Raw genomic sequence first — 72,089 nt, 5'->3', positions numbered from 1 at the left:
GTAGTAGAGCTGTGGGTGTGTAGCATGCATGTAGCAGAGCTGTGTGCGTGACATGCATGTACTAGAGCTGTATGTGTGTGACGTGTGCATGTAACAGAACTGTGTGTGTGTGACATGTGCATATAGCAGAGCTGTGTGTGTCACATGTGCAAGTAGCAGAGCTATGTGTGATGTACATGTAGCAGAGCTTTGTGACGTGCATGTAGCTGAGATGTGTGTGTGGCATGTGCATGTAACAGCTGTATGTGTAACATGTGCATGTAGCAGAGCTGTGTGTGTGTGACAAGCGCATGTAGCAGAGCTTTTTGTGTGTGATGCGCATTTAGCAGAGCTTTTTGTGTGTGATGTGCATTTAGCAGAGCTGCGTGTGTGACGTGCGTGTAGCAGACTTTTTATATTTAGTAGCCGTCAGTCTTCAGCTTCAGGGAGATATATTGACACATAGATCCATATACAGATATATGAACACAAACGCATAGACAGATAGATACATACACAGACAGAAAGATAGACATGTAGATCGATTGACACATAGATACATATACAGATATATACTGTGAGGTACTGAGGGGTGTAGTGGTGGATGGTCGCTACGTTGCCCCTCGGTTCCAGTATTATGCATAAGGAGACTGGAGGAGGGTCATGTCTCGCTCTGAGAGACATAAGAAACCGGGAATGTAATGTGGTCTCCAGCAAGTAGTTGCTGGAGATCTGTTGTTTAAAAATATCTTGGCCGGGTTTTTTTGGAACGGATGGCAGGTTGGTAGTGGGGCTGTCCATTCCACCTCCTCCACTCCAGGGTGTGGGCAAGGCCAATCAGCCCAGGCGCTGAGGCTGAGCCAAACTAAAGATGCCTTTAAATAGCAGGTGCACGGACACAGAGAGAGCTAAGATGGCTGCTTGACCCTGGCAGCCTGTGTGACCGGCTTGGAGGTAGAAGCCCTGCTGTGCGCTGCACCGGCTAAGTGCGACCTGAGCACTGGGCTCTGGACTATTGCCTGTTTACCTATATCTGGATTATGGACTATCATTTGTTTGCCTGAAGTTAAGGTTGGACTTTTTATGTTGCTGTTATAAAATAAACGCAGGCCACGCCTGTATTTGGACTGCATCTGCTTGTGTTCCGTCTCTGTGTATCAAGAAACCCGCACGCCTACCGAGCTATATCCCCACAATACATACATAAACACACGGATAGATAGATCACGGATTTGCGGATTCTACGTCATTACTAGGCGATGACGCAGGGAAAGGAGAGCTTTATTTTTTTTAAAAGCCATACTGCGCATATCCGACGTCTTGCCAGGCAGACCATCTGCAGTACAGGAAGGGAGAACGAAAAGCAGGTACATGCAAATGCCAGCTGGGCACAGGGTCAGATTCCGACCCACCTGTGTGCAGGCGGCCAAACTGCTCCCATGTTATCATAACATTGTCCGTTTGTATTACCCTGCTCTACAATAAATATCGCATATTCTTGTATCTCTGTGCTGCTTTGTACTCGGAATCTGCAGCGTGGTACTCCCTCTCATGACAACTAAACAGCAGCGATACTCCCCTCCAAGACGCAGGCAGAGAAACGCTGATAGCTGCCGGCACTTGGACTTGTCATAGTCACTGAACTGTTGCCGGCTGCTATCAGTGTAGCTCCACCTGCGTTTACTGGGGTAAAGTGCTGCAGTGTAATAGCAGCCTTAGGGCTTAAACAGACGGCGTACGCGCAACTCTGCTCACCGCTACGGAGCGCAGTTGTGCACAAACCAGTTGGTTTTCTTTCTTCAGACCAATTAAACTCCGCGCTGCTGCATGAAGATAGCTCCACCTTATCTTTGTCGTACGTAGTATTAACGGGCGAAAATACGGCCAGTGAAAACGAAACCATTAAAATCCCAGCCGCATAACAGGACAAAATCCCGCCCATCTGTTTAAGCCCTTAGGCGACATTCACAGCGGTGAGTGTAATATTGCGGCGAGATACCCGGCCTGATAGCGTGCTTGTCAACACGTGTTTCATCCATGGAAGCGAGGCTTTTTTCACGCAAAAGCGTGTCGTATCACTCCTGCGAAATTGCGGTCCTCCGGCGCCTGTATCACCCACGTCAGAGGATCGGCAAGTATCTTCCATTGATTCCACTGGGAAGCATCCCATTGCACTTGTGTGCACATCGCACAGCATTCCATGTGTTTGACTGTCCCATTGAAAACAATGGGCGGTGCGTTCCGAGGGACAGGCAGCCATGTTTTACCTCGCAGCATCGAACATGGTGTTATTATTTAAGCCAGTTTTGTGCGTCTAACAATGCACAAAACTCATGTGAGTGTGAATGTAGCCTGATAATTGTCGAAAAAGGATATACTATGACTTATTAGGAGAGGGGGAGAGGTACGTGGGCACCAACCACCTTCCAGGTGTGCCCATATATCAGTCCCACTGGTATCGCAGGGTCAGGACCGACGGACTTCAGTAGGTGGAGGGATCATCCAGATTTACTGTAGTAATATGCACATACAGTCCAAACAAACTGCAACGCATCTCATTAGTCCAACGCCGCCTCTTTCCAGGCAGGTAGAAGTTAGGCTGCTTTCTCACCTCCATTAGGTCGGCTTCACACGGTTGTATTTGTGCGCGCAGAATAAAACCCACATTTATGTATTTTACCTGCACATTTCGGTCGTGCAAAAAAGAAAAGAACTATTTTTCTGCATATTTGCGTACCAAAAATCCCCACAGAAGTCAATAGGGGGGGCGCCAATGCATGTGCAATACACAAGGGGATGCGTGAAACACTGCGTAATTGTGCAGCAAAAGGAGCATGTCTGGAACTCATTAGACTAATTGGCCATTTCTATTGGTGCATCTCTGTTTGCCGCGCAACTGAACAAGCCTTGTGGGGGCAAAAAGTGCAATAAAAGGAGCCGATGCGCATGCAGAGAAGCATTGTTTATTGAGTAAAACCGCAGCACTCAGGCATGCGCAAAAACGCGTACGCTCGTGTGACGCCGGCCGTAGGGTCAGTTCAGGGTTCCCGCCTCTCTCCCTTTGCATCAGTTTTCTCCTCTTTGATTTTAATGGGGTTTTAAAACAATGGAAAGCAAACAGAAAGCCTCCCGCTCGCTTCCATTCCATCAGGTTTCCGTTCTATTGGACAAAAAATAGCGCAGTCTGCAGCGATCTCCGATGTGTGGACATTACCGTACTTAGATCGTTCCAGACACTATTTTTATTGAAAACCAGACTGCTTTAGTAAATACTTGTGTTCCCCATAAAGTATCAATTCTGGAGCTTCTGTTCCCTGAACTCCGCCCACTTGCTGCCTGCAAAGTGCAACATTGTAGCAAAAGTCTGCTGCAAGTCACAACACAGACATGTGAACATTCCCATCAGCCTCCAATCCCAAACCTCCTTCACATGTATCAGGCCACTCTCATACATGCGTTCAGATAAGCGCCGCTAGAAACCGCTGTGATTTACCGTGATTTCGAGCAGCGTTTATGAACGCATGGTGGAACGTTTGACAGCGCTTTTTAATGCTCCCATCAAGTAAAAAGATGGGTGATGAGGTGTGTTAAAACCACCAAAACGCAGAAGAATAGGACAGCACTCACGATGTTAGAAACACCATGTTCGAGCGCAGGTCTGCGAGGACCCATGGAAATTAATTGGAGTGTTGTACCGCAATTAGCACGGTCGCTCAGGACGCCGCGGTAAAGGTGGCCGGTGTGAGAGCGGCCTAAGGGTTCTCTCACAGCAGTGTTTTCCACGTGCCCATCAGCCACATGGGAGCAGCAAGTACACAATGAATGACATACTTGCTGCGTGCCAACAACCCCCATACACTATCTTGGCGTGTACGTGTGCGGAATACACGCCAAGAGGAACATTTCTGTAAAGAATCCACAGCGTTTTACGCCTATTTATGCATTAGATTTCGGCATTGCGATCGGCGCTATCCAATGGATAGTGCCGATCGCAATAAAGTGAAAAAAAGTTTTAAAAAAGTTAAAGATTCAGCTGCCCTGATGGATTGGATCCATCAGGCCAGCTGAAATTACTCACCCGCCTTCTCCGGGGTCTTCTGCGGTGACAGAGTCCTCCCGGACCCGCCGCCGCTCTTCTGCGCATGTGTGCCAGACAATGATATCACGCGCATACGCAGAAGCCCGGGAGCCCCCGGCAAATTCAAAATCTCCTGGCTCCCGGCTTCTGAAGGTAGCCGGGAACCAAGAAATGTTACTGGGGACTGCGGCGATCGGTCCCCGGCCCTGTGATTGCCGTTATCCAATGGATAGCGGCGATCATGAAAAAGTTTTTAAAAGTTTTTTAAAAAGTACAAGTTTCACCTCCCCTCATGGATCCGATCCATGAGGGGAGGTGAAAATACTCACCTCAGGTCCGCCGATGTCCCCGGTGTTCCGGGATGTGAAGTCCCCCTCTGCGCATGCGTGCCCAATGATTGACATCGGGCACGTGCACAGAGGGGCTCGAGCCCCGAGAAATTCAAAATCCCTCTGCTCCTGGCTGCCATGTGTAGCCAGGAGCAGAGAGATTTCACCGGGGACATGATCACTGTTATCCAATGGATGACAGTGATAATGTAAAGTTTAAGAAAAAAGTTTTTAAAAGTTTTTTGAAAAGTTTAAAAAGCTTACGTTTCATCTCCCCTCACGAATCATATCCGTGAGGGAGGATGAAAGTACGTACATAAGGATCCCGGATTTATCTGCGGACCTTACCCCAGCTTCTGCGCACACGCGCATCGCCAAAATGGCGGACGCATGCGCAAAAGCTGTGGATTGCCAGGATAATTGAAATTCTCCCTGCTCCTGGCTACAAAACTTAGCCGAGAGCCTGGAGATTTCACGGGGGGGGGGGGGGGGGGAGGGCGGTTCCTGATCACGTGTTCGCCGTTATACAATGGATAATGGCGATCACGTAAAAGTTTTTTAAAAAATTGAAGTTTCATCTCCCCTCACCGATGCGATCGGTGAGAGGAGATGAAACTTTTTACCGGAGGCCTCCGTATTTGAACCCCGACATGATCCTCCTCCGTGAACTTACCCGGATTCTGCGCATGCGACCGCCGGCAAAATGCCGGACACATGCGCAGGAGTCGGGGAGCCCAGGAAATTTAAAATCTCCTTGCTCTCAGCGGCCAACAGTTGCCGAGAGCCTGGAGCAGTGACGGGTGGCCTCTTTGAGCGGTCCCCGGTCACGTAATAAAAAAGTAGCGATCTAACATGACCGGTCGGTCTCACATGACCGGATAGGAATTACAGATTCCTCATGTGTCTGATCCGCGGTAATACGCAGATCAATCGCATTGGATTACACAATTCCGCTCACATTAGTGGTTGGAATTGCGTAATCCACTCACAGAAAAGAGAACGCAGCAGGTTCTATTTTATGGGGGATATCCGCAACGTAGAGCCCATTGTGCTTCATGGTCATGGAATACCCGCAGCCCATACGCTACTACATTGTGTACGGGCTGCGGGTACCCGCGTCATCGCTAAACGACGGTGCGGGAAATACAAACAAAAAAAAAAGTGTACTGCGAATGACCGCCTGTGTGAGTAGGCAGTTATGCGCAGTACATTACGCGGCCGTACGCAGGGTCACAGCTGGGCTCACAGCCGGGATCTGCTGCGGGCCTCCGCAAGCGGATTCCGCCTACGGCTGCGTGAGCCCGGCGTTATTCAGACCGCTACGTGTAATAAGTAATTTACAAGAAGCCCCGGGAGTGCTCACCTTCATGCAGTTCCAAGAGCAGCTTGTTGAGCGCCTTCTATGTGAGACCGTCGCACCTCATCAAGCTTACAGAGACTCACAGACGCCACTTTTTACACCCCATACCCGCCACTGAGGTCAAGAAATACCCCCAAAAAGCATGAGAGGAGGCGGGATACCCGGTTTTATGGCCCCATGTGCCCAACCCAACCAGCCTCTGTAATTACCCCTGTCTTCGGAAATACCACAGATTTCCCATTATTACTTTTATCTAAGATTTGGGGAAAGCCGAAAAGGGCGCGGAGTGTGTGTGTGTGGGGGGGGGGGGGATATTTTTAGGGAGTCAATTTTTATTCCATAAAAATGAGCAATGGGGCCTGGAATTTATTCAGTTGTGCCCTGCAATCCAACGGGTGTTCCCTGCATTACAGGCCTAGTCATGGGTCCTATAAATAGATTAGGGCCACAACGGGAATGTTTTTGAACACGGGATAAATGGGGGGATCCACTTTGGGGTGAACATCTTCATTCCTATGTACGCTGTACAAAAAAACAGTTTTTAAAATTAAAAAAATTGAAAATCGTAACTTTTTCCTTCTGCTTTGCTTAGATTTATTCAAATACTGTGGGGTCAAAATATGCAGTACACCCCTAGATGAATTTGGTAAGGGGTCTAATTTTCAAAATGGGGTCATTTGAGGGGGTTACTTATCGTTTTGGATGCTAAATGGCTCTACAAGTGGGCAATGGGGCCTGGAATTTATTCAGTTGTACCCTGAAATCCAACGGGTATTCCTTTCATTGTAGGCCTAGTCATGTGTCCTGTAAGTCTATTAGGGCCACAGTGGGTATGTTTCTGAACACGGGACAAACAGGGGTATCCATTTTGGGGTAAAAGTCTTCATTTATATGTGTGCTGTACAAAAAAAACTGTTTTTAAATTGACGCAATTGCCCCAAAAACTACTGCTTTGCTTAGATCTATTCAAAAATTGTAGGGTTAAAATACACATTACACCCCTAGATGAATGCGTTAAGGGGTCTAGTTTTCAAAATGTGGTCATTTGTGGGGGTTCTCTATAGTTTTGGCCGCTCAAGAGCTCTACAAGTGGGCAATGGGGCATAAAAGGCCTTCAAGCAAAATTTATGTTCTAAAAGCCACCGACTACTCCTTTCATTTTGGGCCCGTTGTGCATGCAGACATAATATTAGGGCCACAATGGGTATGTTTCTGAAAACAGCACAAACACGGGTATCCAATTTGGGGTGCAAGTCTTCATTCATGTGTGTGCTGTACAAAAAAAGCTGTTTTTAAAATGACAGAATTGCCAAAAAAATGAAAATCCCATTTTTTTCCTTTTGCTTTGCTTGAATTCATTCAAAAACTGTGGGATCAAAATACGCAGTACATCGCCAGATAAATTCGTTAAGGGGTCTAGTTTTCAAAATGCGGTCATTTGTGGGGGTTTTCTATGGTTTTGGCCGCTCAAGAACTCTACAAGTGGGCAATGGGGCCTAAAAGGACTATGTTCTGAAAGCCACCGATTACTCCTTTCATTTTGGGCCCCGTTATGCACTCAGATATAAGATTAGGGCCCCAATGGGTATATTTCTGAACACAGGACAAACAGGGGGATCCATTTTGGGGTGTAAATCATGTAAACTACAGGGAAAAAAATGTCTTTAAAATGACATATTTGCAAAAATATGAAATTTCACTTTTTCTCCTCTAAATTGAATTAATTCCTTAAAAAAAAAGCTGTGGGGTCAAAATACTCATGACACCCCTCAGTGAATACATTAAGGGGTGTAGTTTTTAAAATGGGGTCATTTGGGGGGGTATCTATTATTCTGACACTCATGAGCCTTTCCGAACTTGGCTTGGTGCAGGAAAACAAAGTGTTCCTCAAAATGCTGAAAAATAATGTTAAATTTGTACGTCTCCTAAATGGTTAAAAAAACAAGCAAGGTTTTCAAATGTGCACCCAGAATAAAGTAAACTAATGGAAATATATACCTTAGCAAAAATTTGTACAGTAGGTTTGCACATATTTGCGTAATTACAGTTGAAAATGTGAAGAAAATGACAATTTTTTCAAAATTTTCCCAATATTGGCACTTTTAATCAATATTCATAAATGCTATCAGTCTATTTTTTCCACCTATATGAAGTACAACATGTGACGAAAAATCAATGTCAGAATCTCTGGGATATGTAAAGCCTTTACGGAGTTATGCTATGTTAAGTGACACGTCAGATTTTCCAAATTTGGCTCCGTCACTAAGGCGCAAACAGGCTTCGTCACTAAGGGGTTAAACATCTAGGTATACCGATATCCACCAAAAGGATGCTCAGGCAAATGGTCCTCTATGGATATATTGTGTGTATACCTCAGGAGCATGCTCACTAGGGAAAACACAGGGAAAGGATGTTTGGAGCAGAGCCTTGAACAGAATGCAGACTGTATTTAGTGGTAATCGACGTCATTTAACGTTTGGTATGTGTCCCTGTCTTCTATTGTAGGTTGACTATATTGGCCGTTTCCTCTATTTTATGGACCTCGAGAAAACTTCAGGAGAATTTAGTAATGTTAACCAAAAGTTGAAGCAGTTTATAATGCAGCTGGAGGAAAACCGAGCCTCAATGGGCACAATTAGAGCCTAGTTTAATGCCACCAAACATCTTACAAGATATGTAACATCTGGTAATTGAACTGCTGTTAAAAAGATGCCAAGATGGATATGGCATCCCAATGCTATCTAAAGTATGTACAGAAACCCCAGGGTGGGGTATCATTGTGTTTCAAAAAGAACTCTCAGGTGTCCAGGTATGTGCAGTTTCTCATAGGGATCTGGATGGCAAGGGCAAAAACACATGGGCATGTGCACTAATACACTGGCAGCTACGGAGCAGATTAGTGCATGAACCACTAGATCCATTAGTTCTAGCCACACATGTTTAATAAAACTGGGGGAATGGTGAACAGTCTCTCTAGTCGACTCCTTTGTGGATGATAAAAGTCTGTAATCACTTCCTGGCCAATTTTTGGGTGAAATTCTTGGTTTCAGTTCACTTGATTTTAATGTCTATGACCTTGAAGGACCCCAAAACCTAATGTAATGCATGACAGATACAAAAAACTGGGTTGTGCTGCAACAAGTCTACATATTACAAATAGTGGCATTATACAGAAGGTAAAGGGGCTGGAGATGTGCGCGGTATGGTGAGGTGGAGAGTGAGGGGTGCTATACACAGAAAATGGGCGGACCAGCTAGTGGCTGAATATGTACGACTGCAGGGGGCGGTTAATGGCGGCTAGCAGGGATTGCAGTCAGTAGGACGGGGAGCATGTTATCAGGCGGAGTATAGAGAGAGGTTTGGTTTAGGGGATGTGGTATGCCTCCCTGAAGAGGTGCGTTTTTAGGACACGCCTGAAGTTGTGTGTTGGGGATTGCCCAGATAGTTTCTGTAGAGCGTTCCAAAGGACTGGTGCTGCTCTCGAGAAGTCTTAGAGGCGGGAATGAGAGGTTAGAGTTAAAGGGGCGCTTAATTTGATCTAGTTAGCGGAGCGGAGGGCGTGGGCTGGGTGATGGATTGAGATGTGGGAGGCAATGTAGGGCGGTGTGGTGCTGTGGAGAGCTTTATAGATGAAGCTAGTGAGTTTGAATTGAATTCTGTATCTGACGGGCAGCCAGTGCAGTGACCGGCACAGGGCAGAGGCGTCTGAGTAGTAGCTGGACAGGAAGATGAGCCTGGCTGCCGCATTCAGGATGGATTGTACGGGAGAGAGTCTGGTGCAGGGGAGGCCGATGAGCAGCCAGTTACAATAATCGGGCAGAGAGTGGATGAGGGCGACAGTGAGTGTTTACTCATAAGTTGCGTGGACATTCCATTATAACATTCAGACTTTATAATGATTCCACACACATTCTCCTTGTATCTGCCTTTCATTACTTCAGACACCTTCTTCCATTTAGTCATCATACTTGTGAATCCATTATTACCAAGCCGCCCTCTTTATTCAATATGAAAACGTTCCCATCTGTCACATTCAGACCCCATTCCAACTCTTTAACATTCTCTTAACCTTTGATGTTTTTTTTACCTTCTTTCCTTAAATTGCTGTTTTCCATCCTCCACCCTTTGCCTGTGAATTCCCCATATCATAGAACATTCAGCAACCTATCTTTACGGTACGATCCAGTATTTAACAGTCTGTTTGATCGACTGTAAAATGAGCGTCAGACTCTAAAGTATCAAGTGTTCAGCAACCGGACAGCATGATTCTATTACTAAATCACCAGTCCTGGTGGCCAGCTGGTGGTCAGCTCACTATTACACCAGCACTCTTACCTTTACAAATTCTAGAAAATCTCATTCAAACAGACTTTGTCTTTTAGGACACGGCCTATTTTGGCGTTGAAGACCAAACAATTTTTGGTGGATTCTCATCTCCATTCTTCAAAAGCCATAACTTTTTGTTTTTCCATCGATGCGGACGTATAAGAGCTTGTTTTTTGGGTGGCGAACTGTAGTTTTTATTGGTGCCACTGGGTACATAGACTACGTATCCTGTACATATCCGTGCAGGATAAAAAGTGTGTTTGATTTATTGTACGGGTCTTTACGGACACGATGATACTGAATGTGTTTCTTTATTATTTTTTTTACATTTTTTTATGCTTATATGAGAAAAAGCATAAGAAAAGGTTGTTTTTTTTTTACATTTTTAATTCTTGTACATTATTTAGATTTTTTTACACCATTTGTTTCCCTCCGATGCACCCCTGCTGTTGCAGCGGGAGGCCGGCTATCAGTGACAGCCGGCTCCCGCTGCCAGATAGCGCGAGATCTGTCATGATCTTGCGCTATCCCTATGACGTAAGCGTACGTCATTTTGCGTGAAGTACGTCATGGGGAGGAAAGGGGTTAAACAGCAATATATGGTTATTATTAGGCTTTGGTAATAGGATCACACTATACATTCTGGATTCCAGTTCACCTTTTAGCACACAAATTGGGACAACCCCTTTAAGACACTAAGCAGTGATTAAACTTCTGTTTTAGTTCTTGGTCAAATTTGAACACAGGATTCCAATGCTTCTTCAAAGTATTAGGCCAAACCACTGATTGATATGTCTTTCCTTTTCCGGGGCATTTTAGATATAATGTGCCGTCTGCAAAGCAAATCAAGAGCTACACGCAAGGAAAAATGTGGACTGTCAATGTCCCAAAGCCAAAAGAACTTACAGGTAAGTGGAAACCTCAATCCCCCAGAACTTCCCACCAAACAAAAGATTTCTAATTAGTCCTTAGGCAGCCTTAACACGGATGAGCATGATATTGGGCCGTGAATATCATTCTTATATCGCACTCCCCACCATGTGAAAGCCTTGTCGATGCGTGGAGTTTTCATGTGAAAACTGCCTCACATTACTGTGGGGATGAAGGGAATCCCCCAGCACGGCTGGCACAGCTGTATAAGAGGATTACAAAGTTCTCCCATTGCTTTAAATGGGCCTAGCGCTGCTGCTGGCCCCCTTGAAAACAGGGCTGTGTAGCGAGATTTTGCAGCTAGATAGGACATGCTTCCATTTGTTTGCGGCATAGCAGCACAGTGCTAACGTCTATAAACCCATTAAAAAAGAATAGGGTTCATATTTGTGCATCTCACAATGCACAACCAACGATTTTCACCCCAGTGTGAAGGCAGCCTTAGTGAGGAACCAAGACTGCAAGGGGCCTTCTATAGTCTAAATAGGAGGCCAATACATTTAAAGGAGGAAGTGTGATTTATCATCATCATGGGCCATTAATTACTAGGCAAGATGGTGAAAGACTACAGAGAACAATTGCTGAAGGAAAATGCTATATATTGTTATAAAGATAAAGCCCTGCCAATGTCCATCGATGCAACAATGGCCCCATGCCACTGGCACCCTGACATTCCATCCACTTATGGAAGATTGACAAATTATTCTAAAAAGAACCATCATTTAAAGCCAACTAGTAATAACTTTTTGGCTAAAACCAGTATTTTGCCTCTAACTGAGATGGTTTGTGATTCTGGCATAAGCAGCTGTTTGGGGAAGGAGATGATCTGCAATGGCTAGATAAATAAAAGTAACCATATGTAGAAGTAGGGGATTGGCAAGAACAAAAACATGTATACCCTAACATGAGACAGATACAAACAAAAGATCACCCTACCAAAAACTACCGCAGCTTCATCAGGGGAATATAAAGAATTTGGCCATAAATATATTTTTTGCCAAGACAGTTTGGTTATTTTTATAAATAATTGCTGCTTTTTCCACGAAATTCTATAAAGTTTTTAAAAACTTTAAATGGTACCATTGAAATATACAAGTCATTCTGAAAAAATATACAGCTCCCATGTGGCTACATCACCAATGAAATACAGAAGTTATAATTGTTGCAAAGTGAGAATGGGGGAAAAAAAAAAAAAAATGGGGGCTGTGGGTAGATTAACCCCTTCATGACGCGGCCCTTTTTTTCCCCATTTTCGTTTTTTCTCCCCCCCTTAAAAAAATCATAACTCCTTTATTTATCCATCGACGTCGCTGTATGAGGGCTTGTTTTTGGCGGGACGAGTTGTATTTTTCAATGGTGCTATTTACCATATAATGTACTGAAAAACTTTTTAAAAATTCCAAGTGGAGTAAAATGAAAAAAAAACAAAACATTCCGCCATCTTTCAGTGCGTCTTGTTTCTATGGTGCACAAACTGCAACAAAAGCGACATGATAACTTTATTTTATGGGTCCGTACAAATACTACGATACCAAACTTCTATAGTTTTTTTTTTACTGTACTACTCTTTTTTTTTTTCAAAGACATTTAATTTTTTTCTATTATTTTCTGCGGTCATTTGCGCGCGCGATAATTTTTTTTATTTTTCCGTCGACGTAGTTCAGCGAGGGCTCATTTTTTGTGGGATGTCCTATAGTTTCCGTTAGTGCTAATATGGAATACATACAGCTTTTTATTGCGTTTTTTCTGGGAGACAGGGTGACTGAAAAAGTGCATTTCTGGCGTTCTTTATTTTTTTTTCGGACGATGTTCACCGTGCGGGAAAAATAATGCACTACTTTGATAGAGCGGACTTTTACGGACGCGGCGATACCAAATACATTTTTTTATTTTATTATTTAGATTTTTTAATAATAGATATGCAAAAGGGGGGTGATTTAAACTTATTACTTTTTTTTTTTACAATTAAAAAAACTTTATTGCTCTTCTTTTTCACTTTTCTTTTAAGTCCCCCTGGGGGACTACAACATCCGATGCATTGATCGCTGCGGCAGTATGACGTAATGCTATAGCATTACGTCATACTGCATTCTGACAGGCAGCCTATCAAGCCACCCCACGGGGATGGCTTGATAGGCAGTCTCTCAAGGCAGCCCTGGAGCCTTTCAGAAGGCCCCTGGCAGCCATGACACCTGCACGGCTCCCCCGATCTCACCGCGTGGGGGCCGTACGGGACCCCTGAACAGTGATCAGGGGGTTTAAATGCCGCTGTCAGAATTGATAGCGGAATTTAAAGGGTTATTAGCCGCGATGGGCAGAACGGCCGATCACGGCTATTGCCCATGGGTGTCAGCTGTAGTAAACAGCTGACGCCCGCGCTGTATGCAGAGAGGTCGCCCCGCATACATACCCCGACGCTCCAGGACGTAAATGTAACGATGTATGTAATTGGGTTTGTGCCTTGGGTTGTTCAGCCTTATGAGGAAAGGCAAAGAAGGCTGCAAAGTTCCATTACTCTGAGGGCTGCCACACACTTGCATATTTCTTTTTTACTGCGAATGTTAAAAACGCATCGCATATTTATGCTTTGTGTAATGTGGTTTTAACATTAGAAAGTCCTATTGACATTCATGTTAAAAAACACAGCGTTTAAATTAAAAAAAAAAACACAAGTGTGTGTGATACCCTTTTTATCACACAAGCAGATACCCTTTTTAAAGATCTACAGGCAGATACCCTTTTTATCACACAGGTAGATGCCCTTTTTATCACACAGGCAGATACCCTTGTAGGGGGTCTTTTCAAGGGAGACCAAATGCTAATGTTGCCTGGGTCCAAATTAGTCTTAGATATGAGTACTCATTGACGACTTAGATGGATGACCACACGGTATGCGGTTAGCCAAAGAAGAAGTGAGTTTATTGGCAAAGTACAGAACTTTATAGAAACAGAAAATGCTTGCGTAAGATCTAATCACTGCGCATGTCCGAAGCTGCTGGACATCTGGAATTTTATAATTAATAATGCTTCTTTCAAAGACGTCTCCTACATAAACAATATATCAACACTCTGTAACAACTGTATCAAAGCAAAAATGTCCTAGGATAAGGTTCCCAGAACATGTACAGAGAACAGGATGCATTGGGAAAGCACTGATAAGACAAGATTCAGAGTCATATAGTGAGAAGAAGACAGATAAAGTAAGTTGGAAGAGAAATTAAATGTATTTTTCTTATTTAATTTGAGACAGGGGAAAATCTAGAATTAACCCTTCACACCCTTTTTATCACACAGGCAGATACCCTTTTTATCACACAGGTAGATACCCTTTTTATTACACAGGCAGATACCCTTTTTATCACACAGGCAATTACCCTTTTTATCACACAGGCAGATACCCTTTTTAAAGATCTACAGGCAGATACCCTTTTTATCACACAGGCAGATACCCTTTTTATCACACAGGCAGATACTCTTTTTAAAGATCTACAGGCCAGGGACAACATTTTAAAGAGAAAAATAGCTCACAATCAAAGAACAAAAGAGTTGCCAAGAAAAAGAAGGAAAAGCTCTACGCTGCAAACTGAGCAAAGACCCTTGGCTGTAGAGAGCACATCACATCTTGAAACAACCTGTAAACAACCCAACCAAATATTAATTCCTATTTGCCACATCATATATGTATATACAGAGGTAGCAGTGCTATGGTGCGCTACATTTCACTGCATAGACCACCAGGCGACACTATGCGGTTTGCTGAGTTATATTTTCTAGAGATGAGCGAGCACCAAATTGCTCGAGTCGAGCTTTCTGCGGTCGAGAGTTTATTTTGAGTAACGAACCCCATTGAAGTCAATGGGCGACTCGAGCATTTTTCTATATCACCGATGCTCGCTAAGGTTTTCATTTGTGCAAATCTTCAAAAACCTACGAAAGTGATGGAAACGACACAGGTACGGATATGGCAGGCGAGGGGCTACATGCTGGGCTGCATCTCAGGTTCCCAGGTCCCACTATTAAGCCACAATAGTGGCAAGAGTGCCCCCCCTAACAATTTTTACTTCGGACAAACCCTCATTAGCAAGGCACACCTTAGCTAACCACCACACTACCTCCAACCAAGCACAAGCACTGCCTACGGGACACACCGCTGCCTCTTCTCCGGGGTTACATGCTGCCCAACCACCCACATGACCCTGGGTCCACAGCACACACCAAAGTGTCCCTGTGCAGCCTTCAACTGCCCTCATGCCACACGCTGGCCTCATAGCCACACCACCCTCATGTCTATTTATAAGTGCGTCTGCCATGAGGAGGAACCGCAGGCACACACTGCAGAGGGTTGGCAGGGCCAGGCAGCGACCCTCTTTGAAAGGAGGGGGGGCGATAGCCCACAATGCTGTTGAGAATTAATAATAGATTGATGTTCCATCTTCATTCCAATCCTTTGCCCCCTCCGTCAGGAGCTGCAAACGTGGGCATAAAGGGGAGTCTGCTGCCAGCCCGGCACTTCTACACATCTCCACAATGCAACAATACTCTGTGTGGGAAGTATGTGAGTGGGCCCTGGGTCAGCCTTTGTCCCAGCAAACACCTTGTGTGGCCCAAGGTGCTGCGAGTGACATAGCAATGGGGACTCCATGCGTCCACACACTACTCATTCTGTTTGGGTGTCGGATACCTCATCGACAACGCAAGGGGTAAACCATCTGCACTCTGCACCCTACCCAAGTCTGTCAGTGTTTTGGGGACAGACAGGTACAACTCCGCTATGGCAAGTCTGTGTGCACCCGCAGCATGGGTGGCTCCCAGGAACCCACAGACGGTACAGAAAGAAATCCCATTGCAGTGCCCCGGATAGCTGAGGTTACGTGAGAGGGAATACATGATGGCTGCGGCCCACACTCCATGCCCTAGTCAGTCTGGGTTTTTTTTCGGGCCAGATAGGTAGAACACCGCGATGGGAAGACTTAGTGCACCCATAGTATACACAGACCCCTGTAATATTCCTGTAGCAAAGGTATAAGCTGACCCCAGTAACAGTTATTTTACAGAAGTCTAGGGAGACCCCAGTAACATTTCTGTAGTAACAATATAGACAGACCCCAGTAACATTTTAGTAGCAGAAGTATACGCAGACCCCCTAGTAACATTTGTGTAGCAGCAGAATATGCAGACCCCTGTAACATTTCAGTAGCAGCAGTATAGGCAGAGCCCAGTGTTTGTAACTTTTTAGTAGTAACAGTATAGACAGACCCCAGTAACATTTCTGTAGTAACAGTATAGACAGAGCCGAGTAACATATCTGTAGTAACAGTATAGGCAGACCCCTGTAACATTTATGTAGCAGCAGTATAGGCAGACCCTTGTAACATTTACGTGGCAGCAGTATAGGCAGACCCCTGTAACATTTCTGTAGTAACACTATAGACAGATCCCAGTAACATTTCTGTAGCAGAAGTATAGGCAGACCCCAGTAACAGTTATGCAGCAGCAGTATAGGCAGACCCCTGTAACATTTATGTGGCAGAAGTATAGGCAGACCCCAGTAACAGTTATGTAGCAGCAGTATAGGCAGACCCCTGTAACTTTCTCATAGCAGAAGTATAGGCAGGCAGGCACACCCCAGTAAAATTTTTGCAGTAATAGTATAGGTCAACCTCTGAAACATTGGGATACCATGAGCGTAGGCAAAGGCCGGAAAAATTAGTTGGATAAGAGTGAAGGCGTGGGCCCGGAATATTAGTGTATCAAGAGTACAAGTGTACCTCTGAAAAATGTATCAACCGAGAGGGCAGGTGAAACCCATAAACATTTTTTTTTATAGATACAGCTCACTGTTGCTTAATTTGTAACAGAGCCTGAAGGCAGCCCTGTTGAAAAAAATTGGTTCATGTAACAGTCTCAATACTTTTGAAACTTAGAAAAATTGTAAAAACATTGGTAGATGTAGATGAGCCTTTTGGGCCGCAGAAAAATTGGCCGTTCAGCACGATGACATGTTGTTTCTGGAGGAGGAGTAGCAGGAGGAGGACTAATGTCAGAGACAGATTGACAAAGATAAATGCACCGTTTTGCTGGTGATACAGAAGAGTGCTTTTATGTGCAGTTGCAGCAAAAAGAATCTTTAGGTTTCACTGCTCTCTGCCGGTGGAGAAGAGAAGTCGGGAAAATCCAGGCTTTGTTCATCTTTATGAGTGTAAGCATGTTGGCACTGGCAGATGACAGGCGGGTACGGTTGTCCGTGATGATTCCCCCAGCTGCACTAAACACCCTCTCTGACAAGACGCTAGCGGCAGGGCAAGCCAGCACCTCCAGGGCATACAGCGCAAGTTCATGCCACGTGTCCAGCTTTGACACCCAATAGTTGTATGGAGTTGAGGCATCACGGAGGACGGTGGTATGATTGGCTACGTACTCCCTCACCATCTTTTTACAGTGCTCCCTCGGACTCAGCCTTGGCTGGGGAGTGGTGATGCAGTCTTGCTGGGGAGCCATAAAGCTGGCAAAGGCCTTGGAGAGTGTTCCCCTGCCTGCACTGAACATGCTGCCTGATCTCTGTGCCTCCCCTGCTACTTGGCCCTCGGAACTGCGCCTTCTGCCGCTGGCACTGTCAGATGGGAAGTTTACCATCAGTTTGTTCACCAGGGCCCTGTGGTATTGCATCACTCTCGAACCCCTTTCCTCTTCGGAAATGAGAGTCCAAAGGTTCTCCTTATACCGGGGGTCAGCTGAATGCTTCAGCTAGGAATAATGGAATAGGCCCCCGGTTCTATTTTGTTGGTTTTTGGAACTGAGGCCATGATTAAGAGGGGGCATTTGTATTGTGCCGCTAGAGGTGAAATTCTTGGACCGGCACAAGACAGACCAAAGCGAAAGCATTTGCCAAGAATGTTTTCATTGTTGGAGGAGGGGGAGGGTTTTTAGGAGGTGGCACAGACCGCCGCAGATACCAGAACCGAGAAAGGATCCGTTATTCTGGGTGTGGGTAGGACGTGTGCGGTCCCAGGCTCTGCCTCGGTCCCAACATCCACCAAATTCACCCAATGTGCCGTCAGGGAGACATAGTGGCCCTGGCCGCCAGTACTTGTCCACGTATCCGTGGTTAAGTGGAGCTTCCCAGTAACCGCGTTGGTGAGGGCACGATTGATGTTGCGGGAGACGTGCTGGTGTAGGGCTGGGACGGCACACCAGGAAAAATAGTGGCGACTGGGGACCGAGTAGCGCCATCATGTTTTTGGAAGCCTCCGTTTCCACAAGCCTGTACGGCAGCATCTCCAGGCTGATCAATTTGGCAATGTGCACGTTTAATGCTTGAGCATGCGGGTGCGTGGCGGCGTATTTGCGCTTGTGCTCCAATGCTTGCCCTAGCGACAGCTGGACGCTGCGCTGAGAGACATTGCTGGATGGGGCCGAGGACAGCGGAGGTGAGGGTGTGGGTGCAGGTCGGGAGGCGCTCGTGCCTGTGTCCTGAGAGGGGGGTTGGATCTGAGTGGCAGGTTGGGGCACAGGGGGAGAGGCAGTGGTGCGACCTGGAGGCGGTGAACGGCCTTCGTCCCACCTCTTGCGGTGCTTGGCCATCATATGCCTGCGCATGCTGGTGGTGGTAAGGCTGGTACTGGTGGCTCCCCAGCTGATCTTGGCGCGACACAGGTTGCACACCACTGTTTGTCGGTCGTCCGCGCTCTCACTGAAAAACATCCATACCTTTGAAGACCTAGGCCTCTGCAGGGGGGCTTGGCGCGAGGGATTGCTTTGGGAAACAGTTGGGGGGAGTCTTCGCTCTAGCCCTGCCTCTACCCCTGGCCACCCCACTGCCTCTTCCAACTTGTCCTGCTGCTGCGCTTGCCTCCCCCTCTGAAGACCTCTCCTCTGTTGGCTTAGCGAACCAGGTGGGGTCAGTCACCTCATCGTCCAGCGGCTCTTCCTCCGAATCCTCTGTGCGCTCCTCCCTCGGACTTACTGCCCTTACTACTACCTCACAGATAGACAACTGTGTCTCATCGTCATCGTCCTCCTCACCCACTGAAAGCTCTTGAGACAGTTGCCGGAAGTCCCCAGCCTCATCACCCGGACCCCGGGAATATTCCAAAGGTTGGGCATCGATCATGACAAACTCCTCAGGTGGGAGAGGAACCATTTTTTACCAATCAAGGCAGGGGCCCGAGAACAGTTCCTGGGAGTCTGTCTGCTTATCAGAATATGTCATTTTCATGGAGTGAGGAGGCTGGGAGGAAGGAGGAGCAGCAGCGAGAGGATTCAGAGTTGCAGCAGTGGACAGCGTAGAAGACTGGGTGGTCTATACATTGCTGGATGCATTTTCTGCCACCCACGACAGGACCTGCTCACACTGCTCATTTTGTAATAAAGGTCTACCACGTAGACCCAAAAATTGTGATATGAAGCTGGGGACCCCAGAAACTTGCCTCTCTCCCAATCCCGCATCAGCCGGCTGTGATTCACCTGGACCAGGAACTCGGCCTGTGCCCACACCCTCACTTGGACGCTCGCCCGCGTCCACAGCCACGTCCTCTTGGCCTACCCCTACCCCTCAGCATGATGTATTACCAATAGAGCAGACACAGGGCGGTCTGAATAATTATGCAATTATTGGCCCGCAGTTGGAGGCTGACAGCGGTTATGTTACGCACACTGCAGTCCGTAAAAAATTATACACTAGGCTGCAAAAAGGCCTAGCTGGGTAATAGTGAGCCACTACAACTCCCAGAGGCCACGCAGTAAAATGCACACGGTCACAGGTAGCCCTAAGAAGGAACTTTTTTTCAAATTTCTTTGAAAAAGCAAACAGCCTAGATAGCGTGTATATGTCTTTCCCTCTATCAGCGGCTGTGGCCGTACGCTGTGCGTGAAGTTGACGCGAACCACAGAGCGGTGTAAAAAATTAGGCAATTATTGGCCTGCACTTGGTGGATCACAGCGGTTATGTAACGCACACTGTAGGCCGAAAAAATATACGCTGGGCTGCAGAAAGGCCTAGCTGGCTAATAGCGAGCCACTACAACAGTAATGCACACGCTCACAGGTAGCCCTAAGGAGGAGCTTTTTTGGGGTACTTGTTGACAGGATTCTACACTACCACTGTCCCTACCTGACCACTACTGCCCCTATACTCTGTATAATTGGCTGCAGATTGACAACGCAATAGTCTGCATAGCGCAAGATGAAAATAAAAAATTTGTGCACAACTGCTCCCACCAGCCACAACAGTAATGCACATGGTAAGATGTGGCCCTAAGAAGGACCGTTGGGGTTCTTGAAGATGCCAACACTCTAACTATAGCACCAGCAGCACCCTCCCTAATCTCTGCCAGCGTGTGTCTGAGGCGAGCAGCAGGCGGGACTGCTTAATATACTCAGCGGTCACTTGATCTCACCAGCCACTCACTGCAGGGGGGTGGGATAGGGCTGGAACATCACAGGAGGAAGTGGTAATGCCTTTCCTGCATGTCTATTGGCCAGAAAATGGCGCAAAACATGCAGGGAAGGAAATGGAATTGAATCGAGTACCGCGTGGTGTTTCGAGTAACGAGCATCTCGAGTACCCTAATACTCGAGCGAGCATCAAGCTCGGATGAGTACGTTCGCTCATCTCTAGTCGCCTCCCATGCTAGAGTCCACAAGTTTAAGCACACTCCAGGAAGAAAATCTCTCAAACTACCGCTGGAGATACTTACATATCTTGTCTATTGGTTCAGGAGGTATTGAGTTTATTTCTCCTAGATGATAAAGATATTACTCCATTCCACACTCTCAGAGAAAAGTTCAATCTCTCTTCTAGAGAATTTTACCCACATTATCAAGTACAGTCCTTTATAACTATCACCCACATAGAGGAGAACACTTTCCCAAACAGGCGGCTACTTTTCATCTATAAATCACAGAGTTCTGCTACAAGAAGATGCAACCACAAGGTTGGAACCAAGCTGAAGGTGATCATACTTGACCGACTACATTTATGGACTAAAGTCATAAAAACAGAGGCAAACATAGAAGATAAAAGAGCCCCACAGCAAACATGATCTCTTGGACCCATGCAGCAATTAAAAAAAAAATGCTGATGTTCCTGTCAATGTTTTTTTGTGTATATTTTTTGCTACATAAGATTTAGTATTTAGACTTTTTACGCTGCAAAACATTCTATTCTGTCATTGTTTATTTTTGTTTACTTTTTTTTCTATAGTTCTCCAATAGTTGTTCCACTTCTAGCTATTGATGACCTATTGTCAGGATAGGTCATCGGAAGCAGATCAGCAGGGGTCCACCGCCCAAGCTGTCATGCTGCCAGAAGCAGACAGCGCCATACATTGCGCAGTGGCACTGATTGGTATTAAGGTGACTTTACATGAGACTCAGGGTGCATAAACGCATGACAGCTCTCATAGACTATCGTTCCTATGCTTCCACAAAGGAGTGGTAGTTGTTCAACAATGGAGCTGGAACACGCTGGGAATCCCTTGTGGCCACCCACCTCCATTGAATGCAAACAGGCAGTCATTCAGAGATAATCACTTGGCTTTAGGTGCGCTAAAAACCAATGGACTCCAACAAGAGAGACATTTCTCACTCAGCGCCCTACTGGTGGTCACATGTACCAGGAACAACTATAGCCCAACTTTGTTGTTTCCAGAGATTAATCGGGCGACAATGACCCCATGTAAAGGTACCTTTACATGTTGAGTCCCATTCCCTTCATTGGAACTTAGCCTGCTGTACCAATCTGGGCCACTAGACAATGTACAGAGCTGTCAGCTTCTGGGGCAACAGCTGGTCACCAGAGTTCCAAGGCTTTGTACACCCACCAATCTGCTATCAATAGCTAATTCTAAGGACAGCACATAAATAGTTTTAAGTGCAACAACCCCCTTAAGGGAATATATAATATATGTATTTTTGTGACTTATGTAATAAGAAAAGTTTTTTTTCTAAAAAATCGTACTTATTCTTTTATTTTTGTGTTGGTTTTGATATTTAATTAAATTTTATGTTTTGGGGTTTTTTATGTTTTGCAAGGGGGGGGGGGTTTCTTTTTCAATTTTATTTTTTGATATAATGCACTGGCATGTCTATGTATTTTAATGCTTTACTGCCTGTACAGTGGAGTAACAATAGGGGGTGCAGAGGTAGTAATCACTTCCTGGCACTGGTGTCTGAGGGGGCGCAAAGGCCCCACTGCTATATGTTAGGACCGCCAGGTGTGCAGGGGCCCGGGCTGGTGTCTCTGTCCGGGGTTCCCCCACGCTAGTGGTTGGTCGTGGCGGTCGGCGGCACGCCGTGCATCATGTGCGGGTGCACCCGCCTGCTGGTCGGCCGCATGGCGCTTGGCTCGGTGCGCGCCGCCTGGGGGAGGCGGTTTCATGAGTTCCCCCTGGTGGTCATGTGACTTCTCCCCGCCTCCTGGGCGGGGAGTTCCATATATAAGCCATCTCAGCCAGTTTCTCCTTGCCAGTGTTTGGTTTAGCTTCTGTTCAGCTGGTCACCTGCTATCATTGACCTGACATTCAGTGCTTTGACTTCTGCTTGACTTTGACTTGCCTGTGGTTTATCCCCTCTGTACTGTGTATGTGCTTTATGGTTTTGACCCGGTCTGTTGTTACTACCCTTGGTTGCTGTGTTGTCTCTGTCTGCCATTTAGGTTCCCACTAGCCGGGTTCCCTGTCCCTCTTTCCTGGGGTCCCTGACACTAGTGTAGGGTAGGGACCGTCGCCCAGTTGTCGACCTGGGGTTCAGCCCAGGGGGGCAAGTAGGTAGGAACACAGGAGAGGGTTGGCATAGGGTCCCTGTCCATCCGCCCTAGCCAGCCCTAACACTATATTATTATAAAGGGCACATATTACGTAGGGCCCTGCTAAAGCTTTTGCATTGGGGACCAAGACATTCATGTTACACCTCTACTTGTGCATGGACAATATACAAGCAACTGTTTGGGGATTCCTCATGTATGCCCTAACAAGGATTATTTTAGGAAAGTCCTGGGGATCTTTGTTAGGCTCATGATGGTCTCTTAAAGATGAAGGAATAACATGAGACTCCTCCTTTTTGATGCCTTGATCACTTTCGATTGCAAGGGTCAATCACAGTTGTCCTTGTCATGTGATCACACAGGCCAAACCACAGTGCCCCCATGGTCGCAGCATGGAGATATATAGCACTGGTGGCTAAGTACTGACTCACAGCACTGTGTATTTACATCAGGGGATGCCAAAGGGTTACGTTTGTGACCTTAATAGTAATAGTGACTCCCTTAATGGCCCCAGTAGAAGTAGTGAATCTTTTAGTGGTCCCAGTAATAGTAGTGACCCCCATACCAGAGGCGTAACTTAAGGCTGCTGGGCCCCAGTGCAAAATCTGTAACTGGGCCCCCAACTATAACACGTCATTGATAACATTGGTTTGCAATATGGGGAAGAGAGACTTTATGGGCTCCTCGGCCCAGGTGCGACCGCACCCCCTATATGTACACCCTCTGCACCCCCTATATGTACACCCATGCCCCATATCATAGTGGCCCCAGTATTAATAGTGACTCCCACAGTGACCCCAGTAATAATGATGCCTCAGTTAGTGGCCACAGCTGTAATCATGATCCCCATATTGTCCCCAATAGTAATAGTATCCTCCAGCACCGCCGGACCAGAACTGTGAGCAAATGCGTGAATGGTTTGTGGGATTGTTGCCGGCCAGTTCACAGGTGGAAATGATTTTTTATTGCCCATTAATATGGCTAGTAAACATAAATACTAGCGGGGTAGGAACCCTAGCGCTGCCCCTCTGAGGTCCTGAAGAAGCAGCAGTCTCAGGTCGCCTCCTGGTGGGAGCTCCCATGGATTGGCTGACTCTTGTGTATGACGCCTAGAGGATTCTGACAGGGGTTTTATTTCATGACAAAATAGAAAAAGGTTCTGCTGTAGCAAGGCAATCATTTATTAATTTGTGAACATGAGTATATAGACCAGTGTTTCCCATCTCCAGTCCTCAGGGACCCCAGCAGGTCATGTTTTCTGGATTTCCTCAGTATTGCACAGGTGATATCATTATTGTCAGTGCTCAGACATTGCTACAGGGGTTCTCTCTATAGGATATCCTGAAAACCTGACCTGTTGGCTTCTGTGAGGACTGGAGCTGGGAAGCACTGATATAGAAGAATCCCAGATGAAGTATACACATGATATCAGTGGAGGGTCCACCACATACATCTAGTAATAAATTCAAATACTTCAGATATAGTAATTAGCATATTGCATACAATGACAGTAGGTTTTCAATTTCATTAGTTAATCATATAGAATTGCGTTAATTTTCCAAGGCCATGACGCCCCCTTTGATCTCCTTAGCTCCATTTGTCCAGCTAAAGATATTTCCAGATACAGAAAGATAACTATTAGAAATGGTATCGGTGTCAAGAACGTAATCCCACATATTGACATCAGACATTTCACCAACAAAACACTGGCTCGCCTCAAACCCACCAGCAAAAGTGTCCTGGTCCTGCCCAAGGATGACACTCATCTGAGGTACTATGGGGGATCTGCTTGTAGTAACTCTTCTAGGGTAACGCTTGCCATTGATCCACAGTTGGAGCAGTCCGGTCTCGGAGTCCCAAGCAACACAAGTCTGTTTCCAGTCTAGAACCTCAGGATCCACCTCAAAAATAAATTCTTCCTCATTTATGAAAACCTTACATAATTTTGGAGGCTGCAGATTAAAAAGGAAAGTGTTGTATTTTCCAGGCGTGGCCAAGGAAAAAAGAGAATGTAGTCGTTGGAGGTCACTATAGGAGCGCACACATACGGTAAGTTGTTTTAAAGCTTGTCCCACAGCTGGCTTCAGAATCACATGGTCAGTGACTGATTCCTTAGGGAAAAGGAGGATATTTTGGCCTAGACCAAAGGATAGAAAATAAAGTTGCAGTAATAATAATTACTAATAACAATAACAATCATTATGTCATAACCATCACATCTAGATTTGTAGTAAACCTTACCACCATTGATTGCATATATTACCCACTAGCCCACCTGGATTCTCTTCTCCACAATTAAAGAGTTTGTACCACAATTATAAGTTATTCCCTACCCATAGGATAAGTGATAACTTGCTGATCGGTGGAAGTCTCGCCACTGAGACATTTTAAGTGGAGAGAAATAAGAAAAATGCTTACCCTCATTACCTTGCTACTCTTAGCTGCAGGGGACATATCCCCCAACCCTGGCCCAACCCGTACTGCTCTCTACCAACATGCCCCTCCTGCTCCATTCAAATGCACCCTATGGAACTCCCAAATGCAACAAACTCCCAACTATCCATGACTTCTTCACCACTAAACACTTTAACCTGCTCACCCCCGTTGCATTGTCCTCACAGTCCTATGATGGCCTGCAGTTCTCCTACACCCCCAGATCGGACGACTGGCGTGGCAGAGGAATAGGCATTATCCTCTCGCTTAACTGTACCTTCCAGGTCATTCCCTCAGCTCCCACGCTTACCTTCCAGGGATTCGAAGTCCAAACCCTGGGACTCTTCCGCCCACTGCCCCTGCGTGTCGCAGTTATTTACCGCCCCCCAGGTCCCACCCGTCTGTTCCTAGACCACTTCACTGCCTGGCTCCCCCACTTCCTTTCCTGTGAAATCCCATCCCTCATCCTCGGCGATTTCAACATCCCTACTAACAACCCCAGCACCTCATCTGCCTCTCGGCTTTTAACGCTTACCTCCTTCCTCGGCCTATCACTAATCTCTGACTCCCCCACTCACAGAGATGGCAACACTCTCGATTTAATCTTCCTATGTCTCTGCTCTGCCTCTCACATTACTAACTCCCCCCTTTCCACGCTCAGATCACAACCTCCTCTCTTTCTCTATCAGGCCCCCTAGCATCCCCCCCCCCCGACCCTCCTATCCATCGCACCTCTAGGAACCTCCAGTCTGTCCGCACTAAACAGTTTGCCGAGACCATTCAGTCCTCTCTATCCCCTATCTCTCTCCTCCCCTGCCCTAACCTGGCAGCCGAACACTACCACACCACCCTCAGCCGTGCCCTGGATGAAGCGGCACCGCCCATGACCCAAGATATCAACCGCAGACCACGGCAATCTTGGCTCACCTCCCAAACACACTTCATCTTGCAGTGCCCTAGGCGCGCCGAGCGGCTGTGGAGAAAATTAAAGCTGCCCGCAGACTCTCTCCACTTCAAATTCATGCTTAAAACTTATAACCTACCCCTTCACCATGCCAAACAAGTTTATTTCACCTCCCTTGTCTCCTCACTACCCCACAACCCCAAAGACTCTTCGAGACCTTCAACTCCCTCCTCAGCCCCAAAGAACAGGCTCCCGAGATCGATCTGACTGCTGGAGAACACGCTGCCTATTTCAAAGAAGAAAATCGGCAACATCCAAAAAGAAATCTCCAAAAACGGCAAGGAATGTTATAACATGGATCTAGAATGATGTAAGTGGAGATATATAGCGCCAGGATCACCATCGCTGTACTAGAGTGGCTCTGCTGTGGTTACTGTATTATGGCTGCACCCCCTTTCCAAGTACTCTATGGGTTACACAATGACTATCATAGCATATAGACTGACCTGTCAGTGCAAGACATCCAGACAGGAGAACAAGCAAGATGGGAAGGGTTTTCATTTTTCTGGAAAAAAAAATATTAAAATTAAATGTGTGTCTGGTGACTCCATACAATTTTTTTTGCTTTAATAATATTAAAGTACTATATATATAACTTAAAGGGGTTGTCCAGGGATGCTAAATACGTACACATACCTGCTGGGTTGGAGTTTTAAGTTCTGACCCGGTTCTGACACCAGGTCACATGGTACGGCCCCTCTCTTTTCTCGCCCACCACATCATCAAGGAGGCTGCCATCTGGCTTATCTTATGAACTGCAGTGTTTTCCCCCCAAATAAGCCCTAGCCTAATTTTTCTGTATTTTTGGAGAGGCTAAAAATATAAGACCTACCCCAAAAATAAACCAGAGCTGCATTACATAAAAAAGAATACATTACCTAGCAGGTTCGGTCCAGGTCCCTCCTGCTGCTTTCCAGAGCTCCAGCGCAGTTCCCGCAGTCCTAGGTCGCCGATACATGATCACTTCCTGGTTACGAGATTCGTAAAAATCCTGCCTCTGGGAAGTGATGGCTCTGTTTGGTTCTTCGAGTGCTGCTCAGCCAATCAATGTAGCACTTAATGAACCAATACAACGCCTGTGATTGGTTCATCAGGCGAGGCATTGATTGGCTGAACAGCACTCAAACAACCAATCAGAGCCATCGTGATGTTGAGGCGGGATTTATGAATTGGCTCAGCCAATTGATGGAGAGAAGGGTGCAAGGCAGCAGGACTGTGGATGCACACAGCCGGGGATGTCATGTGTGCCACAATGTATACAAGACCTGGTTGTCAAGAACTTATAAAAATAATTAGTCGGACTGCCCTTTACGCCTCTCGGTCTTTTCCAGGTTTTCACTCATGCTCATGTCCAGGGAACACAAACATGGTTGTAATTGGCCCAGCTAGCCAATAGCGGGAGTCCTGGTGCACGTGCACCATTTGCCCTGTACTTAAACAGCTCTGATCTCAGTAGTGCTAGTAGTTCTGTGCCTCATTCACCACTGTGAGGCATATAGTGGCACCAATACATAATATTTATGCAGGTAGAGAATCAGTGAAGACTAGATATGAGCGAACACACTGAACCGAGCTTGATGCTCGTTCGAGCATTAGGGTACTCGAGATGCTCGTTACTCGAGGCGAACACCACGCGGTACTCGAGTCAATTGCCTTCCCTGCATGTTTAGCGCCATTTTTTAGCCAAGGAAGGCATTACCACTTCCTCCTGTGACGTGTCAGCCCTATCCCACCCCCCAGCAGTGAGTGGCTGGCGAGATCAGGTGACCGCCAAGTACTTAAACTGGTCCCACCCGTGGCTCGCCTCAGATGCATGCTGGCAGAGGTTAGGAAAAGTCCTGCTGCTTATACAGGGACCGAGTTAGCGTAGGATCCTGTCTTCAAGAACCCCAACGGCCCTTCTTAGGGCTACTCTTCATAGTGTGCATTACTGTTGTGGCTGGCTGGGAGCAGTTGTACACCAATTTTTTTTTTTTTCCATCTCGGGCTGTGCAGGCTATTACATCTATAGCATTCTCAGTCTGCAGTGTATTATACAGAGTATAGGGAAAGTGCTGCTGCTGATATAGGGAAAGTGTTAGCAGAGGTCCTGTCTTCAAGAACCCCAACGGTCCTTCTTAGGGCTACATCTGACCGTATGCATTAAAGTTGTGGCCTGCTGGGAGTAGTAGTACATCAATTTTTGTATTATGCATCTAGGCCTGTTCCCAGCCTTTCAGTAATAGCGTTCTCAGCCTGCAGTGCCGTACAACCAGCTCTCACCGTGAAACTTCTCTCTAGCATCTCCTAACCTACTGCAAGCGACTTCAGTTATACCGGTCTCAGTCTGCAGTGCATTAGACAGAGGTCTCACCGCTAAACAGTACTGTAATATTTCCTGGGCCACTGCAAAGTATTTCAGCTCTGCCGCTGTGCAGAGCGTCTCACAATACCCTTTCCTTGGTGGGGTTGAGATAGCCGCAGTTACCTGCACTATCCACAGGCTTTAGAGTCTCCTCCCACTCCATACAGCCTCTATTATCTACAAGTCTCTGTGAGCGGTAAATTACCCCTAGGTATCAGCGCAAGACAGCGGGTTACTTTTTTCCTAGTCACAGCTTAGAGCCTCCGCTATCTACAAGTCTCTGTGTGCGGTGAATTAAGCCGCAGTTGTCAGTGCTGTACAGTGGGCTAATTTATTTGGGCCCTGTTCTATTCTTAATCCGCCATAATGAGGAGTAGGGGTAAGGGTCGATGCGGACGTCCAGGTGAGGGTGTGGGCACAGGCCGAGTTCCTGGTCGTGGTGACTCACAGCCAGCTGCTGCGGGATTAGGAGAGAGGCAAGTTTCTGGGGTCCCCAGCTTCATATCACAATTTACGGGTCCGCATGGCAGACCTTTATTACAAACAGAGCAGTGTGAGCAGGTCCTGTCGTGGATGGCAGAAAACGTGTCCAGCAATGTATCGACCACCCAGTCTTCTACGCAGTCCACTACTCCCGGCCTAGGGACTGCAATTTTGAATTCTCTGGCTGCTGCTCCTCCTTCCTCCCAGCCTCCTCACTCCATGAAAATGACATATTCCGAGCAGGCAGACTCCCAGGAACTGTTCTCGGGCCCCTGCCATGAGTGGGAAAAAATGGTTCCTCTCTCACCTGAGGAGTTTGTCGTGACCGATGCCCAACCTTTGGAAAGTTCCCGGAGTGCGAGTGATAAGCTGGGGACTTCCGGCAACTGTCTAAAGAGCTTTTTGTGGGTGAGGAAGATGATAAGACACAGTTGTCTGTCAGTGAGGTAGTAGTAAGGGCAGTCCGAGGGAGGAGCGCACAGAGGATTCGGAGGAAGAGCAGCTGGACAATGAATTGACTGACCCCACCTGGCTTGCTAAGCCTACTGAGGACAGGGCTTCAGAGGGGGAGGCAAATGCAGCAGCAGGACAGGTTGGAAGTGGCAGTGGAGTGGCCAGGGGTAGAGGCAGGGCAAGAGCAAAGAATCCCCCAACTCTTTCCCAAAGCACGCCCTCATGACAAGCCTCCGTGCATAGGGCTAGGTGTTCAAAGGTGTGGATGCTTTTTAGTGAGAGTACGGACGACTGAAGAACAGTGGTGTGCAACCTGTGTTGCACCAAGATCAGCCAGGGAACCACCACTACCAGCCTCCCCACCACCAGAATGCACAGGCATATGATGGCCAAGCACCCCACAAGGTGGGACAAAGGACATTCACCGCCTTCGTGTCACACCACTGCCTCTTCCCCTATGCCCCAGCCTGCCACACAGATCCAATCCCCCTCTCAGCCTGCACCTTGCTCTGTTACAAATTAAGCAACAGCGAGCTGTATCTTTACAAAATGTTTATGGGTTTCACTTTTCAGTGGTACTCTTGTACTCTTGGTACAGCAATTTTTCTGGCCCTCGTCTATACTGTTATCTAACTAATTTTTCCGGCCTTCACCTACACTCATGGTACACCAATGTTTCAGGGGTTCGCCTATACTCTTGCTACAGAAATGTTACTGGGGTCCGCCTATACTTTTGCTACACCAATGTTTCAGGAGTTCGCCTACACTCTTGCTACAGAAATGTTACAGGGGTCTGCCTATACTTCTGCTACAGGAATGTTACTGAGGTCCACCTATACTTTTACTACAGAAATGTTACTGGGGTCCGCCTATACTTTTACTACAGAAATGTTACTGGGGTCCGCCTATACTTTTACTACAGAAATGTTACTGGGGTCTGTCTATACTTCTGCTACAGGAATGTTACAGGGGTCTGCCTATACGTCTGCTACAGGAATGTTACTGGGGTCCGCCTATAATTTTACTACAGAAACGTTACTGGGGTCCGCCTATACTTTTGCTACAGAAATGTTACAGGGGTCTGCCTATACTGTGGGTGCACAAAGACTTTTCATCTTGGTGTTTTACCTATCTGGCACAAATACACTGACTGACTAGTGCAGAAATGTGGGCCGAGGCCGAGGTCCTTGGCGGGGTGAAACTCTGCCATGTTTGGGCACTCTGATTTCTTCCTGTGTAATACTATCTTTGTTCACCTTGCGGTGTTGAGCTATCTGACACCTACACAGAATGAATAGGTTATGGACACATTGATTTCCCATTGCTATGTAACTCGCGGCACCTTGTGTCACACAAGGTGGAGGCTGGGACTGAGCCTGACCCAGGGCCCGCTCACATACTTCCCACACAGACTATTGCGGGTTCTACCTCGGTCATGGTTTCTTGGCTTTGTTATGCCACCTCCCCCTCTTGCTTGGGGTCAGGGGATCAGCACTGGGCAACATGTATTTTCTCTCGTGGTACCACAGTTATCTGAGACACTGGTTTGGGCCAAACAAAAGGAGCGTTACTGCATTGATGAGACCTTCACGGCTGCACTAGCATCCGAGTCTGCTTTTTTGCCCACGATTACTGAGGGTGTGAGCCGAGGCCAAGGTCCTTGGCAGGGTGAAACTGCCTTGTTTGGGCGCTCTGATTTCTTTATGTGTAATACTTTCCTTGGGTTCTAGGGGCTCGTCTATGCTGTGGTGCACAAAGACTTCCCATTGCGTTGTTTAACCTGTCTGGCACAAACATACTGACTGACTAGGGCAGAAATGTAAGCAGAGGCTCTTAGCAGGGTGATACTCTGCCATGTTTGGGCTCTCTGATTTCTTCATGTGTAATACTATGCTTGAGTTCCTTGGGCTCGTTTATGCTGTGAGTGCACAAAGACTTCCCATTGCGGTGTTTTACCTGTATGGCGCAAATGCACTGACTGACTAGGGCAAAAATGTGGGCCGAGGTCCTTGGTGGGGTGAAACTCTGCCATGTTTGGGCGCTGTGATTTCTTTATGTGTAATACTTTCCTTGGGTTCCTTTGGCTCGCCTATGCTGTGGGTGCACAAAGACTTCGCATTGCGTTGTTTTACCGGTCTGGCACAAATACACTGACTGACTAGGGTGTAAATGTGGGCTGAGGTCCTTTGTGGGGTGATACTCTGCCATAGGCGAGCCCAAGGAATTCAAAGACTTCCCATTGCGGTGTTGAGCTATCTGACACCTACACAGAATGAATTGTGTGGGGACCCATGGATTTCCCATTGCCATGTAACTCGCGGCACCTTGGGTCACACAAGGTGGAGGCTGGGACCGAGCCTGACCAAGGGCCCGCTCACGTGCTTCCCACACAGAGTATTGCTGCATTGTGGAGAAGTGGAGAAGTGCTGGCACCTGAGTCCCCTTTATGCCCACGTTTGCTGCTCCTGACAATTTTGTGATGGAGGTTGCGCCGGATTGGAATGATGATCGTACGTCAGTTTATCATCAATTCTCAACAGCATTGTGGGCTATCGCCCACACTTTCAAAGAGGATCGCTGCCTAGCCCTGCCAACCCTCTGCAGTGTGTGCCTCCGGTTCCTCCTCATCCAGTACGCACTTATAAATAGACATGAGGGTGGTGTGGCTATGAAGTGAGCGTGTAGCATGAGGGCAGCTGAACGCTGCGCAGGGACACTTTTATGTGCACTGTGGACGCAGGGTTGTGCGGGGAGGGGGGGGGGGGGGGGGGTTGGACAGCAATGCCAGCATGTAACCCAGGAAAAGAGGCATCACCCGCAGGCAGTTATTATCCTTGGTTGTAGGTAGTGTGGTGCTTGGCCTAGATGTGCCAGCGCGTGCGCCTTGCTTGTTAATATACCGCTGTGTGGGTCCTGTCAATCCATGCTATCTAACAAGACTGTACGCTGTTTACTGTGTATATTTTGGGGCTCAAAGCGTATGCCATATACCCCTGTGTGCGTCCTGTCAATTCACAGTATCTAACCAGACTGTACGCTGTTTACTGTGTATATTTTGGGCTTAAAGCGTATGCTATATACCCCTGTGTGCGTCCTGTCAATTCACAGTATCTAAAAAGACTATACGCTGTTTACATTTTTTTTTTTTGGGGGGGGGGGGGGGGGTTAAGCATACACTATATACCCCTGTGTGGGTCTTGTCAATCCCCGCTATCTAACAAGACTGTACGCAGTTTACATTTTTGGGAAGGGCTCAAAGTGTACGCTACATACCCCTGTGTGGCTCCTGTCAATCCACGCTATCTAACAAGACTATACGCTGTTTACGGTGCATATTTTGGGCTTGAAGCATACGCCCAATTAACCCCTGTGTGTGTCCTGTCAATCCAAAGTATCTAACAAAACTATACACTGTTTACATTTTGGGGGGGGGGGGGAGGCTCAAAGCGTACGCTATATACCCCTGTGTGGGTCCTGTCAATCCACGCTATTAAACAAGACTATATGCTGTTTGCTGTGTATATTTTGGGGCTCAAAGAGTATGTCATATACCCCTGTGTGCGTTCTGTCAATTAACAGTATCTAACAAGACTATGCGCTGTTTACATTTTTTTTTGGGGGGGGGGGGGGGCGGGGGGGTCAAAGCGTACGCTATATACCCCTGTGTCGATCCTGTCAATCAACGCTATCTAACAAGACTGCATGCTGTTTAGAGTGCATATTTTGGGCTTGAAGCGTACGCCCAATTAACCCCTGGGCGTGTCCAGTCAATCCACAGATTCTAATAAGACTATACGCTGTTCACTGTGTATATTTTGGGGCTGAAAACGTACGTCATATACCCCTGTGTGCATCCTGTCAATTCACAGTATCTATCAAGACTATACGCTGTTTACATTTTTGGGGGGGGTCAAAGCGTACGCTATATACCCCTGTGTCGGTCCTGTCAATCAACGCTATCTAACAAGACTATATGCTCTTTATTGTGTATATTTTGGGGCTCAAAGCATATGCTATATACCCCTGTGTGTCTCCTGTCAATCCACAGTATCTAACAACACTATACGCAATTTACAGTGTCTATTTTGGGCTATAAGCATACGCAAAATACCTCACAGTTTGCGTAGCATTTTGACCAAGTGCATTATACAACATGATGATGACTAGAGGTAAGGGTCGAGGAAGTGGACGTGGGCATTTGAATGAGGGTGTGGGCAAAGGCCAAGGTCATAGGCGGGGTAAAACAGTGCCTGCTGCTGAGGGATTAGTAGATCGCAGCATATCTACGCTCCATCTCACTTTTTGCAGGTCCGCGTGGTAGACCATTATGAAAAGCACAACAGTGCCATCAGGTGATGACATGGATAGCGGATAATGCGGCCAGTAATTTATCCAACACCCAGTCTTCCACGCAGTCCACTCACACTAGCCAAGGGACAGCACCTCTGAATCCTCATGCTGATCCTCCTTCCTCCCAGCCTGGTCATTCCAGGAAAAGGAGAGATTCAGAACAGTTATACTCCCAGGAAGTGTTCTCGGGTCTCTTCCCTGAGTCAGAAAAAAACGGTTCATCAGCCACCTGGGGAATTTGTTGTGACCATTTCACAATCACAGGTTGATGAGGTTGGGGGCTTCCAAGTAGTGTGTCAAGAGGTATTTGTGGATGATGATGAGACACAGTTGTCTGTCAGTGAGGTTGTTGTTAGGGAAGTAAGTCTGAGGGAGGAGCAGACTGAGGATTCAGAGGAAGAGCTGGTGGATGATGAGGTACCTGACCCGACCTGGGATGGTAAGCCTACTGAAGACAGCGCTTCAGAGGGGAAGGCAAGTGCAGCACCAGGCCTTTGCAGTTTTATGGCACCCCAGCCAGACTGTGTCACCACTCCTCAGTCTAGGCTGAGTAGGATGGAACAGTGTAAAAAGATGGTGAGGGAGTACGTAGCCAACCGTACCGACATCGTTCGTGATCCCTCTGCTCCATACAACTATTGGGTGTCAAAGCTGGACAGGTGGCACGAACTTGCACTGTACGCCTTGGAAGTGCTGGCCTGCCCTGACACTAGCGTGTTATCAGAGAGGGTGTTTAGTGCTGCTGGGGGGGATTATCATGGATAAGCGTACCCACCTGTCAACTGACAGCGCTGACAGGCTTACACTTATTAAGATGAACAAAGCCTGGATTTCCCCAGACTTATTTGTTCCACGGGTGGAAAGCAGCTTAGCATAAAGTATCTTTAAGCTGGAACTGGAGAACCATGCACCCTCTATCACCCCAAAAAGGCTAGAAGTAGCTTGGGCTACCCTTCTCTGATCTTCCTCTTCCTTCTCCTAAACCTGCATGTCAACAGGCTGAACAGCCAATTCTTCAGGGGCCAAAAGACTCTGTAAAAGCTTTTTTTTTCAAAGAGCTGCCTCCAGGCTCTGTCAAAACAATTTTTTTCTGATGGCCGTCTCCAGGTTCTCTCCCCCCCAATTTTGAAGAAGTTCACCACTAGAGTTCAGCAAATGTGCTGGTTCCAGCTTCATACGCACACAGAGTCCACAAATGTATCCCAGCGCACAGCGTACAGCTATCCTGGTTTGGACACTCTAATGTCTTCATAGTACATGTTGTCTTTCCCTTGGGCACTGGTTAACAAGCTGCTTGGAGAGAGGCAGCGGCTGGGATAGGCAGTAGCTTGCCTGTTGGTAGACCACCACCTGGATCCCATTAAGCAAGTACGAGCTGTATGTTAACCCCTTAGTGACCAAGCCTGTTTGCGCCTTAATGACCAGGCCAAATTTTGCAAATCTGACATGTGTCACTTTAACATGGAAAAACACCAGAAAGGTTTTGCATATCCAAGCGATTCTGACATTGTTTTTTCGCCACATGTTGTACTTCATTTAGGCGGAAAAAATTGACCAATAGAATTTGTGTTTATTTATTAAAAGCGCCAAAATAGGGAAAATTTTGAAAAAATCGTCATTTTTTCACATTTCCAACTGCAATATCTCAAAAATGTGCAAACATAATATAGAAATTTTTGCTAAGATATATATTTCCATCAGTTTACTTTATTTTGGGTGCACATTGGAAAAACTTTTGGTTTTTTTTAACCATTTAGGAGACGTACAAATTTAACATTACTTTTCAGCATTTTGAGGAACACTTTGTTTTCCTACACCAAGCCAAGATTGGAAAGGCTCATAGGAGTCAAAATGATAGATACCCCCACAAGTGACCCCATTTTAAAAACTACACCCCTTAACGTATTCACTGAGGGGTGCCATGAGTATTTTAACCCCACAGTTTTTTTTCAGGAGTCAATGCAATTTAGAAGAGAAAAACTAAAATTTCATATTTTTGCAAATATGTCATTTTAAAGACAGGACTTTTTTCTATAGTACACATGAAAATTAGGATTTGCACCCCAGAATGGATACCCCTGTTTGTCCCGTGCTCAGAAACATACCCATTGTGGCCCTAGTATTACGTCTGTATGCACAATGGGGCCCAAAATGAAAGGAGCAATCGGTGACTTTTCGAAAAGAAATTTTGCTTGAAGTAGATTTAGTCCCCATTGCCCACTCGTAGAGCATTTGAGTGACCAAAACGATGGAGAACCCCCACAAATGACACTATTTTGAAAACTAGACCCCTTAACGAATTTATCTAGGGGTACAATGTCTTTTTTGACTTCACGGTTTTTGAATGAATCTAAGCCAAGCAGAAGGAAAAAATTCCGATTTTCATTTTTTTGGTAATTTTGTCATTTTAAAAGCAGTTTTTTTTTGTACAGCACATATATGAATGAAGACTTGCACCCCAAAATGGATACCCCTGTTTGTCCTGTTTTCAGAAATATACCCATTGTGGCCCTAATCTTACGTCTGTATGCACAATGGGGCCCAAAATGAAAAGAGCAACCGGTGACTTTTGGAACAGAAATTTTGCTTGGAGGAGATTTAGGCCCTATTGTATGCTTGTAGAGCCATTGAGTGACCAAAACGATGGAAAACCCCCACAAGTGACCCCATTTTGAAAACTAGACCCCTTAACGAATTTATCTAGGGGTACGATGTCTTTCTTGACTTCACGGTTTTTGAATAAATCTAAGCCAAGCAGAAGGAAAAAATTTCGATTTTCATTTTTTTGGTAATTCTGTCATTTTAAAAGCGTTTTCTTTGTACAGCACATATATGAATAAAGACTTGCACCCCAAAATGCATACCCCTGTTTGTCCTGTTTTCAGAAATATACCCATTGTGGCCCTAATCTTATGTCTGAATGCACAATGGGGCCCAAAATGAAAAGAGCAACCGGTGACTTTTCGAACAGAAAATTTTCTTGAATGAGATTTAGGCCCTATTGTACACTTGTAGAGCCCTTGAGTGACCAAAACGATGGAGAACGCCCACAAGTGACCCCATTTTGAAAACTAGACCCCTTAACGAATTTATCTAGGGGTACAATGTCTTTTTTGACTTCATGGTTTTTGTATGAATCTAAGCCAAGCAGAAGAAAAAAATTACGATTTTCATTTTTTTGGTAATTCTGTCATTTTAAAAGCGAATTTTTTTTTGTACAGCACATATATGAATAAAGACCTGCACCCCAAAATGGATACCACTGTTTGTCCTTTGCTCAGAAACATACCCATTGTAGCCCCAATTTTCTTAGAGGGCGCATGGCTAGGCCTATAGTGTATGGAGCACCCGTTTGATTTTAGGGCGCAACTGAATAATTTACAGGGCCCATTGCACACTAGTAGAGATAGTAAACTGCCAAAATAATAAAATGCCCCTCACTAGTGACCCAATTTTGACATCAAGACCCCTTAGTTAATTTATCTAGGGGTGTACTGGGCATTCTGACGCTACATTTTTATTTTTTAAAATAATTATAATGTGAGTGAAATATAAATGTGATTTCATTTTTTTCACCAAATTTGACACTTTTAGGACCGTTTTTTTTGTTTCAAGCAGGAAAAACTGGGGAGACGGACTAATAATAAAAGTAAAACTGATTCCCTAAAAAGACCCCCACCCCACCCACACACCCTTTTGGCGTTTTTTATATGTGAAATAAAATTAATAATGTAAAACTGTATGGTAAATTTCAAAGCAGGGGTAATTACAAAGGCCAGGGTGGGATGGGCACGTGGGACAATAAAAACGCGTATCTCTCCTCCTCCCTTGCTTAGTGCAGACGCGACACTTTTTTTGGGGGTATTTTTTGCTCGCAGTCTCGGGGATGGGATTCATAAAATGACGCTCCGTTAGCCTCCGCACCTCCTCCGATTGCAATGCGTTTTGTGGTGCGGTGGTCCCAAATAAAAGATTTTCTACGAGCTCCTCCTGAAATTGGAGGAAGCTCAGCGTGCCCCCAGACGATTTATAAATCACGTGAGCGTTATATGTAGCCATCTGTATAAGGTAGATGGCTACCTTCTTGTACCACGCTCGCGTTTTACGTTTTACAAGGTAGGGCTGTATAGCTTGGTCTGACAGATCGACGCCCCCCATCAATTTATTATAATCTGTGACGCAGACCGGTTTAATTTTCTCCGCTGCAGCCCCCCTCTCCCTAACTGTAACGGAGGTGTCTGCATGCACAGTGGACAGCATAAAAACGTCCTTTCTGTCACGCCATTTAACTGCCAGCAAGGGGTCATAGGCCAGTGCGTAAGACGCGCCTTTGTCGACACGCCTGGAAACAAGGGGCTGTGGGAATCCTACCCTATTTTTACGGATAGTTCCGCAGGCCCCTGTACCTGCGGCGTGTAACGCTTTAAAAAGGGGGACGCTCGTATAATAGTTGTCAGTATATACGTGGTACCCCTTATTTAAAAAAGGGCCCACGAGCTCCCACACAATTTTCCCGTTGATGCCAATGTCTTCAGGGCAGTTGGGGGGGTTTAATTGGCGATCCCTGCCCTCGTAAATAAAAAAGTCGCAAGTATAACCTGTGGCGCTCTCACAGATTTTGTACAGCTTGACGCCGTATCTTGCGCGCTTTGAGGGAATAAACTGGCGGAAAGATAAACGCCCTTTGAAACTCATCAGAGATTCATCCACCGCCAGATTTTTTTTGGGGGTATAAATGTTTTTAAAGGCGTCCCTTAATAGCGATATAAGGGGCCTTAATTTGCCCAGTCTATCGTATGCTGGGTCACTTCTTGGGGGGATTTGCGTATTATTCGCAAAATGAAGAAAACGCAGAATGTTTTCGTATCTGCGTCGGGGCATTATCGACGCAAATACGGGCGTCGCGTGAATGGCGCTCGTGGACCAATAGGACCGTATTGATGACTTTTTTACGAGTCCCATTAGTAAAATAAGTCCCAAAAATTTTTTTAGCTCAGGGACATCTACGGCAGTCCACATCACGGAATAAACCGACGTGGGGTGCGCAGTCACGTATTGTCCAGCGTATATATTTGTCTGCTGGACAATTAACTGCAGCACATCGTCAGTAATGAATAAATTTAAAAAATGATACGGGGTGAAATTTGCGACGTCCAGATTAACGCCTGGAGCCGCTAAAAATTCTGGGATGCGGGGCGCAAACAAACTTGCGGCACTCCACACAGTGGCGGGCGCCGCATAACTTGGCCCCGCTGCCCCAGCGACTTCCTCTACCTCCATAGCGCTGGAGGCAGAGTTGTCACTCTCAAAAAAAACCTCCTCCTCCTCCGACTCGCTGGTAGCATCGCTACCGGAGCTTGAAGCGATGAGCAGCGCGTACGCTTGCTCGGTGGTGTAGCGCCTACGCTCCATTTTATTAAAAAATTTTTTAATGGGGGTAAAAAAAAAAAAATAGCCCCCAAAAAAGTGGACAGGGATAAAATAGGGTAATTGGGGTATAAGGGAAGGTGAAGGCGGGTTATAACGGGGTTTTTTTTTCTTTTTTTAACTCTCTATATGGCACACGATTTTTCTCAGCTATCTCTCTCCTGTCACAAATCACTCTCAGTGACAGGGGAGAGATACCAGGACTAACTGTGTGCCATATTTATTAAACAAAAGACATGGGTGGCTGTGATAGGTTTATCACAGCCACCCATGTCAGCAGGGACCAATTACTTTGGTCCCTGCAAGTAACTATGCCTAAGGCAACTTCTGCCTTAGGCTCTACTGCGCATGAGCAGTAGAGGGTAATGCCCTGTGCTTTGGGGGGGCTTTTGGGGACCTTGGGGGAGCATTTTCATCTTCCCCCATGGATCGGATCCATGAGGGGAGATGAAACTACAACTTTTTTCAACTTTTTTTTGATCGCCGGTATCCGTTGGATACCGGCGATCGCGTGCTCGGGAACCGCACTCCGCGGTCCCCGGTGACATCTCCTGTCTCCCGGCTACTGAAGGTAGCCGGGAGACAGGGGATTTTAAAATTTCGCGGCGCTTCGGCGCTTCTGCGCATGCGCCGCCATTTCCCCCTCGGCGCGCATGCGCAGAAGCCCGTGGCGGCTCCAGATCACCGGAGACATCGTGGAGGATGGAGGTGAGTATTTTCAGCTGCCCTCATGGATCCGATCCATGATGGCAGCTGAAACATTTACTTTTTTTTTACTTTTTTTTACTTTTTCGCGATCGCCATTATCCATTGGATAATGGCGATCGCGGTACCGGGGACCGCTCACCGCAGTCCCCGCTGACATCTCCTGCCTCCCGGGTACCTACAGGAGCCGGGAGCCAGGAGATTTTAAATTTCCCGCGCCGCCGGGCCTTCTGCGCATGCGGCTGACGTAATGCCGCCTGGCGCGCATGCGCAGAAGGACGGCTGCGGGGCCCGGAGCATCGGGACAGCGGGGAGCCGTGCGGTGGACCTCGGTAAGTAGTTTCAGCTGCTCCGATGGATCCGATCCATCAGAGCAGCTGAATATGTCACTTTTTTTGCAGTTTTGTTTACTTTTTTGCGATCGGCGCTATACATTGCATAGCGCCGATCGCAATGCCGGGGGGGGCTCCGAACAGCCCGGGATGACAGCTCCATGCTGTCAGCTACCTGCGGACACCGACAGCATGGAGCTGTCACGTCCACAGCCCGAGGGGCACTATTCTCTGCAGGAAGCATGTTTTTACGTCCTCAGAGAATAGAGCCCACTTCGGGAGGACGTAAAAACACTATGGGCTGGTCGTTAAGGGGTTAAAAAGATCTTTCAGGGGTTCACCTGCACTCTGGGTCAAAAAATCTTTCAGGGGTACACCCATCCTCTTGGTATACATATGTTTCAGAGGTTCGCCTATACTCTTGGTGCACAAATGTTTCAGAGTTTCGCCTATACTCTTGCTACACAAATGTTTCAGGGATTTGCCTATACTCTTGGCACACAAATGTTCAGGGGTTCGCCTATACACTTGGTACACAAATATTTCAGGGGTTCACCTATACTCGGTACACAAATATTTCAGGGGTTCGCCTATACTCTTGCTACATAAATCTTTCAGGGGTTTGTCCATACTCTTGCTACACAAATGTTTCAGGGGTTCGCCTATACTCTTGGCACACAAATGTTTCAGGGGTGTGCCTATACTCTTGGCACACAAATGTTCAGGGGTTCGCCTGTACTCTTGGTAAATAAATGTTTCAGGGGTCTGCCTATACACTTGGTACACAAATATTTCAGGGATTTACCTGCACTTTAGGTAAAAAAAAGTATTTTGTTTTAGAATGGGTTGCTGAATTGTGGAGATGTGCAGAAGTACTGGCATCTGCCGGCTGGGGTGCACTGGGATCAGAGTGGAGGCGCTGCTCCTGCCATTGTGTGGTGGCTGGTGCTTGTAGTTGCAGGTGCGGCTCCGATTGATTTTAATGGGAGCTGCGCTTGCGGTCATGGCCGCTGCATGGGGTCGTGGTGGTGTGTCCCGGGGGGCGCTTCCTGGCTGACGCTTTAAAGTTCACCTTTTGAGATCCTTGGATGTAAGGCTGTTTGTTTCACATTTGTAGAGTTGTATGTGATCTACCTTGAGCAAACAAGGGCTGTCTTACAAGGCATTGTGATTCTATCTTTCTTTAGTTGAGGACCCAATAAGGACCGTGACTGTAAACAAGTGCGAGTTCAGATCAGCAACAAAGGCACCTGAGTTTGGGGGTCTGAGTTCTAGATGATCATTAATCACCATTATGACTTTTTAGGTTCAGAGATTAGGTGAAATTATCAGAAAATGAGATTCCATATCTCCTCATGAACTTTCCACATTCAGTTTTATTGTACATGTTGGTTTTATTATCTTTACTGCATTTTTTTTATAGGATGTCATATTAATTATAAAGTTGTCCCATTATGTTTGAAGGAGTTGAATGATGGCTGTGGCCTAAATTTATTCCATGCCGCAATGTTCTAACTAGCCCAGAGCCTGTAAACTGCCTCTTGGACTACCTGACTGTACAAACGTAGGTGATGGATCCACTTTAAATGCACGTCTGCTGGTCTTGTTGCCTTTAGAAGGGTTGTCCCACTATGAGCTGTTTTGCTGGAGGGGGACGGCTCCATACGTTGCATGGTGGCTGGGGTTGATACTGCAGGCTTAGTGTACTTTTTTGCTTGGGCCAACTATTGGTTGAAAAGTTGCCCAAACGGACTGGTTTGACTAATGGTTGTCCCTTGTAAATGCAGGATATGATGGTACTAAGCGACTAATCGATCATTAGTCACTTTGTTTCCGCTTACTGGAAGCAACAAGTGAGTGAATACTCGCTCAGTGTGGACAGGCAGTCGTTCATCTTTGAGTGACTGCCAGTTCGCAGTGGTGGCAGAAAGAGTTCTGGAGCACTCCGCCTCCATTCAATGAACGACACTCCTGTGTGACAGCAAAGGAATGACAATTGTCCCATCTAAAAGTACCCCAAGTCCTATTAAAGTGAATGGTCTCTGCCTGCGGTGTCGATCTGGCCCACTGCACAGTGTTCTTGGCTGTCTGCTTCCTGCACGGGAGGCTGAAGTTGGAGAACCTCTATTAAAAAGTCTGCAACCTGTCCATCTCCGGCTGTGTAACTACAAGTTCCCAAAAGCCATAGCTGCATGCTGAGAGTTGTCTCAACTGCATGGAACTAGACCAGCGGTCTTGACCCTTTGGCTACCTAGCAGTCGGAGCATGCTGGGTTTTGTAGTTTACTAGTTGGAGACACCTGGCCTAGACTAACTAGTCAGCGTTTCCCTATTTAGTCTTCCAGGCAATTTAGTTAATTCTTACATAGTTATATGTTTCTGTATCATGTGATTTTTGTGTTCTAGAGCTAGGCTAAGTTTTATCAAATTTGGGTTCATGATTTCTGTCCTTGGTGCTGTCTTTGTTCTCTTATTAATCCATGTCTGATTGGAGACGTGACGTTCTGTGGAATGTTTTTTTTTTTTAGAGATGAGCGAGCACACTCATCCGAGCTTGATGCTCGTTCGAGTATTAGGGTACTCGAGATGCTCGTTACTCGAGACGAACACCACGCGGTACTCGAGTCAATTGCATTTCCTTCCCCGCATGCTTAGCGCCATTTTCTAGCCAATAAAAATGCCGGGAAGGCATTACCACTTCCTGCTGTGACGTGCCAGCCCTCTGCCCGCTAACAGCAGTGAGTGGCTCGGCCGATCAGGTGACCGCTGAATACTTAAACTGGTTCCGCCCGCGTCTCGCCTCAGACGCATGCTGGCATAGGTTAGGGAAAGTGCTGCTGCTTATACAGGGATAGTGTTAGCGTAGGATTCTGTCTTCAAGAACCCCAACGCTACTTCTTAGGGCTACTCCTTGTGGGATTTAAAAAAAATTTTTTCTTCTCTTTGCACGCTTCCTCAATCGGCAGAGGCGGTGTTGTGTGCCCGGCTGCATGGAGGGGGTGCCCGGGTCGGACAGCCGCCTGCCAACTACCGCAGGCGACAGGCAGAGTGGGGACTCAGGGACTCCGTGGCTCTGTCCCAAAGGGAGGCGGCAGAGGGGCAGCTGCAGTGCGTTGACTCCAGTGTGTGCATCCCCACTCCTTCTCAGTGCTTTGAGAAAATAGGTCAAAGATCGCCAGCTCTCCACCAGTACTCCCAGACAAAGGCAGGTTGGCATGAACGCCCGGGACAAGAGGAGAGGGACGCTCCTCTTTCGTGTGCCACTCGCGCCGGGGCAGCATCAATCTGTCGGATGTTGGGAGCCGGAAGGACCGGCCTACGGTGTCGCAGAGTTCCCATCGATGAAGTAAGCGAAGGGGTGCGCCTTACTCCATCTCGGATGGGGACAGCTGGACGCTGCGCTGGAAAAAAATTTCTGAACGCTGTGGACGCAGGTTTGTGGCTGCCTCCTGGGGGGGGGGGGGGGATTGGACAGCAATACCAGCATGTAACACAGGTGAAGAGGCAGTGGTGTCACCCGCAGGCGGTGATTGGCCTTCGTTCCACCTAGTGTGGTGCTTAGCTAAGATGTGCCAGCACGTATGCCTTGCTGATTATGGTCTGGCCCAACAAAATTTTTAGGGGGGTGACCACCAGGCTCTTGCCCATTATATGTCCAACCGGAGGTGAGCAGGCTTCACCTTCCAGTTCTTGGCCCGGGGTGGGAGAAGATATTGCATGCCCCTCTTCGTTTCCTCCAAGTGGCATTTAGCTTGCGCCTTTTCTCTAACCACCTCTAGCCTTTCTCATCCACACTTTCATAGTGTGAGGAATCTGCAGAGTTGGTCTCCTCCTCCCTCTGGATCCCCCTGTCCCCTTCATCTAACTTGCTTTCCCTGAAATGCGCTTCAAGAACAGGGGCCACCATTGACCCACCTGCCACGTGGGCTACTGCCAGCTCCCTGCTCTGTCTGCGTTTCTCATGATGCCTCTGCTGAGCAGCCATCTTTTGCCGGTTCTTCCCTGGCTCCTGAGCCCTGTCACATCTGCTGGTCCCCTCTCCCCGGAGGTCACATCACGACCCCCATCCGTGGGAGCTGAGACCACGTTGGCAAAGGAGCATGGACAGCGGCTAAATGGGTGACCAAGGTCACTACAGGGGTTACACCGGATCTCCCTACAGGAGGCAACAAGATGACCCAGACCCCCACACAGAGCGCCCTTTACAGTCTTACAAGTGGCGCTCAAGTGTGAGGGGTCACCGCACCTGTGGCAGAGCTTTGGCTGTCCCTGGTAAAAGACCAGGATACGATTCCTACCGAGGAAGGCTGCGGATGGTATGTAAGCCACTGAGTTCCCTGAATGCTTCAGCTTGACCATAAACGTCCAGGCCCAGGACCATATGCCGTGCTCATCCCTGTTCTTCCTGGGCATGTCTGTCACTTCACCATACCGACTGAGCCACATCATAATGTCATAGCAAGAAAGGGACTTGTTACGAGTCAAAATGGTCACCTTCTTGGTCTCATTCTGGCGAGACACCACCTGGATGCCAAAGTCTCGCCAGCTGGGCTCATTTTTCATCAGCTCATAGTTTCCCCAGAAGATCTCTAGACCCTCTGGGCAAACGAAACTGATGTCAAACTCAGACATGCCATAGGGATGGATCAGGGCAAAGATGCTAACCGCCCTGAAGCCCATCTTCAGTAGAAGCTCCACTACCTTCCCCCTAGGGGGACATGCATCATTGCCTCTCCAGCGAAGATGGACCACATTCCTATGAGCTACGTTCTGCCTGGGTGTCAGTAGGGACTATACGGTTTCTCTCCCTTTACTCTCGGAAGGCCCCTAAGCCATGTCTCTCTATCCAGAGAGATAGGTGGACCTCTCTTCCTCCAACTGTAATTGAACTCTCCCCCCTCCACAAAGCCCCCAGGAGGCGCTGTTGCAAATCGCCCTCCCTAGAGCCTGGAGACAAGGAGGAAACCCCCCCTCCAGCGGCGACACTGGCATAGCTCCTACCAGATGTTGTCGCCACCGGAGGGGTGACTGGAACCTGTGACCCCTCCTGACCAACTACAGATACAGTACCTGTTTGCGCATCAGGTGTCCCGATATTAAGAGCGCCAAGAGCTGCCTGGGTCTCTGAGCTCTTAACAGCATCAGAAACCCGGGCTGAACCAGGAGTATTCCCATTCACACTTGCATCCCTAATGCACACACCCTCACCATCCTGGGTATTAGTGTATCTCGACGCCACCAGAAGCTAGGGGTTTGACAGGAGGAATGCCCTTGTCCCACCCTTAGCTGCGGATAGGGTGAAAAGACGAAGGTCCTAGCAGCACAGTGTGCCGGCTGTGGTGGCTTAGGGTGAGGGTTACTTTTTCTAGCTAGACTTACATTATGAGCTGTAACAAGAAAAGGAACCCTCACAGTAAGCCACCAGGGCTGGCAAAAAGCGATGTAGAGGGTGCACCTGTGACTCTCACTGCTGCTGGCCGCGCTGCTTGTCTCTAATGCATCACGGCCACAGGGGGGATGAGGGCTGATTGTTAGACGCCCGCTGTGTCTTCCGTTCTGCTGGCCGGCTACCTGCTCCGAGCATCCCAGGCCCTGTGTGCTCCCTTAAGGCAGCTCCCCCGCGCTCACCTAGTGGGCATGTGTCGGCGCCGCCGCTTAGGATCCAGCTGCATTCCCGCGACAAACTTTGATCCCTGCTCTGCTGCTGCACTGTGCGTCGGATATCACAGTGCCTTCCCACCGCCGCGGGGCCCTGCCTGTTGCGGCCATCATCATTAACTTACATGGTGGGGTCCACTACTGGGCTGCAGGAGAAGCTGACTAGTGGGAGAATGTGCCGGCTCTGCAGCTACTCACAGTCCTGCTGCGGTCACGCGTTGCACTCCGATCCCTGGTCTGCTGCTGCACTCTGCCTCAGGCCAAGTCTGACGGTGCCTCCCACCACCACGCTGCCCTCCCTGCTGCGGCCGTCATCAGTTACTTACATGGGGGGGGGACGCTAGTGCTCTGCAGAAGAAGGTGCCTCACTGCTTAGTAGCCTGGCCCAGCAGCGGCTGATGCTGAATGCCTTTTTTAGACAACTTTAATCACCTTCCAGGACCTACTGGCTTGGCAACTGTCCAGCCAATCACATACAGGGGGTGTCACCCCACTGTCAATCTTGACTCTACCAGCACTTCCTGGTGGTGTCAAGATACACTAATACCTCCATCTGGACCAGACCTTGGATCAGGATCAGGTACCAAGTGGGCCTTAGCAGATCTAGGGGGTAACGTCTTGCGTCTTGGGGGGGATTGGACAGCAATGCCAGCATGTAACACAGGAGAAGAGGCAGTGGTGTCACCCGCAGGCAGTGATTGGCCTTCGTTCCACCTAGTGTGGTGCTTAGCTAAGATGTGAGAGTGCGTGTGCCTTGCTGATTATGGTCTGGCCCAACTAAATTGTTAGAGGGGTGACCACCAGGGTCTTGCCCACAATTTGGCTTAATAGTGCGACCTGGGAGTCTCAGATGCAGCCATGCATGCTGTCCCTGCTTTTTCCTATCCATTTCTGTGGTGTTTCCATCACTTTCTGATGTTTACAGATGAATTACACCCTCCCCTATGCTGAGCATCGGTCACCTTGAAAAATGCTCAAGTCTCCCATTGACTTAAATGGGGTTCGTTACTCGAAATGAGCTCTCAAGCATTACGAAAAGTTTGACTCGAGTAAAGAGCACCTGATATCACTATCATACACCACATAATACTCCAGATAATATATGATTATCATACACCACATAATATACACATAATATATTACTGGGTTGAGTTAAATACGTTAATATATTTCTTCATGATCTTAAAATCAGGGCACCATAAAAAATACAATACATATTTGTATTGGACAGTTTACCTTGCCTTTAATCCGAAAATCACCCATATAGGTTTAGCTAAATGGATCACTATATGTTTATTCTCGCTGTTCCAAATTGATTTGGAACTGCTAGAAGAATTACAGGTCACACCGCATTGGTGTAATCTACTAAAATTCCTCCAGTTATCTAACAGTCAGGAGTATTTATAGCAATCACACAAAGAACAAACTAAAGTGTTGCCTGACTCCTGAATATGCGCAACTTCTTACAATCCTATTCACACTGTCTCAGACACCCAACTCTGCCCAAGTTAATTTGGTACCGATGTTTACCTGCTCGCATGAAAATGTTATGAAGTTATGGTTACTTCAATGAAACCCGAGGAATAAAATCTGTATACACAGAGGAGCGTTGGATTCTCCTCGGACTGCATGTACTGATGTCCCTCTGCAGAATGTGCCCCCTCTCCCACTCTCCTCACTTTATACACTTAAAGGTAACACCCCATTTTAATTGAAATTTCCCCCTAGACTGGAGGTTGCACTTAGCCTTTCTATTTTTAATTAGTTGATAATGTATCACTATCATATACCAGTATTATACACCACATAATATATCACTATCATACACCACATAATATATCACTATCAAGCACCACATGATATATCACTATCATACACCACATAATATATCACTATCATACACCACATAATATAACACTATCATACACAACATAATATATCACTATCATACACCACATAATATATAACTATCATATACCACATAATATATAACTATCATACACAACATAATATATCACTATCATACTCTGGTTAATACACCACATAAAATATCATTATCATACACCACATAATATATCACTATCATACACCACATAATATATCACTATCATACACCACATAATATATGATTATCATACACCACATAATATATCACTATCATACACCACATAATATATCACTATCAAGCACCACATGATATATCACTATCATACACCACATAATATATCACTATCATACACCACATAATATATCACTATCATACACCACATAATATATCACTATCATACACCACATAATATATAACTATCATACACCACATAATATATCACTATCATACACCACATAATATATAACTATCATACACCACATAATATATAACTATCATACACAACATAATATATCACTATCATACTCTGGTTAATACACCACATAAAATATCATTATCATACACCACATAATATATCACTCTCATATACTACATAATACACTACAAAATACACATAATATCATACACCACTTAATACACCACATAATATAGCATTATCATACACCACATAATATACCACTATGATACAGCACATAATACTCCACATAATATATCACTATCATACGCCAGTTAAAACACCACATAATATATAATTATCATACACCACTTAATACACCACATAATATATCACTATCATACACCACATAATATATAATTATCATACACCACATAATATATCACTATCATAAAACACATAATACTCCAGATAATATATGATTGTCATACAACACATAATATACACATAATATATGACTGGGGTGAGTTAAACACCATAAAAAATACAATACATATTTGTATTGGCCAGATTACCTTGCCGTTAATCCGAAAATTACCTTTATATGGATCGCTATATGTTTATTCCTGCTGTTTCAAATTGAGTTTAAGTGTTGGAGCTGCTGGAAGAATTACAGGTCACACAGCATTGGTGTAATCCACTGAAATTCCTTCAGTCATCTAACAGTCAGGAGTATTTATAGCAATCACACAAAGAACAAACTTAAGTGTTGCCTGACTCCTGAATATGCATAACTTCTGACAATCTTATTCACACTAGCTCATACACCCGGCTCCGCCCAAGTTAATTTGGTTCCGATGCTTACCTGTTCGCACAGAAAATGTTTTGAAGTTGTGGTCACTTCAGAGGAATTGAGGAATAAAATCTGTATACACAGAGGAGTGTTAGATTCTCCTCAGACTGCATGTACCGATGTCCCTCTGCAGATTGTGCCTCCCTCCCACTTTCCTCATTTTATACACTTAAAGGTAATGCCCCTTTTTATTCAAATTTCCCCCTAGACTGGAGGTTGCAGCCCCTTCTTAGGTGCAGCCCCTTTTTCAGCTCCATCCCTGAAGTCCATGGCTGCTTCCTTATGTACATTACAGCCTTGTGTGTTGCAGAGTGTTAAGGCAGCAGAATGCAGTCCTAAGCTCACACTCACGACCTGAAGGATGCAGGTTTGATCCCTTTTTATGGTTCAGGTAGCTGTCTCGAGGTTGACTCAGCCTTCCATCCTTCCGAAGTCGGTAAAATGAGTAACCGGCTTGGTGGGGGGTAATAAAGCGCCTTCCCTTCTCTTTTGAGTATAAGCACATAGTGGTCGGTTATATTCTTAGTGAGGTAGATTCTCCAGTATATACACATAGAGATGAGGTAGATTCTCCTCAGTATGTACACATAGAAGTGAGGTAGATTCTCCTCAGTATGTACACATAGAGGTGAGGTAGATTCTCCTCAGTATATGCACATAGAGGTGGGGTAGATTCTTCTCAGTGTATACACACAGGGGTGAGGTAGATTCTTCTCAGTATATAAACACATGGGTAAGGTAGATTCTCCTCAGTATATACACATAGAGGTGGAGTAGATTCTCCTCAGTATATACACATAGAGGTGAGGTAGATTCTCCTCAGTGTATACACACAGGGGTGAGGTAGATTCTCCTCAGTATATACACATAGAGGTGAGATAGATTCTCCTCAGTATATACACATAGAGGTGAGGTAGATTCTCCTCAGTATATACACATAGAGGTGAGGTAGATTCTCCTCAGTATATACACATAGAGTTGAGGTAGATTCTCCTCAGTATATACACATAGGTGAGGTAGATTCTCCTCAGTATATACACATGGAGGTGAGGTAGATTCTCCTCAGTATATACATATAGAGGTGAGGTAGTTTCTCCTCAGTATATACACATAGAGGTTAGGTAGATTCTCCTCAGTATATACACACAGGGGTGAGGTAGATTCTCCTCAGTATATACACATTGAGGTGAGGTAGATTCTCCTCAGTGTATACACACAGGGGTGAGGTAGATTCTCCTCAGTATATACACATTGAGGTTAGATAGATTCTCCTCAGTATATACACATAGAGGTGAGGTAGATTCTCCTCAGTATATACACATAGAGGTGAGGTAGATTCTCCTCAGTATATACACATAGAGGTGAGGTAGATTCTCCTCTGTATATACACATAGAGGTGAGGTAGATTCTCCTCAGTATATACACATAGAGGTGAGGCACATTCTCCTCTGTATATGCACATAGAGGGGAGGTAGATTCTCAATTATATACATAGTGACCCCTTTACTTTGTCTATGTAGGAAGTAGTTGTGGTAAATTTCATGTTTGTGCGGTACAAATGTGTGCTATTAGTTACATTACTTTTACACCTAGAATTGTGTTTCACTTTACTTTTCGTATTTAAAAAAGTCTAAAAAATGGTCGTGCTAAATTTCAAGTTTTTGTGTTATTAGTTACATTACATTGGGGGTCACTTACTTTGGTGCTTAGAATTGATTAATCAAGTTGGGACCTTATTTTTCCTGTTTACCACCTAAACAAAGTTTGTGCGGCACAGATGTACACCACATAATATATCACTATCATACACCACATAATCACGGAAAGAGAGAATTGCCTGTGGCCAAGCACTTCTCTAACCATGGACATGACATAGAAGATATGAGAGTTTTGATATTGAAGGGTGGTTTCAAGTCACAAAACTACAGAAGAATTTGGGAATATAAATTGCTAACAACTTTTGACACGCTAAATACTGGGTTAAATTATTCCCCAGGATTTATGCGTGAATGGGAAGTGTGAGACATCTATAACACAGATAAGACTGCTGGCCTGGTGAAAACCACCCCCCAACAGTAATTCAGGGACCATAAACTTTCACTCCCTTATCAATGTCTAGTTACAAATGTTTGTGTACCTCTTGTAGCATTCCTGGCCTGACGACCCCCACAACAGTGATTCAGGGACCATAAAGCTTTTACTCCGTTATCAGTGCCTAGACAAAAAAGTTTATTTTCTGTTGCAGTATTCCTTTTAAGTGCGAACCAATCACATCCATATCTGTGCCTTGACATAAGTATGTATGTTATAAGTGTGTATAAATATCCATGCCTCTTCGGATCTATTCCATTGTTAGCCCGAAGAAGAACCCCAGAGGTTCGCAAGCTGCTATTACATCATGTATTTTTGTTAGCCATTGAAAGGTATCATACCTACAAGATTACGTGGTTTCTCTTGCTGGAAACAATCACATTTTACACCACATAATATATCGCTGCGGTGAGCTGAATGAGTTATTATATTTCTGCATGATCTTAAAACCAGTACACCATAAAAAATACAATACATATGTGTATTGGCCAATTTACCTTGTCTTTAACCCGAAAATGACCTTTATAGGTGACTATAAGATAAGGAAGTGAACCTTAGTCCAACATTTCACAGTATTTCTATAACATTCAAACAGGAATAACATGCAAATAAGGAAGAATCATGAAGGAAATGCGGTATAAGAACATGAAGTATTGTGTGCAGCAAGTATTGTTGTTATATGTCTAAGAAAATATATCACTACCATACATGGATGAATACTCCACATAATATATCACTACCATACATGGATGAATACTCCACATAATATATCACTACCATACATGGATGAATACTCCACATAATATATCACTGCCAAACATGGATGAATACTCCACATAATATATCACTACCATACATGGATGAATACTCCACATAATATATCACTACCATACATGGATGAATACTCCACATAATATATCACTGCCATACATGGATGAATACTCCACATAATATATCACTACCATACATGGATGAATACTCCACATAATATATCACTACCATACATGGATGAATACTCCACATAATATATCACTACCATACATGGATGAATACTCCACATAATATATCACTGCCAAACATGGATGAATACTCCACATAATATATCACTACCATACATGGATGAATACTCCACATAATATATCACTACCATACATGGATGAATACTCCACATAATATATCACTGCCATACATGGATGAATACTCCACATAATATATCACTACCATACATGGATGAATACTCCACATAATATATCACTACCATACATGGATGAATACTCCACATAATATATCACTACCATACATGGATTTATACACCACATAATATATCACTACTAGAGATGAGCGAACACCAAAATGTTCGGGTGTTCGTTATCCGGAACGAACTTCCCGCGATGTCCGGGTGTTCGTTTCAAATAACGAACCCCATTGAAGTCAATGGGCGACCCGAACATTTTTGTATTTCGCCGATGCTCGCTAAGGTTTTCATGTGTGAAAATCTGGGCAATTCAAGAAAGTGATGGGAATGACACAGTGACGGATAGGGTAGGCGAGGGGCTACATGGTGGGCTGCATCTCAAGTTCACAGGTCCCACTATTAAGCCACAATAGCGGCAAGAGTGCCCCCCCCCACTGTCAGCATAAAGATCGTTCTCCTCTGCCACAGCTGTAACAGCTGTAGCAGAGAAGAACGATGTTTGCCCATTGAATTCAATGGAGCGGCAATACAGCAGGTTCCACTGAATGCAATGGGCTGCCCGCGATCGCAGGATGAATGGTCGGAAAGGGGTTAAATATATAACCCCTTTCCTGCAATTCATCCAGAAATGTGTTACACTAAAAATATATACCGGCGTATAAGGCGACCGGGCGTATAAGACGACCCCCCAACTGTCACCTTATACGCCGGTAATACAGTGGAGCAAAGAATAAAAAGCATTACTTACGTTTTTAGATGATCTGCGGTGCTCCTGCAGGCTGTCACTCCCTCCTAATCCACGGCAGACAAGCTTTCTCTATGAAAGGCTTTAAATCCCCGCCTCCAGAAAGACACGTGCCTTCAGCCAATCACAGCCAATGACAATGATGTCATTGAATGGCTGTGATTGGCTGTGTTTCTGGAGGCGGGGATTTCAAGCCTTTCGTGGAGAAAGGAATACTTTGCCGTGGATTAGGAGGGAGCGACAGCCTGCAGGAGCGCCGCAGATCATCTAAAAACGTAAGTAATGATTTTTATTCTTTGCTCCACTGTATTCCCGGCGTATAAGGTGACAGTTGGGGGGTCGTCTTATACGCCCGGTCGCCTTATACGCCGGTATATATTTTTAGTGTATCACATTTCTGGATGAATTGCAGGGAAGGGGTTATATATTTAACCCCTTCCCGACCATTCATCCTGCGATCGCCGGCAGCCCATTGCATTCAGTGGAACATGCTGTATTGCCGCTCCATTGAATTCAATGGGCAAACATCGTTCTTCTCTGCTACAGCTGTTACAGCTGTGCCAGAGAAGAAGGATTTGTCTTCTATATGTTCTCAATGGGGTCAGCGCTGCTGCCGCTGGCCCCATTGAGCGCATATAGAATGCATCCATAGCGAACCGCGGGAGGGGCAGACTTTTATATCAGGCGGACACCTTATCTCCCCAGCCACTCACAGCAGGGGGGTGGTATAGGGCTTAAACGTTGCAGGGGGAAGTTGTAATGCCTTCCCTGTCTTTATATTGGCCAAAAAAAAGCGCTAACGTCTCAGGGAAGAAAGTTAAAGTAACCCGGACACCGCATGGTGTTCGTTACGGATAACGAACATCCCGAACACCCTAATATTCGCACGAATATCAAGCTCGGACGAACACGTTCGCTCATCTCTAATCACTACCATACATGGATTTATACACCACATAATATATCACTATTATACAAGAATTTATACTCCACATAATATATCAGTATTATATACCACATAGTGAGCCACATAATATATGCACCACATAACACCAAATAATACATGACATAACATATCACTATGAGGGCTCAGTCAGATGAGCAAATTTTTCACGCATGTATGGGCGCATTTTCGATTCACATCTATTAGAACTGATGCTTTCCAATGAAAGTGGTCACATGTTCGTTTTTTATATGCAAATTAAATTCTCACTTGCAAAAGATAGGACATGTGAGTGCAATTGGACCCGTTCACCCGATTTTCTTCTACACGCGATGTGCGATGTTTTTCTCGTGCCTATAATGTGTAAAAATTTTGCTTGTCTGACTGAGCCCTGATACACAAATATATCATTATTATACAGCGCATAATATATCATTATCATACACCACATAATACACTACATAATATACATCACTATCATACACCGCATAATATATCACTATCATACACCACATAATACACTACATATTATACATCGCTATCATACACCACATAATATATCATTATCATACACCACATAATACACTACATATTATACATCGCTATCATACACCACATAATATATCATTATCATACACCACATAATACACTACACAATATACATCACTATCATACACCACATAATATATCATTATCATACACCACATAATACACTACACAATATACATCACTATCATACACCGCATAATATATCATTATCATACACCAAATAATATCACTCTCATACAACACATAATGCTCCAACAAAATATATTTCTATCAGGGTGCTTTCAGACGAGATGGTACGTGTGCGTGTACTTTGGTGCGCACAAAACCACGCACCTATTAGAACCATTGGTTCTCTATGGTGTGTTCACATGTCCGTATTTTACAGGTGTGCAAACACACGTACCTGCAAAACATAGGACATGTGTGCACCATAGGTCCGTGGTGTCTATCAATATTCCCCAGCGTTAGAGGATCGCGATTTTCTCCCAAAAAGATGTTCGCTCATCTCTAATAACTATCATACACCACATAATACACCACTTAATATAGAATTATCATAAACCACAAAATACGCCATATAATATATCATTATCATACATCATATAATGTATCACTATCATACACACATATATCGTTATCATATACCACATAATATATCACTAGCCTACACCACATAATACACCACATTCGGGTAATATATCATAATCATACACCGCATAATATATCATTCATACACCAAATAATATCTCACTCTCATACACCACATAATATATCACTATAATACACCACATAATATATTACTATCAAACACCACATAACATATCACTCTCATAGACCACATAATGCTCCAACAAAATATATTACTATCATACACCCCATAATATATCACTATCATACACCACATAATATAGCATTATCATACACCACATAACATATCACTCTCATAGACCACATAATGCTCCAACAAAATATATCACTATCATACACCACATAATAGCAAAATATATTACTATCTACACGTATTAATACTCCACACAAATATATCACTATCATACAGCATAAAATACACCACAAAATATATAACTCTCATACGCCATATAATACTCCGCATAATATATCACTGTCATACACCACATAACACTACATAACATGTCACTTTCATTCAGCACTTAATATAGCACTATCATACACCACATAACATTCCACATAATATATTACTCTCATACACCACATTATAAACCACTTACTATATAACTCTCATACACCACATAATACTCCCCATAATATATCACCATCATACACCACATAATATATCACTATCATACACCACATAATATATCATAATCATACATCAAATAATCCAAGTAAAGGAAAAACTCTGCGCTCCTCGGAGGCGGGTTTAGGTTACAATCAATCACGGGCTGGTCCGCAATATTGTCAACCTATTTTATTACACATACAGCGCGTTTTTCAAGTATACATTTGTGAAATCAAAGTGAGTAGAGATGAGCGAGTATACTCACTAAGGCACATTAGTCGAGCGAGTAGTGCCTTAGCCGAGTATCTCCCCGCTCGTCTCTAAAGTGACAGGTGAGTTGCGCGCGGGGAGCGGGGGGGGGGGGGGGGAGATGGGTATTTCATCATGGTCATGGGGTAGGGCAGCTCAGGACATCAAGGACCGGAGTTTTTTTTCATTTCAAAAAGAGACAGTGTGTCTCTGTATAAATGACTAGATCTAAAGGCGACAAGTGGGGCAGGAATGTGTCATAATAAGACAGAGATCATATAGTTTATATTCTTAGTCTAAAAAATCTCCTTGAACCTTAAACCATTATTGCAGCCAAGAGGACTATAAAGCTAATCAGTTGACTATGTAAACTCCATATTAAAGAAATGCAATGAAGTGTTAGAAAGAAGAATATCCAAGATCCAATAACTACAACAACACAAAAAGCTGAAGAAAATGCAAAAGAAAAAATAAGGCAGCTTTCATTATCAAGTACAGAAACCAGCATGACAAAATAAAGAATATGTTAAAGAAAAATTTGGTCCATCTTACAGCAAGACCCTTACGTAACAACTTAAACCACAGGTCATCTATAGAAAAAATAAAACATTTCAAAATATTATAGCCCCATCATGCCCAGAAAAAAAGAAAAAAGAGCATTCTATAAAAAAAAAAAACGCAATAGCCATGTACTCAGAAGTGTAAAAATGCAGGAAAATCAAGATGCCACTGCTATAAATATATTACACATAAAAAAAGAAGTTTCGAGTAATTACTCGATCGAGTACAGCGATTTTCAAGTACTTCAGTACTCGGGTTAAAAGATTCGGGGGGCGTCGGGGGGCGGGGGGAGCCCTCTCTCTCTCCCTCTCCCCCCCCCCCCCCCCCCCCACTTACCGCTGCAACCCCCCACTCACCCACGGCGCCCTCCGAATCTTTTCGCTCGAGTACGGAAGTATTCGAAAATCGCGGTACTCCGGCGAAAAAGGGGCGTGGCCGAGTAGATTCGCTCATCTGTAGGATCCCATCTAGCACAAACATTGACCCAATTAAAGTAAAAGAAAGATTGAACTGTGAAACACGATTGGTTATATTTCTGACAGAATGCCCGTGCGGCATTAAATATGTGAGCCATACAAAAAATGCCTTAGAGTGGCTTCCCACGAGCGTGTCCTTGTGCCGTACATAGGTGCGCACTTCGTACGTGCACAAACACGTGTGAATGCAGGTTCGTGCATTGCCTTCAATGGAGCTGCGGCTCCTGCCGGCAGCTCCATTGAAGGCAATGGTCTGCCAGCACCCCTTAATTGTTTTTCAGGGAAGAGCTTAAAATATAAGCTCTTCCCTGAAAAACAACCATTTTAGTGTAAAAAAATATATACTTACTTGTCCGCCGCTGCCGTATCCGCCGCGGGATGAACCCTTTTGTAATCCATTGTCTGAAGACATTCGGATTAAAGGCTGCATAGCTCTGATGTCGGAAGACGTCCAGCAGGGTATTCTTACTGTATATTACTGGCTGTTCTGTTGTCAGGGGCCTCTCCAGCATGACACATACCGCAGTACTTGCTCTAGCCAGCAGGTGGCACCATTGGGAAATGGCTGAAAAAGAAGTCCCCTAGGAAATCCTGAATACAAAATTGTATTGCAAAGGGTTTAAGAATTCCCTGCACCTGTCACAACACTCCAATCCAGTATCTCAGATAACTGCGGTAATTTGTAGCACGAGAGATAATACTTGTCGCCCAGCGCTGATTCCCAGACCCCAAGCAGCAGGAGAAGGTGGTAAAATACGCCTGAGAAATCATGACCGAAGTAGGACCCGCAATACTCTGTGTGGCAAGCATGTGAGTGGGCCCAGGGTAAGGCTCGGTCCCAGCCTCCACCTTGTGTGACCCAAGGTGCCTTGAGTTACATAGCTAAGGGAAATCCATGTGTCCCCACACAATTAATTCTGCGTAGGTGTCAGATAGCTAAACAATGCAATGGGAAAACCGTCCGCACCCTACCCAAATAATTCAGTATATTTGTACCAGACAGCTGGACACCGGGCTGGGAAACCTTTGTGCACCCACAGCATAGGCGAGCCCCTGAAACCCAAGGAAAGTATTAAACTTGAAGCAATTACAGTGCTCAAACATCGCAGAGTTTCACCCAGCCCAGGACCTTGGCCTCTGCACACACCCTCAGCAATCGTGGGCATAAAGCGGACTCGGATGCTAGTACAGCTGTGAACGTCTCCTTAATTCAGTTACGCTTCTTTTGGTTGGTGCAAACCACTGTCTCAGATAACTGTGGTTACACAGAAGCAAATACATGTCGAGCAGCGCTGATCCCCAGATCCAAGCAGAAGGAGGAGGTGGCATAATAAGCCCGAGAAACCATAACTGTGTGTATTTGTGTCAGATAGCTACAACACTGCAATGGGAAATCTTTGTGCACCCACAACATAGGCGAGCCCCTGCAACCCAGAGACAGTATTAAATATGAAGAAATCATAGTGCCCACACATAGCAGAGTTTCACCCCACCAAGGACCTCGACCTTTGCCCACACCCTCAGTAATCATTGGCATAAAGCGGACTCAGATGCTAGCGAAGCTGTGAACAACTCATTAATGCAGTAACGTTTCTTTTGATTGGTCCAAACCAGTGTGTCAGATGACTATAGTAACACGGGAGCAAATACATGTTGACCAGCGCAGATCCCTAGACCCCAAGCAGAAGGAGGAGGTGGCATAATAAGCCAGAGAAACCATAACTGTGTGTATTTGTGCCAGATAGCTACAACACTGCAATGGGAAATCTTTGTGCACCCACAACATAGGCGAGCCCCTGCAACCCAGAGACAGTAATAAATATGAAGAAATCATAGTGCCCACACATAGCAGAGTTTCACCCCACCAAGGACCTCGACCTCTGCCCACACCCTCAGTAATCATTGGCATAAAGCGGACTCAGATGCTAGCGAAGCTGTGAACAACTCATTAATGCAGTAACGTTTCTTTTGATTGGTCCAAACCAGTGTGTCAGATGACTATAGTAACACGGGAGCAAATACATGTTGACCAGCGCAGATCCCCAGACCCCAAGCAGGAGGAGGAGGTGGCATAATAAACCCAAGAAACCATGACCGAAGTAGGACACGCAATACTCTGTGTGGGAAGCACGTGAGCGGGCCCAGGGTCAGGCCCAGTCCCAGCCTCCACCTTGTGTGACCCAAGGCGCCGTGAGTTACATAGCAATGGGAAATCAATGTATCCCCACACAATTCATTTAGTGTATTTGTGCCAGATAGCTGGACACCACGCTGTGAAACCTTTGTGCACCCACAGCATAGGCGAGCCCATGAAACCCAAAGACAGTATTACATATGAAGAAATGAAAGTGCCCAAACATGGAGTTTCACCCTGCCCAGGACCTCGGCCTCGGCTCACACTTCTGCCCAAGTCATTCAGTGTATTTGTGCCAGACAGCTGAACACCGCTATGGGAAACCTTTGTGCACCCACAGTATAGGCAGACCCCTAAAAGATTTCTGCAGCAAGAGTATAGGCAAACCCCGCAAACCTTTCCGTAGCAAGAGTATGGGTGGACCCCGGAAACATTTCTGTAGCAAGATTATAGGCGATCCCCTAAAACCTTCCTGTAGCAAGAGTATAGGCGAACCCTCAAACTTTCAATAGCAAGTGTATAGGTGGACCCCTCAAACATTTCTGTAGCAAGAGTATAGGCGAACCCCTGAAATTTTTCTGCAGCAAGAGTATAGGCGAACCCTTCAAACCTTTCTGTAGCAAGAATATGGGCGGACTGTGGAAACATTTCTGTAGCAAGAGTATAGATGATCCCCTCAATCCTTCCTGTAGCAAGAGTATAGTCAAACCCCTCAAACCTTTCAATAGCAAGAGTATGGGCTAACCCTGGAAACATTTCTGTAGCAAGAGAATAGGCGATCCCCTCAAACCTTCCTGTAGCAAGAGTATAGGCGAACCCCTCAAACATTTCTGTAGCAAGAGTATAGGTGGACCCCTGAAACTTTTCTGTAGCAAGAGTATAGATGAACCCCTCAAACCTTTTACTAGCAAGAGTATGGGCGGACCCTGGAAACATTTCTTTAGCAAGAGTATAGGCGAACCCCTCAAATCTTTCAGTAGCAAGTGTATAGGCGGACCCCTGAAACATTTCTGTAGCAAGAGTATAGGCGAACACCTGAAAAAATTTACCAGGTGTATATTCGAAGCCCGGAAAAATTAGTTGGCTTAGAGTATAGGAAAGGGCCTGAAAAATTGGTATACCAAGAGTACCCCTGAAAAATTGCTTAACCCCGAGGGCAGGTGAAACCCATAAACATTTTTTAAAGATACAGCTCGTTGTTGCTTAATTTGTGACAGAGCCTGTAGGCAGCTCTCTGAAAACATTGGTTTTAACAGAGCCTTTTGGCCCGCAGAAAAATTGGCAGTTCAGTGTTATGACATGCTGTTTGAGGAGGAGGAGTAATATCTGAGAGGAATAGACCAAACTACTTCTCCCCTTTTTGGGGGTGATAGAGGATGCATATTTCTCCTGTTGCAGCTAAAAGCATCTTTAGGATCTGCTGCTTTCTACTGGTGGAGAAGAGAAGTCTGGGAAAAAACAGTCTTTGTTCAGCTTTATGAGTGTAAGCATGACGGGTACGCTAATCCGTGATGATCCCCCAGCTGCACTAAACACCCTCTCTGACAAGATTCTAGCGGCAGGGCAGGCCAGCACCTCTAGGGCGTACAGGGCAACTCCGTGCCACATGTCCACCTTTGACACCCAATAGTTGAATGGAGCAGATGCATCACGGTGGCATGATCGGCTATGTACTCCCTCACAATCTTTTTAAAGTGCTCCCTCTGACTCAGCCGTGACTGGGGAGTGGTGACACAGTCTTGCTGGGGAGCCATAAAATTGGCAAAGGCCTTGGAGAGTGTTCCTCTTTTCAGTGACAGCAGAAACTAACGTTCCAGTGTCCTGAGGGTGGCAGCATCCGCGGTTAAGGCAAGTGGGGGTAGTTTTTCAGAAACCGCTGAACTACCAGATTGAAGACGTGGGCCACACATGGCACGTGTGTGAGGCAGCCAAGCTGCAAAGCCGCCAACAGGTTACTGCCATTGTCACACACAACCATGCCCAGTTCGAGGCTCAGCGGCGAAATCCAGAGGTTGGTCTGCTCTGTCAGACCCTGTAACAGCTCGGGAGCCGTGTGCCTCTTGTCACCTAAGCTGATTAGTTTCAGAATGGCTTGCTAACGCTTGCCCATTGCTGTGCTGCCGCACTGCGCGCTACCAACTGCTGGGGATGTGCTCACACTTCTTAATTGAGAGGTGGAGGTGGCGGAGGAGGAGGAGTGGGGACTTTGGAGGAGGTGGCATAATCTGCTGCAAATATCAGCACCAAGGTAGGACCCGCTATTCTTGGTGTGGGTAGCATGTGAGTGGTCCCAGGCTCTGACTCAGACCCAGCCTCCACCAAGTTCACCCAATGTGCCGTCAGGGAGATATAGTGTCCCTGCCCAACAGTACTTGTCCACGTGTTCATCGTTAAGTGGACCTTCCCAGTAACCACGTTGGTGAGGGCATGGTTAATGTTGCGGGGGATGTGCTGGTGTTGGGCAGGGACGGCACACCGGAAAAAATAGTGGCGACTGGGGACCGAGTAGTGCGGGACCACTACCGCCATCGTGTTTTTGAATGCCTCCGTTTCCACAAGCCTGTATGGCAGCATCTCCAGGCTGATTAATTTGGCAATGTGGACGTTCAAAGCTTGTGCATGTGGGTGGGTGGCAGCATATTATCACTTTCGCTCCAACGCTTGTGTTAGCGACAACTGAACGCTGCACTGAAAGGCATTGCTGGATGGAGTGGAGGACCGTGGAGGTGAGGGTGTGGGTGCAGGCTTGGAGGCGCTCATGCCTGCATCCTGGGAGGGGGATTCGATCTGTGTGGCAGGTTATGGCACAGGGGAAGAGGCAGTGGTGTGACCCTGAGGCGGTGAATGGCCTTCGTCCCACCTTTGAGGTGCTTGGCCATCATATGCCTGCGCATGCTGGTGAGGCTGGTAGTGGTGCCTCCCTCGCTGATCTTGGTGCAGCACAGGCTGCACACCACTGTTCGTCGGACGTCGGCGCTCTCACTAAAAAACATCCACACCTTTGAACACCTAGCCCTCTGCACAGAGGCTTGGCGCGAGGGGGTGCTGTGGCAAACAGTTGGGGGATTCTTTGCTCTGGCCCTGCCTCTCCCCATGGGCACTCCACTGCCTCTTCCAATCTGTCCTGCTGCTGCACTTGCCTTCCCCTCTGAAGCCCTGTACTCAGTAGGCTTAGCAAACCAGGTGCGGTCAGTCACCTCATCGTCCAGCAGCTCTTCCTCCAAATCCTCTGTGCGTTCCTCCCTCGGACTTACAGCCCTTACTACTAGCTCACTGACAGACAACTGTGTCTCATCATCCTCATCCACAAAAGGCTCTTTAGACAGTTGCCAGAAGTCCCCAGCCTCATCACCCGCACTCTGTGAACTTTCCAAATGTTGGGCATCGGTCACGACAAACTCCTCAGGTGAGAGAGGAACAGTTTTCTCCCACAGAGGGCAGGGACCCGAGAACAGTTCCTGGGACTCTGCCTACTCAGAATCTGTCATTTTCATGGAGTGAGGAGGCTGGGAGGAAGGAGGAGCAGCCAGAGGATTCAGAGGTGCAGTCCCTAGGCCGGGAGTAGTGGACTGCGTAGAAGACTGGGGGACTGGGGGTTCGACACATTGCTGCACGCATTGTCTGCGATCCATGACAGGACCTGCTTGCACTGCTCTGCCTGTAATAAAGGTCTACCACGCGGACCCGCAAATTGTGATATGAAGCTGGGGAGCCTAGAAACTTGGCTCTCTCCTAATCCCTCAGCATCTGGCTGTGATTCTCCCCGCCCAGAACCTCGGCTTGTGCCCACAACCTCACTTGGACGCCGGCGTCCGAGTCCACTTCCTCGACCCTTACCCATACTCCTCAGATTAAGGACAGAGCACGGTCCAAATAAATTACCCCACTGTACAGCGCTGAGAACTGGGGCTAATTCACAGTACACAGAGACTTGTAGATACCGGAGGCTCGATGCTGTGACTGGAAAAAAATAACCCGCTTTCTGGCGCTGATACCTAGGGGTAATTTACCGCTCACAGAGACTTGTAGATAAGACAGGCTGTATGGAATGGCAGAAAAATATAAAGCCAGCGGATAGTGCTGATAACAGCGGCTACCTCAACCCCCCCAAGGAAAGGGTATTGTGAGACGCTCTGCACAGTGGCAGAAAGCTATAAACCCAGTGGCTAGTGCTGATAACTGCGGCTACTTCACCGCACCAAAGTAAAGGGTATTGTAAGACGCTCTGCACAGTGGCAGAAAACTATAAAGTCAGTGGATAGCGCTGATAACTGCGGCTACCTCAACCCCCTTAAAGAAAGGATATTGTGAGACGCTCTGCACAGTGGCAGAAAGCTATAAAGCCAGTAGATAGTGCTGATAACTGTGGCTACTTCACCGCACCCAAAGAAAGGTTATTGTGAGACGCTCAGCACAGTGGTAGAAAGCTATAAAGCCAGAGGATAGTGCTGATAACTGCGGCTACTTCACCGCACCCAAAGAAAGGATATTGTGAGATCCTGTGTACAGTGGCAGAACGCTGTAAAGCCAGTGGATAGTGCTGATAACTGCGGCTACCTCAACCCCTCCCACCCCCCCACCCCCCCCCCGAAGAAAAGGATATTGGGAGATGCTCTACACAGTGGCAGAAAGCTGTAAAGCCAGTAGATAGTGCTGCTAACTGCGGCTACTTCACCGCACCCAAGGAAAGAGTATTGTGAGACGCTCTGCACAGTGGCAGAAAGCTATAAAGCCAGTGGATGGTGCTCATAACTGCGGCTACTTCACCCAACACAGAGAATGGTATTTGTGAAATGGTCTGCAGTGGCCCAGGAAATATTAGAGTACCGTTTAGCGATGACACCTCTGCCTAATGCACTGCACACATAGAACGGTATAGCTGAAATGGTCTGCAGTGGCCCAGGAAATATTAGAGTACTGTGTTTAGCGATGAAACCTCTGCCTAATGCACAAGAAAAGGGTATTGTGAGACGCTCTGCGCAGTGGCAGAAAGCTATAAAGCCAGTGGATAGTGCTGCTAACTGCGGCTACCTCAACCCCTCCCTCCCCCCAAGGAAAGGGTATTGTGGGACGCTCTGCACAGTGGCAAAAAGCTATAAAGCCAGTGGATAGTGCTGATAACTGCGGCTACTTCACCCAACACAGAGAATGGTATCTGTGAAATGGTCTGCAGTGGCCTAAGAAATATTAGAGTACTGTTTAGCGATGAGACCTCTGCCTAATGCACTGCACACGTAGAACAGTATAGCTGAAATGCTCTGCAGTTGCCCAGGAAATATTAGAGTACTGTGTTTAGCGATGAGACCTTTGCCTAATGCACTGCTTACATAGAACAGTATAGCTGTAATGCTCTGCAGTGGCCCAGGAAATATTAGAGTATTGTTTAGTGATGAGACCTCTGCCTAATGTACAAGGAAAGGGTATTGTGAGACGCTCTGCACAGGGGCAGAAAGCTATGAAGCCAGTGGATAGTGCTGATAACTGCGGCTACTTCACCGCACCCAAGTAAAGGGTATTGTGAGACGCTCTGCACAGTGGCAGAAAGCTGTAAATCCAGTGGATAGTGCTGATAACTGCGGCTACCTCAACCCCCTCAAAGAAAGGGTATTGCGAGACGCTCTGTACAGTGGTAGAAAGCTATAAAGCCAGAAGGTAGTGCTGATAACTGCGGCTACTTCACCACAGCCAAGGAAAGGGTATTGTGAGACACTCTGCACAGTGGCAGAAAGCTATAAAGCCCGTGGATAGTGCTGATAACTGCGGCTACTTCACCCAACACAGAGAATGGTATCTGTGAAATGGTCTGCAGTGGCTCTGGAAATAATAAAGTACTATTTAGCGATGAGACCTCTGCCTAATGCACTGCACACATAGAACTGTATAGCTGAAATGCTCTGCAGGGGCCCAGGAAATATTAGAGTACTGCTTAGCGATGAGACCTCTGCCTAATGCACTGCACACATAGAACGGTATAGCTGAAATGCTCTGCAGGGGCCCAGGAAATATTAGAGTACTGCTTAGCGATGAGACCTCTGCCTAATGCACTGCACACATTGAACGGTATAGGTGAAATGGTCTGCAGTGGCCCTGGAAATATTAGAGTACTGTTTAGCGGTGAGAACTTTGTCTAATGCACTGCATACTGAGAATGGTATAGCTGAAATGGTCTTCAGTGGCCCAGGAACAATTAGCGTACTGCTTAGTGGTGATAACTGCTAACTCATAATGCTCTGCACAGGCCTAGATGCTTGAAAATAAAAATTGGTGCACTACTGCTCCCAGCCAGCCACAACTATAATGCACACAGTCAGATGTGGCCCTAAGAAGGGCTTTAAGTACTTGGCGGTCACCTGATCCCGCCAGCCACCCTCTGCTGTGGGCAGGCAGAGGGCTGGCAGGTCACAGCAGGAAGTGGTAATGCCTTCCCCGCATGTTTATTGGCTAGAAAATGGCGCTAAACATGCAGGGAAGGGAAATGAAATTTTCTCGAGTACCGCGTGTTGCTTGACTCGAGTACCGAGCATCTTGAGTAGTCTAATACTCGAGTGAGTATCAAGCTCAGACGAGTGTGTTCGCTCATCTCTAATAGTGACTAGTCAATCCAGGAAGTTCTCATCAGTCCGGAAACGCTGACAAATGGACCGGGGAGTTTTCACTCGATGCTTCTCTGATCTGTTGTCAAACATTTGGGGACCCACTTTGCAGATAGGTTCTTCATGTCCAAATGTTCATGGATAATGACACAAACACGTTCACCAGAAATCCCCATGATGCCTGCTATTCCTTTAGCTGAACTTGGCCGATTCTCCAGTATGAGGTTGTGCGCAGCATCGACAATCTCCGGAACAATCCCCCTCTCGGTCATCCAGGACGTTCCTCATCATTGGTGCTGAAGTGGCCCGTTTTACATTTGGCAACCCAGTTCTTAACTGTAGAATATGAAGGGCATTGATCCCCCAATGTCTGCCACATATCACCATGAATATCCTTCACGGACTTTCCTTGCAGTAACAAGAATTTTATCACTCCTCTGCTCTCATTTGCTGTGAATATCGCCTTAGACTCCACCATTTTGTTTTCCCGCGTGCCGAGATCACTGTTGCCATAAGCTACAAACACAAAGTTTTGAAAACATATATTAGACTCATAAGGCTTTCATGTGATGTAACATTCGTTACCATAGAAACAAAAAAAGAACACAAAGCCAAACACTTATCAGCAGCCCCTTGTATAAGTCCTTCCCTAAAAAACACGGCAAAGTAGTGTTAAAAATAATAAAAACCACATACTCACCTATCTTCAGCTGCTGGGGCTCAGCCACATCCTCTCTGCGCTGTCCCCGACTCTGCAATACAGTTCTTTCAGCAGGTGAGGTATTAAAATCCCCGCCCGCTGAAAGAACTGCTTGTGATTGGCTGAGTGCCTCAGCCAATCACAGGCAGCTCTCACTGAACGAATCACATGCGAGAATATGCGGCAGATGTGTTTTTCATCTCTGTGGGGGACACGGCAGCAGCGGATAGGTAAGTATATTTCAATTTTATTTTTTTTTACACTAAAGTGGTTGTTTTTCAGGGAAGAGCGTATATTTAAGGCTCTTCCCTGAAAAACAATTAAGGGGAGCCGGCAGACCATTGCCTTCAATAGAGCCGCTGGCAGCAGCCACGACTCCATTGAACGCAATGCGTGCATTCTCTATGGTGCACGCATGTCCTATCTTTACAGGCGCACGCCTGTAGAACACAGACATGTAAACACACCATAGGGAATGCATTGGATGTAATAGACGCGTGTTTTTGTGCATGTGTATGCACGCGCAAAAACAAGCTCGCGTGAAGCCACCCTTAAGAACAAGGATAGCAAAACACAATTGGAATATAAAAAATAATTTTAATAAGCGTAGTGTATCGCAACATTTTTCAGAGTTGCATAATTGTAATAGTAAGGGCCAAACAGTGATCCCGTTATACCACATTCCATCCAAGTCTGTTAAAAAAAAAAAGAAAACTCTAGTCCGTTATGGACTGCATGACATTTTAGAGAAGATATAGCTATTATCCAGAACATCGCATTTTTTAGGAATTTCTTAATATTTTTCATAATTTCATTATTCTAATTGTATATATTATATCAAATCTACTACTAAATTTATACTATTTATTGATATGAAATCATGTATGTATAACACTTCATTGCATTTCTTTAAATATGGAGTTTACATAGCCAACCGATTAGCTTTATAGTCCTCTTGGCTGCAACAATGGTTTAAGGTTCAAGGAGATTTTTTAGACTAAGAATATAAACTATATGATCTCTGTTTTATTATGACACATTCCTGCCCCACTTGTCGCCTTTAGATCTAGTAATTTATACAGAGACACACTCTTTTTTAAATAAAAAAACTCCGTACCTTGATGTCCTGAGCTGCCCTACCCCATGACCATGACGAGATACCCATAAATATATAAGAAATCATTATATCTATTGTCGCGGCCGATCTATATGTAGCCGTGACGTCATCTCATTCTTTATGTGAAGCGCATATTTACGCTTCAATCATAAGGTATCTGAATGGAACACACGTAGCGTTCCACTTACAGCCCGACATGACTAAACACAGAGGAGACTCCCCCTCCCACCCAATTACATCACACAATTGATGTCTGATGTAGGACGGAGTGTGAGTACACTATGGCTCTATAGAAATGTATCACTTGAAAAAAGTGCTGTAATACGCTAAAACTAGAGATGAGCGAGTATACTCATTTCGAGTAATTACTCGATCGAGCATTGTGATTTTCGAGTACTTCTGTACTCGGGTGAAAAGATTCGGGGGGCGCCGGGGGGCGGGGGGAGGCGTGGCGGATCGGAGGGTAGCAGCGGGGAACAGGGGGGTGCCCTCTCTCTCTCCCTCTCCCCCCCCCCCCCACTCCCTGCTGCAACCCCCCACTCACCCACGGCACCCCCCGAATCTTTTCGCCCGAGTACGGAAGTACTCGAAAATCACGGTACTCGGGCGAAAAAGTAGGCTCACTCATCTCTAGCTGAAACGTATTGTATGTTTAATAAAATAGGTTGACAATATTGAGGACCAGCCGGTCATTGATTGTAACCTAAACCCGTCTCCGAGGAGCGCAGAGATCTTTTCCTTTAGTTGCATTATTTGATGTATGATTATGACATATTATGTGGTGTATGACCGTGATATATTATGTGGAGTATTATATGGTTATGATAATGATTAGAGTTGAGCGGACATACTCTGCCGAGCTTGATGCTCCTTCGAGTATTAGCGTACACGATGGTGCTCGTTACTCAAATGAGCATCAAGTCATGTTTTACCCCGCCCCAGTTTTTGGCCCCTCCCTGCTGCGACACAGCGTGCGTCATTGGCAAATTTTTTGTCTGGTAGGGGGGAGAGAGAGAGAAAGAGAGAGAGAGAGAGAGAACACGAACCAAGAAAAAGAAAAAAAAGCTCGGCACCTGGCGTCCCACATACAAAAATGCTCGAGTCTCCCATTGTAGTCAATGGGGTTCGTTACTGGAGTAGAGCTCTCGAATTTTAGGAAAAGCTCGACTTGAATAACTCGGACCCGAGCATTTAGGTGCTCGCTCATCTCTATACACCACATAATATATCGCTGCGGTGAACTGAATACGTTATTATATTTCTACATAATCCTAAAACCAGTACACCATAAAAATACCATACATATTTGTATTGGCCAATTTACCTTGCCTTTAACCCCTTAGTGACTGAGCTTTTTTGCTTTTTTCCATTTTTGTTTTTTCCTACTCCCTTTTAAAAAATCGTAGCTCCTTAATTTATCCATCGGTGTCGCTGTATGAGGGCATGTTTTTTGCGGGACGAGTTGTATTTTTCAATGGCACTATTTATTGTACCACATAATTTACTGAAAAACTTTTAAAAAATTCTTAGTGGAGAGAAATGGAAAAAAAAGACATTCCACCATCTTTCAGTGCGTCCTGTTTCTACAGCACACAAACTGCAACAAAAACGACCTGATATTTTTATTCTATGGGTCAGTATGATTGCTACGATACCAAACTTGTATAGCATTTTTTTTGCTGTAGTACTTAAATTTTTTTTTTTTAAATATTTAATTTTTTTCAATTATTTTCTGCGGTCATTTTGTGCGCGCAACACCTTTTTTATTTTTCCGTCGACGTAGTTGAGCAAGGGCTCATTTTTTGCGGGATGTCCTGAAGTTTTCGATAGTATCAATTTGGAATACATACGACTTTTTGATAGCTTTTTATTGCGTTTTTTCTGGGAGACAGGGTAACTAAAAAAGTGTATTTCTGGTGTTCTTTATTTTTTTTTCAGACGACGTTCACCGTGTGGGAAAAATAATGCGCTACTTTGATAGATCTGACTTTTACGGACGCGGCGATATTAAATACATATTTTTATTTTATGATTTAGATTTTTTAATAATGGATATGGCAAAAGGGGGGTGATTTAAACTTTTATAACTTTTTTTTTTTAAATTAAAAAAACTTTATTGATTATTTTTTTTACATTACTTTGAAGTCCCCCTGGGGGACTTTAACATGCGATGCTTTGATCGCTCCTGCAGTATGACGTAATGCTATAGCATTACGTCATACTGCTTTTTTACAGGCAGTCTTTCAAGCCACCCTGTGTGGATGGCTTGATAAGCAGTCTGCTAAGGCAGCCCTGGGGCCATTCATTAGGCCCCCGGCTGCCATGACACCTGCACGGCTCCCCCGATCTCACCGCGGGGGGGCCGTGCGGGACCCCCGAACAGCGTTCGGGGGATTTAAATGCCGCTGTCAGAAGTGACAGCGGCATTTAAAGCCGCGATCGCAGCTATTGCCCGCGGGTGTCAGCTGTAATAAACAGCTGATGCCCGTGCTGTATGGAGGGAGATAGTGCCGCTACCTCCCTCCATACACGTCCTGCAACAGCAGGACGTAGTTTTACGATAGGGCTGTCACTAAGGGGTTAATCCTAACATTAAATCACAGAGGTGAGGAAAAAGAAAAAACACATATTCACTAAAAAAGCCAAAAATACAATACCTGAAGGTCTGCAAAGCAGACACGGTCGCCATAGGCACGATCGCCATAAGGCAGGCACAATCGCCACCGGCACAATCGCCGTAGGGCAGGCGCAATGGCCTTAAGCCCTGAAGATATGTAGTCAGCCAGACAATAATGTGTGGAGGAGCAGCTTGTTCCTGGCAGGCTAATATGCAGTCACCCACTCAACCCAGCCCAGATTGGGGAGGAGTGACTGCATATACTAATAGCCTGAACATGTGAACGATACCAAAGATATCAGCCATAGATGGGTGGTGACCCACTATACAGGATATCAACCCTGGCTGATATGACAGCGGGTTGCCCTGTATCTCCAAGGTGGGCCACACTGGCTGACATCTTGGGCTCCCCCACCAACTAGCAAACTACATACAAAGATACTAATGCATACTAATAAAATGCGGGTGTTGGTACTGCATTTTGGCCAAAACACATAGGCTGACGGACCGCGTCGAGGTCACACCGCTTCCGTCAGTACCTCCACACATTATTGTCTGGCTGACTACATATCTTCAGGGCTTAAGGCCATTGCGCCTAATCCTAACATTACCGTTATAGGTGACTATAAAAGAAAGAAGTGAACTTTAGTCCAACATTTCACAATATTTCTATAAGATTCAAACAGCAATAACATGCAAATAAGGAAGAATCATGAAGGAAATGCGGTATAAGAAAATGAACTATTGTGTGCAGCAAGTATTTGTTATGTTTCTGAGAAAATATATCACTCGTGTATTCTTGTATGGGACCGATGCTCCACATAGGTCATGACTTGTCAAACACCAGAAAACATCAGAAAGTCAAGGAAACACCACAGAAACGGATAGGGTAGGGCAGGGGCAGCATGCATGGCTGCATCTCAGGCTCCCAGGTCCCACTATTAAGACAAAATGGGGGCAATAGTCTGGCGTCAGCCCCCAAACAATTTACTTTGGACAAACCCTCCTTAGCAAGACGCGCTGGCACCTACAACCAAGGACAATCACTGTGTGCGGGTGACACCGCTGCCTCTTCTCCTTGGTTTCATGCTGGCATTGCTGTCCCCTCCCCCCCCCCCCCGCATGACCCTGCATCCACAGCGCACACAAAAGTGTCCCTGCGCAGCCTTCAGCTGCCCTCATGCCACACGCTCGCTTCATAGCCACACCACCCTCATGTCTATTTATAAGTGCGTGCTGGATGAGGAGGAACCGGAGGCACACACTGCAGAGGGTTGGCAGGGCTAGGCAGCGACCATCTTTGAACGTGTGGGCGATAGCCCACAATACTGTTAACAATTGATGATAAATTGACGCACTATCATCATTCCAATCCCGTGCCACCTCTGTCACAAAATTGTCAGGAGCCGCAAACGTGGGCATAAAGGGGACTCAGGTGCCAGCACTTCTACACATCTCCACAATGCAGCAATACTCTGTGTGGGAAGCACATGAGCGAGCCCACGGTCAGGCTCGGTCCCAGCCTCCACCTTGTGTGACCCAAGGTGCCGCGAGTTACATAGCAATGGGAAATCCATGGGTCCCCACACAATTCATTCTGTGTAGGTGTCAGATAGCTCAACACCACAATGGGAAGTCTTTGAGTTCCTTGGGCTCGCCTATGGCACAGTTTCACCCCGCCAAGGCCCTCGGCTCACATTTCTACCCTAGTTAGTGGGTGTTTTTGTGCCATATAGGTAAAACACCGCTATGCGAAGTCTTTGTGCACCCACAGCATAGGCGAGCTCAAGGAACTTAAAGATGGTATTACACATA

At 46.0% G+C, this 72,089-nt stretch overlaps 1 protein-coding gene across 1 annotated transcript; it reads right to left on the bottom strand.

The window, feature by feature from the left end:
• Window positions 1-23,948: 23,948 nt before the first annotated feature.
• LOC136571860 (jeltraxin-like) lies at window positions 23,949-44,933 on the bottom strand. Its single transcript, XM_066572480.1, has 2 exons — window positions 44,552-44,933; window positions 23,949-24,900 (listed from the first exon to the last, which is right to left on the bottom strand). The coding sequence occupies exons 1-2, from the start codon at window positions 44,931-44,933 to the stop codon at window positions 24,314-24,316; spliced, it is 969 nt and encodes a 322-aa protein (XP_066428577.1). The 3' UTR covers window positions 23,949-24,313.
• Window positions 44,934-72,089: the final 27,156 nt, after the last annotated feature.

The sequence above is a fragment of the Eleutherodactylus coqui genome, chromosome 6 (assembly GCF_035609145.1).
Source record: "Eleutherodactylus coqui strain aEleCoq1 chromosome 6, aEleCoq1.hap1, whole genome shotgun sequence".
Lineage (NCBI taxonomy): Eukaryota > Metazoa > Chordata > Amphibia > Anura > Eleutherodactylidae > Eleutherodactylus > Eleutherodactylus coqui.
The sequence above is the reverse complement of the archived record's forward strand: the minus strand, read 5'-3'. Positions and strand labels throughout refer to the sequence as shown.

Bases quoted from the DNA above. Each gene is read 5' to 3' on its own strand.
- LOC136571860 (XM_066572480.1), bottom strand. From the start codon at position 44,933: ATGGGCTTCAGGGCGGTTAGCATCTTTGCCCTGATCCATCCCTATGGC. The intron at 24,901-44,551 runs GTAGGAATCGTA...CCTTTGGTCTAG, and splicing joins ACCATCCGCAGCCTTCCTCG to GCCAAAATATCCTCCTTTTC.